At 43.6% G+C, this 58753-nt stretch overlaps 7 protein-coding genes across 15 annotated transcripts in view; 3 read left to right on the forward strand and 4 right to left on the reverse strand.

Moving 5' to 3' along the window:
* The first annotated feature begins 621 nt into the window (after nucleotides 1–621).
* On the forward strand, nucleotides 622–3604 carry LOC311105302 (saxitoxin and tetrodotoxin-binding protein 2-like). The gene is made up of 6 exons (XM_084147402.1): nucleotides 622–924; nucleotides 1327–1469; nucleotides 2765–2832; nucleotides 3022–3147; nucleotides 3289–3393; nucleotides 3479–3604. The coding sequence occupies exons 1-6, from the start codon at nucleotides 781–783 to the stop codon at nucleotides 3514–3516; spliced, it is 624 nt and encodes a 207-aa protein (XP_084003528.1). The 5' UTR covers nucleotides 622–780; the 3' UTR covers nucleotides 3517–3604.
* An 86-nt stretch (nucleotides 3605–3690) lies between these two features.
* LOC311105300 (alpha-1,3-mannosyl-glycoprotein 4-beta-N-acetylglucosaminyltransferase B) lies at nucleotides 3691–24799 on the forward strand. Of its 6 annotated transcripts, none has more exons than XM_084147399.1 (15): nucleotides 3691–4987; nucleotides 7619–7777; nucleotides 8013–8120; nucleotides 8501–8634; nucleotides 9378–9424; nucleotides 9544–9657; nucleotides 9787–9862; nucleotides 10009–10123; nucleotides 10439–10569; nucleotides 10726–10833; nucleotides 11111–11304; nucleotides 12130–12208; nucleotides 12659–12734; nucleotides 22719–22831; nucleotides 23509–24799. In XM_084147399.1, exons 2-15 carry the CDS (start codon nucleotides 7648–7650, stop codon nucleotides 23524–23526), a joined length of 1443 nt encoding a protein of 480 aa, XP_084003525.1. In that variant the 5' UTR covers nucleotides 3691–4987; nucleotides 7619–7647; the 3' UTR covers nucleotides 23527–24799. The 6 variants fall into 6 exon arrangements, 5 of the variants coding, with proteins under 5 accessions (XP_084003525.1, XP_084003526.1, XP_084003522.1 ...); XM_084147400.1 differs by having other exon boundaries at nucleotides 3691–4314; XM_084147396.1 differs by lacking the exon at nucleotides 3691–4987 and adding an exon at nucleotides 5251–5788.
* Nucleotides 24800–25582: 783 nt separating this feature from the next.
* Nucleotides 25583–31171, reverse strand: LOC311105303 (short coiled-coil protein B-like). 2 transcript variants are annotated; one of them, XM_084147403.1, is made up of 7 exons: nucleotides 31056–31171; nucleotides 30796–30889; nucleotides 30604–30670; nucleotides 29167–29301; nucleotides 27014–27085; nucleotides 26817–26897; nucleotides 25583–26725 (listed from the first exon to the last, which is right to left on the reverse strand). In XM_084147403.1, exons 5-7 carry the CDS (start codon nucleotides 27030–27032, stop codon nucleotides 26583–26585), a joined length of 243 nt encoding a protein of 80 aa, XP_084003529.1. In that variant the 5' UTR covers nucleotides 27033–27085; nucleotides 29167–29301; nucleotides 30604–30670; nucleotides 30796–30889; nucleotides 31056–31171; the 3' UTR covers nucleotides 25583–26582. The 2 variants fall into 2 exon arrangements, 1 of the variants encoding a protein (XP_084003529.1); XR_014610239.1 differs by lacking the exons at nucleotides 30604–30670; nucleotides 30796–30889; nucleotides 31056–31171 and having other exon boundaries at nucleotides 25583–26083; nucleotides 26193–26725; nucleotides 29167–29282.
* Nucleotides 31172–40691: 9520 nt separating this feature from the next.
* LOC311104727 (ras-related protein Rab-33B-like) lies at nucleotides 40692–45321 on the reverse strand (the record flags this gene model as incomplete). 3 transcript variants are annotated; one of them, XM_084146621.1, is made up of 3 exons in its annotated part: nucleotides 40692–42221; nucleotides 42926–43244; nucleotides 45091–45321. In XM_084146621.1, 3 exons carry the CDS (start codon nucleotides 45319–45321, stop codon nucleotides 42157–42159), a joined length of 615 nt encoding a protein of 204 aa, XP_084002747.1. In that variant the 3' UTR covers nucleotides 40692–42156. The 3 variants fall into 3 exon arrangements, with proteins under 3 accessions (XP_084002747.1, XP_084002746.1, XP_084002745.1); XM_084146620.1 differs by having other exon boundaries at nucleotides 42161–42221; nucleotides 42705–43244; XM_084146619.1 differs by lacking the exon at nucleotides 40692–42221 and having other exon boundaries at nucleotides 42653–43244.
* Nucleotides 41384–41874, reverse strand: LOC311104728 (ferritin, middle subunit-like; the record flags this gene model as incomplete). Its single annotated transcript, XM_084146622.1, has 1 exon — nucleotides 41384–41874. The coding sequence occupies exon 1, from the start codon at nucleotides 41855–41857 to the stop codon at nucleotides 41384–41386; it is 474 nt and encodes a 157-aa protein (XP_084002748.1). The 5' UTR covers nucleotides 41858–41874.
* A 227-nt stretch (nucleotides 45322–45548) lies between the features above and the next one.
* Nucleotides 45549–52624, forward strand: ugl (ureidoglycolate lyase). The gene is made up of 15 exons (XM_084146618.1): nucleotides 45549–45983; nucleotides 46304–46432; nucleotides 46591–46809; nucleotides 47104–47194; nucleotides 47472–47548; nucleotides 47972–48082; nucleotides 48196–48255; nucleotides 48441–48597; nucleotides 48882–49080; nucleotides 50901–50979; nucleotides 51167–51259; nucleotides 51369–51441; nucleotides 51571–51638; nucleotides 51757–51878; nucleotides 52060–52624. Exons 1-15 carry the CDS (start codon nucleotides 45978–45980, stop codon nucleotides 52229–52231), a joined length of 1656 nt encoding a protein of 551 aa, XP_084002744.1. The 5' UTR covers nucleotides 45549–45977; the 3' UTR covers nucleotides 52232–52624.
* LOC311104725 (N-alpha-acetyltransferase 15, NatA auxiliary subunit-like) overlaps nucleotides 52424–58753 on the reverse strand; it is a 10539-nt gene continuing 4209 nt past the window's right edge. The window contains exons 8-20 of the mRNA XM_084146617.1: nucleotides 58708–58753; nucleotides 58435–58541; nucleotides 58249–58321; nucleotides 57992–58161; nucleotides 57703–57855; nucleotides 57479–57607; nucleotides 57041–57254; nucleotides 54875–55068; nucleotides 54548–54656; nucleotides 54342–54440; nucleotides 54014–54157; nucleotides 53800–53897; nucleotides 52424–53610 (exon numbers count right to left, since the gene is read on the reverse strand). The exon at nucleotides 58708–58753 is cut by the window's right edge and continues 50 nt beyond it. Coding sequence (XP_084002743.1) covers nucleotides 53401–53610; nucleotides 53800–53897; nucleotides 54014–54157; nucleotides 54342–54440; nucleotides 54548–54656; nucleotides 54875–55068; nucleotides 57041–57254; nucleotides 57479–57607; nucleotides 57703–57855; nucleotides 57992–58161; nucleotides 58249–58321; nucleotides 58435–58541; nucleotides 58708–58753 — 1746 coding nt within the window. The 3' untranslated portion in view covers nucleotides 52424–53400. The remainder of the gene's footprint in view (nucleotides 53611–53799; nucleotides 53898–54013; nucleotides 54158–54341; nucleotides 54441–54547; nucleotides 54657–54874; nucleotides 55069–57040; nucleotides 57255–57478; nucleotides 57608–57702; nucleotides 57856–57991; nucleotides 58162–58248; nucleotides 58322–58434; nucleotides 58542–58707) is intronic.

Raw genomic sequence — 58753 nt, forward strand, 5'->3', positions numbered from 1 at the left:
ATCGATAATTATATTCTAATGTTTTAATGTGGCTACGATGCCATCTTTAGAGCACATCATGTTCTGCTTAGTTTCCAGAACATTGAAAGAGAGAAATGAAATAGGCTACCACCGAGGTCTGGATATGCTTCTGACAATAGTAAAATGCGTGTTGTGTTGGGTGATGCGCTAAAGTCTGAGGTAGGCTAGTTTGAAAACCGGCGGTGTGTTATATGTTCATGAGGAGCCCCCTCGTGTGTGTGTTGTTGCATGAGCTGGCTGCTTTTTCCTCCTTGCTAGTCAGAGATCTCAGAAAAGGTACAATTGTGAAACCGCGACCAAATGTATCACATAAAATGTATATGCCATATCTCACAATCGATTTGACTTTCCGAATTTAGTATTTTCGCTGGGTAGGAATGTTTAAATTTTTCATACATTTGCATTATTCCACAAAATTCTAGCGCAGCAGTGAGTGGGGGGGCTGCGTAACCCTGTGACATACAGTAGCTCTCGCTCTAGCTCTACCTCGCTCTCCCTGAGTGAGAGAGGTGCGCACTTTGACAGACAGTCCAACAGCGAGTCAGAGGGGTTTAGGAACATAGACACAGTTTATAAATGTGCCGTTATTCCCCTTTAACGGCACTACCCTGGTCAAAAGTAGTGCTCTAGATAGGGAATAGGGTGCCATTTCGGATGTCCCCGGGTCAACCTGGAACACACTGAGGACAAAGTCAAACCACAGGCTGTAGCTATATTAGAGAGTGCTTCTGTGGCTCCCATAAGGTTCCAGTTTCCACCATGTGTGTTGTGTACTACCACGGTGTGGCTCTCCTGGCTCTGCTGGCAGTGAGCAAGGTGACCGCGGCACCGACGACTGAGCCACCAACTGAGGAGGACTGTGGTAAACTGGTCAAACCACTCCCTGCCGACAAGCTCAACACGGTGGGTGTTCGACCTATACTTTTTTTTTTAAGGAGTGGGAATTGATATTTTCTGATTTGATTGAATGCATACTGAGAGAGGATGCAAGGGGAAAGATAGAGGTTGTGTCAAAGAGCAGTGGGAGAGATTCATATCAATGCTGACACTGTAGACATGGGTGCCAGAGGCTGTAGCCTTACCGCTAGACTACCCATGACTATTGCCATCACTTTGATCTTGCCTAATGTATATAATCTTTGGTAACACTTTACTTAAAGCTGGCAGGTATGATGCAGTATTAGTTATTATAAACATCTATGAGCATTTATGGTGTCTTTGTATCAGCCTTATAATATATAATGTCTATGTAGCAAATTCTCAACTGAAAAAGTGAATGCCAGTGTAATGAACGTTTCCCCACAGGTCTTTGGTGAATGGATTCTCATCGAGGCGTTTTCAGATGATGAAGGTTATGCCGAAAAACTAAAAATGGGAAAAAGCTCCAAGGTGGAACTACGAGCAACATCAAGCGAGAACAGTGTGCTTTTAAAACAGGGAAACATGATGTGAGTGGCTCCTTACTCTACTGCTTTGTCATAGGTTTTATGAACACATCAATCAATTTTCAATCAATTTTATTTTATATAGCCCTTCTTACATCAGCTAATATCTCGAAGTGCTGTACAGAAACCCAGCCTAAAACCCCAAACAGCTAGTAATGCAGGTGTAGAAGCACGGTGGCTAGGAAAAACTCCCTAGAAAGGCGAAAACCTAGGAAGAAACCTAGAGAGGAACCAGGCTATGAGGGGTGGCCAGTCCTCTTCTGGCTGTGCCGGGTGGAGATTATAACAGAACCATGCCAAGATGTTCAAAAATGTTCATAAGTGACAAGCATGGTCAAATAATAATCAGGAATAAATCTCAGTTGGCTTTTCATAGCCGATCATTAAGAGTTTGAAAACAGCAGGTCTGGGACAGGTAGGGGTTCCATAACCGCAGGCAGAACAGTTTAAACTGGAATAGCAGCAAGGCCAGGCGGACTGGGGACAGCAAGGAGTCACCACGGCCGGTAGTCCCGACGTATGGTCCTAGGGCTCAGGTCTCTCAGTTGGCTTTTCATAGCCGATCATTAAGAGTTGAAAACAGCAGGTCTGGGACAGGTAGGGGTTTCGTAGCCGCAGGCAGAACAGTTGAAACTGGAATAGCAGCAAGGCCAGGCGGACTGGGGACAGCAAGGTGTCATCATGCCCGGTAGTCCTGACGTATGGTCCTAAGGCTCAGGTTCTCAGAGAGAAAGAGAGAACGAGAGAATTAGAGAGAGCATACTTAAATTCACACAGGACACTGGATAAGACAGGAGAAGTACTCCAGGTATAACCAACTAACCCCAGCCCCCCGACACATAAACTACTGCAGCATAAATACTGGAGGCTGAGACAGGAGCGGTCCGGAGACACTGTGGCCCCATCCGAAGAAACCCCCGGACAGGGCCAAACAGGAAGGATATAACCCCACCCACTCCGCCAAAGCACAGCCCCCGCATCACTAGAGGGATATCCCCAACCACCAACTTACAATCCTGAGACAAGGCCGAGTATAGCCCACAGAGGTCTCCACCACAGCACAAACCAAGGGGGGGGCGCCAACCCAGACAGGAAGATCACGTCAGTAACTCAACCCACTCAAGTGACGCACCCCTCCCAGGGACGGCATGAAAGAGCACCAGCAAGCCAGTGACTCAGCCCCTGCAACAGGGTTAGAGGCAGAGAACCCCAGTGGAGAGGGGAACCGGCCTGGCAGAGACAGCAAGGGCTATGAGGCAATCTCTGAATCTAACAGGCCATATCCTCTTATCTTTCAGTGACGACACCTGTGTTAATTACTCCATACAGAATATGACTGTTGTAGAGAACACCATACAGTTGACAAGTAAGTCAAATCCGTACCCTTCCCTTTCAAGTGTTAGTGGTGTGTGAAATACTGTACTGTAGCTAAATATGTAGCTAGCCCAGACCAGAAGTGGTTAACTGGCTGCTTCAATTCAACATCCTATGCTAATGCCAGATTTTCAAATATAAATGATACTGAGAGTTACTGTGTGTTTTTTTTTACATATAGAGGATAATGGAATTTCCAAGGCACACTTCCTGCAAGCCTGCCCTGACTGTCTCGTCATGCACTTCAGTAACACAATCACCGTGGCAGGGGTGCCCATCCGAATGGTCCGATCTTTCTATATCTTTGGTAGGTGTGTGTGTGTGCTTTTGAGTAGGTGGGTGTGTGGGTAAAGTGGGAGTGTGGAGAGGGGTGTTTGTGGGTGTCTATCTTTGTCAGAATTGACCCGATTGCCGTGTTTAAAAAGCCATTTTATTTTCCCTTTTCCAGGAAAGACTGGCAAACTACACGAATCAGAGCTGGAGCCAATCAGAAAACAAGCCGAGTGCCTCAAGTTCCCTCAGCCTGCACAGTTCATCTATGATGGCGTTACAGGTACATTGTCTACTGATGAAATAACATTGTAACATTGACATTGTGATCCAATTCTAAATCTTTCTTTCCTTAAATTTCTTTGCAGAGTTTTGCCCAGAGACAAAGAAGAATGAGACCAAATAAAACATTGAGCTGGAATATGGAGAGCTGGAGCTGTAATCATATTCACGGGAGATACTGTTAGGAGAGAAATAAAACTGACTGAAATATTTTGCTCTTGTTGTTTTTTTTACTATTAATGGTGAAATCTGCGCTGTGATGGGTTGTCTCTCTCACTCATTCAGCCTCAAACATTGGCAGAACTGCCTGTCACTCATTTGTGACACAAGGTCTAGGAGAAAATCAGCCCTGTTTCTATTAAACCTGGTCACCCATGAATCGGTCGTACAGTGCGCTGCCTGACCAGAAAGTACTGGTGGCCTACCTTGGCTAAGGACGTGAGGGTTTATGTCTCCTGCTCGGTGAGCGCTCAGAGTGGTCCTCTGTAGCTCAATTGGTAGAGCATGGTGATTGTAACGCCAGGGTAGTGGGTTCGATCCCCGGGACCACCCATACGTAAAAATGTATGCACACATGACTGTAAGTCGCTTTGGATAAAAGCGTCTGCTAAATGGCATATTATTATTATTATTATAGTAAGGCACCTAGGCACCTCCCAGCGGGTAAGTTACAGCCTTTACCAGTTCACAACGGCCATGGTCCCACCTGAGTATTGATTTCCTTACTGATCTTCCCCTCTCTCAAGATAACACCATCATCCTGGTCGTTGTGGACCGCTTTTCCAAAGCCTGCCGCCTCCTTCCTCTGCCCAGTCTCCCCACAGCCCTGCAGACTGCGGAGGCCCTGTTTACACACGTCTTCCAGCACTACGGGGTACCAGAGGACATAGTGTCTGACCGGGGTCCACAGTTCACATCCAAGGTATGGAAGGCGTTCATGGAACGTCTGGGGGTCTCGGTCAGCCTGACCTCTGATTTTCACCCTGAGTCTAATGGGCAGGTGGAATGGGTGAATCAGGATGTGGGTAGGTTCCTGTGGTCCTAATGCCAGGACCGGCCGGGGGAGTGGTCGGTGTTCTTGCCATGGGCCGAATATGCCCAGAACTCTCTCCGTCACTCCTCCACTAACCTAACGCCATTCCAATGTGTTTTAGGTTACCGACCGGTTCTGGCACCGTGGCATCAGAGCCAGACCGAGACTCCTGCGGTGGATGACTGGTTTCGGTGCGCGGAGGAGACGTGGAACGCTGCTCACGTCCACCTCCAACGCGCCGTGCGTCGTCAGAAGGCCAACGCTGACCGCCACCGCCACCGCAGTGAGGCCCCGGTCTTTGTACCGGGTCATCGGGTCTGGCTGTCGACCCGGAATCTGCCCCTCCGCCTGCCCTGCCGGAAGCTGAGCCCGCAGTTTGTGGGGCCGTTCAAAGTCCTGAGGAGAATAAATGAGGTTACCTATAGGTTATTACTCCCGCCAGATTATCGTATTAACCCCTCGTTCCATGTGTCTCTCCTCAGGCCGGTGGTGGCTGGTCCGCTCCAGGAGTCTGAGGTGCAGGAGGTCCCTTCGCCTGAGCCACCAACTGAGGAGGACTGTGGTAAACTGGTCAAACCACTCCCTGCCGACAAGCTCAACACGGCGTGTGTCCGGCCTATACTTTTTTTTAAGGAGTGGGAATTGATATTTTCTGATTTGATTGAATGCATACTGAGAGAGGATGCAAGGGGAAAGATAGAGGTTGTGTCAAAAAGCAGTAGGAGAGATTCATATCAATGCTGACACTGTAGACATGGGTGCCAGAGGCTGTAGCCTTACCGCTAGACTACCCATGACTATTGCCATCACTTAGCTATCTTGGCACCCCGGTAGCTATCTTGGCGATCTCGGTAGCTATCTTGGCACCACAATGCCAGTTCACTTTCCTCCTCCTTATTGGCTGACTCGTCGTTGTTGGCTTTCAGGCCTACAACCCGGGTGTCGTCAGCAAACTTGATGATGGAGTTGGTGTCGTGCAAAGCCACGCGGTCGTGGGTGAACAGGGAGTACAGCAGAGGGCTGAGGACACACCCCTGGGGGGCCTCTGTGTTAAGAGATAGTGTGGAGGAAGTGTTGTTGCCAATCCTCATAGCCTGTGGTCGGCACATCAGGACGCCCAGGATCCAGTTGCAGAGGCTGGTGTCCAGACCCAGGGCTCTGAGCTTGGAAGGAACAATAGTGTTGAATGCTGAGCTGTAGTCAATGAACAGCATGCTCACATAGGTGTTCCTCTTGTCCAGATGTGTAACGAACATGTGAATAGCGATGGAAATGGCATCTTCTGTGGATCTGCTGGAGTGGTGGAATGCTGGCCTTGATGTGGGCCATGACCAGCCTCTCGAAGCACTTAATGATGACCGGGGTGAGTGTGACAGGCGATAGCCATTTGGGCATGTCACCTTGTTTTTCTTGGGCACTGGAATGATGGTGGTCTCCTTGAAGCAGGTGGGGACTACAGCCTGGGTCATGAACAGGTTGAAGATGTCAGAGAATATGCTTGCTAGCTGGTTAGAGCTGGCTGTTAGAGCTGGCTGTAACAATGTATTTGAGAGACAACAAGTGCTCATTGTGCAAATGTATTTATGTTTTCAATAAACATTTGGAGACAAAATATAGTTTACATGTTGTCAGCAGCCTAAGACAACCCTGTCTGTTTTGCCCCATAGTTGCGCACGCGTCGGTTTTGTTGCTAAACAACCAACCCCTCTATTGACATTTCAAAGTGTTGGCTATTCTCTGTAGGACTTCTGTAGAAAAACTAAACACACTGGAATAAAAATCCCGCAATTCCAAAAATGCCCAGCAGATGGGGTTAAGAACACACTGAGAGAGGCGCAGCTCAAGTATCATCACCTTTACAGGAAAATGTCAGACGTCCTGAGTAGTAGGCGAGCCAGGGGATGTCGTTCTGTCAACCTATATGAAGAGATAAGGAAGTGACTTTCAGGCTTTTTATCAGTCCACACTGTCTAGGCACATACTTTCTGACGACTAACCTGGGGCTGCATAGCTTGCAGTGTCATGACAGGAGTAAACGCGAGAAGAACCTGAGTGGACTATAATCTGTGGATTCATTTGAACGGCAGCGCTGTTTTCAACATAGACCAAAGTCAGACGGAAGATTTCTATTGACAGTTTGAGAGATGAGATGAGGCTCACCCATGTCAAATGTGGATGTCTTATGGCTTTTGCTTTTCTCTCTCTAACCTGGTTCACCACTTATAATGGAAATGGTAAGGTGTCGCACGTGTAACACTAGTTATTAGGCTTCAAACTTTCAATGTGAAACCTTGTTCAGAACTGTTATATCAGTTTTCTATTGTTTTCGAATGGTATACTTAAATGATAATGCCCGAGAAGCTGGTGTTTGTTGGATATATTGTTGAATATATTGGCACAGGTGTTGTTAGGCCCCAGACGAAGTCGTATATTCGGTCTGATATACCACGGCTGTCAGCCAATCAGCATTCAGGGCTCGAACAACACAGTTTATAATGAATTATATATTAAATTATATACCTATAATTCCAATGGTTCCAATCTAGAGGTAGGCCAATTGCCATGATTCTGCAACACCAGATCACTCAACCTGTCCTTACAATCAGACCAGGTGCAACAAACGTCAATTTGATCTCTCTCGCTCGCTCCCTCTCTCTCACACACAGAGTAAAAGTAATGATGACTTTATACCATGGTACCAGTTTTACATGATGTATTACTTCAAGGACTTAAAGAAAGACTACTAGAGTGTGAATTCCTTGTTGTCTGGGAAATGTACACACCATTCCACTGGCCCCTTTCCTGCTTTATACGTGTAACCCGGCAACTAAAACACCAGGCTTGTCCCTTGAGGAACTATGTGGTGTGAATGGGGTCGTCATGGAAATCACGGAAGTGGAATGGGACTATGGGAGGATTATTTTCATTAATTTTCTTGGGAGGAGTGTGTGTGTGGTTATTCTACTGTACATGCAGTTTGTTAAGCTATACCTTTTGTTATCCTGCACCCTACTACTCAATACTTCAGCAAATGTGATGTCACTGAAGTTTTCTCAAATCCATACATTAAACATAGACTTGTAACTGTTATACACTCTCTAAATGTTTTTCTATTTCTCCTCCCGACTCTTTCTGTTGTGCGACTGTATGTGTGTGTTTGCGTTTGTGTGTGTGTGTGTGTGTGTGTGTGTAGACGAGGGTGAACCCACCTACCATCCTAAGATGATCCAGCTGTATGAACGTCTGCTGGTTGCAGAGTCCAGGGGGGAGCTGGTGTTCAAGGAGCTTAGCAGTCTTCTGACCAGCCTGAACCTCACCAAACCAAACAACAACTCCTCCACTAATATCACAGGTGAGGGGACAGAGCCATGTTATCATCTGTGTAAAGGCTCGTTGTTAATTGTGGATCAAGTTTGAGGACGATCCTTTACTTTCAATGCATGTTAAGTGCTGGTCACAGCCAAGATAAACTTTTAAACAGTGCCAACAACGCTAATCAAATGACTTCTCGCCACACTCTGTTTAAGTGTTTTATGTCTGACCGTTTGTTGTGTGTTTGGTTTCATTTCTGGTGGTGTGGAGTGTAGGACTGCTGTCCTCCAGACTGCCCAACGCCTACCTCTACCTTCCCCACCTACGGGACCACGCAGACAGCCTGAATCTTAACGTTGTCCTGGGACAGGGCCGGACTGGAGGTGAAAGACGAGCCACGTCCCTCCGTCTTAACCCATGCGCGTGCGCGTGCGCGTGTGCGTGCATGTGTAGAAATGTATTACATTAACACATGTGTCTGAGTAAACATGTCCTCTTTGACAAACAGGAGGGGTTGTGTTAAAGTGAGAAGGTACACAGCCTGGTGTGGATTTCACTCTGTAACCTCTATCCACCCACCTCACCCTCCCTGCTCTGTTTGGACTTTATTCCAGTGAATGCCATACTGTAGTTATTCCTTCCTCACCAGAACATCACCTGTATCCTGGGACTTATCAGTGACTGTGTTATCTATAGCTCTGGGAAATCTGAAATCTGAAGCAGGTGTTCTTTCCTTCCCTCCCTGTGTGTGTGTGTGCGTCAGTGTCCCTGGTATTGGGGATCCCTACGGTGAAGCGTCAGAAGCAGAGCTACTTGGTTAGCACCCTGAACTCCCTTCTCTACGACCTTTCACCTTCTGAACGAAAAGATTCCGTCATCATCATCTTTGTTGCCGAGGTAACTTGCTCACATACCCTGATAGGGGCACATGGACACAAGTGACAGTCTTTGCCAATCAAACTTCACTTAAAGTCAATAACAATGGGGCCCCATCAGGTCATTTAGAAGTGTCTTTTTACATGTTAATCAAAAGAAGAAGTGACTTTGTAGATAGGGTAATATGGCTTGAGGTTGGGCCCCCAGACTATGGCCAGGTCTCTCCCAAGGGTCAAACCGACTTATTGTTATTAGCACAGGAAATAGAGGGATTAGGATGAGAAAAATAAAGAGGGATTCATTTCCATGAAAAGACCTGCTAAACCTGTTGAATGTGTCACGGTGCCTTTCAGAAGCTGAGGTATGAATGCTTTACACTAAACTTGAACTACAGAAACTGACAGGCACATTACTGGAATTTCCTGTTCTAGATTTTAAGACCTAAGGCCATTTTAGCTTCTAATGTTCGACTGTGATCACTCGCGTCACAACTACCCTGTAACTGCTTTGCATATTTGTCATTCCGACTCAAGGTTTGCCCAATTGATGGTAACTTTGTGTAGTGGTTGTGTGTCTCTGAGGATATGAGCACACACAAGACACAAGACACCTTCAGTATTCTGTAGCCATCATGTTTCATCTACATTAATTATACTGCACACAAACACACCCCTCTAATAATATGACCTCATGTTTCAGGTTAACTTTCACTGGATTTCCCATTGTCTCATTCATTTCCCCTTCTCTCTGTCTCTTTATTTCAGACGGATGCAGAATACGTCAACAGCGTAGCAGAACTCTTACAGAAGAAGTGAGATGTTTTGGTTGTTTGGGATTTTAGTTGAACTGTTTTGGCAGTTTTTTTTTATTTGCTGCTTCTTCAATGTGTTTTGTAGTTGACCTGTGTTTGCCTGTTGTGTGGGGCTGTAGTTTTCCTAAGGATGTGCACTCAGGCCTGTTGGAGGTAGTGTCCCCTTCTCAGTACCTCTACCCCAACTTCAGCAGACTCAGGGAAACCTTTGGAGACTCCAAGGAGAGAGTCAAGTGAGAAACGGACGCATGCACAACCCAACACAACCCATACAGATGTGTGGTCTTAAAATCATGAAAACAAAAAAGTCTAACACATCATGTATACCTGAAGTAAGTGGTTTGAATTGTGGTTATTTTCAGATGGCGCACAAAGCAGAACTTGGACTACAGCTTCCTGATGCTGTACGCACAGGAGAAGGGAACATATTATGTACAGGTGGGGTCAGAGTTCAACCTATCTGATTGGTCAGTCAGTCTGCCTGTGTAACTGTATGTGAGTTTTCCATTTAAATGTGAATTTAGGAAGTGAATTGAAATCATATATTTATTAACACATCCTCATTGAAAAATATGTGTTGTCAGTTGGAGGATGACATTGTGGCAAAGCCTGGTTACTCTCAGACCATGAAAACATACATCAGATCACTGGCCTCGGATGACTGGCTGTTCCTGGAGTTCTCTCAGCTCGGCTTCATCGGTGAGTCTATGCTCTTCTGTGTGTGTGTGTGTGTGTGTGTGTGTTCTGCTGGGGGAGGACGGCTCATAATAATGGCTGGAATGGAGTATAATGTCTGGAATGGAGTATCATGGCTGGAATGAAGTGAATGGAATGGTATCAAACATCCGAAAACCATATGTTTGATACCATTCCATTCACTCAATTCCAGCCCTTATTATGAGCCATCCTCTCCTCAGCAGCCTCCACTGGTATGTACAATATACTCATGACTCTTCTTCCTTGTCGTAAGTCATTTTACTTTAATTTGTGGGTTTGTGTTTGTGTCTGCATCAGGCAAGATGTTCAGAGCCCGTGATCTACCAATGATAGCAGAGTTCTTTCTAATGTTCCACAAAGACAAGCCCATTGATTGGCTGTTGGACCACATTCTGTGGGTGAAGGCTTGTAACCCAGAAAAAGATGAGGTGAGTTGTGCTCAACAAAATAAAGTATTTTGTTCAAGAGAATCAAATGTAAATGATTATCTAATGTAGAGCCCACAAACTTCTGAGTCCACACGGAACTATTCCTTTATTGCATTGAGAGTTGATGGGCTTTTCATCTTGTTTTGTCCCGTCCAGAAAGACTGCAACCTGCAGAAGGGCCTGCTCAAGCTGAGATATAAACCCTCTCTGTTTCAACATGTAGGCCTTCACTCCTCTCTGTCTGGGAAACTACAGAAATTAAAAGTAAGATTCTCTCTCTCTCTCTGATATGTTTGTGCAAGATAAACTCAGTTAGTGGCAGTTATAATTCAAATGTCTCTCTCTCTGGTGTGTTTGTGCAAGATAAACTCAGTTAGTGGCAGTTATAATTCAAATGTCTCTCTCTCTGGTGTGTTTGTGCAAGATAAACTCAGTTAGTGGCAGTTATAATTCAAAAGTCTCTCTCTGGTGTGTTTGTGCAAGATAAACTCAGTTAGTGGCAGTTATAATTCAAAAGTCTCTCTCTGGTGTGTTTGTACAGGATAAGGACTTTGGAAAGGTGCCACTGTTTGCAGCCCACAGTAACCCTCCTGCAGAGCTGAGCAGTAGTCTGAAGCACTACCAGCAGCACACCCTGGAGAGGGCCTATGAGGGCCAGGACTTCTTCTGGGGCCTGACCCCTACCGCTAAAGACTTCATCCTGCTCAGCTTCCCACAGCCACGCACTGTCAACGGGTCAGTGGACACACACACACACAGTAGCCTACACCAGACACGTGAACAGATAGGGCTAGCCCTTTTGTCCTCTTGTGAAAAAATAACGCTTTTGATTGGTGGTATTTTCTTTAATTAATCACTTTTTATTTTCAGACTCATTTCGCTATTGTAGCTTTAAATGTAACGAATTGCGTTTTGAAATTAATACGATAAATGACTTTGGAGTTGCTAGCGTGTGTCGTCTCACGGTCAGGGACATGCAGTTCGACTGTTTGTCTGCAGCAGAACAAATTCAAATCAAGTAAAGACTAGTAAGCTAGCTGTTTCATCACACACACATTTTAATTTGAACTGCAACCACAGGTCACATTTAAGTATTGCTTTCCCGACACTGACTCCAGTTCCCTGTTTTCTTGCCTGTATAAAGGGTGTGGAACAGGACTTTGTCTCCCACTTGTCACACTCCTTCTCACAATGGACTCCAGTAGGTCACGTTTGCCATGCCCTAGTACAAGCATTTCGCTACAGCCGCAATAACATCTGCTAAATATGTGTATGCGACCAATAAAATGTGATTTGATTTAATACCACACAGACCACACTGATTAGACACAAAGGGAACGTCTCAGAGCAAATAGAATGGAGTTAAAGGTAATTACGAGTTATGAGCAAATACATTGTAGGTATTCAGTTAGTTGCCACTTAGTGTAAAGCTCTCCTGTTCATTGTGGTCATTTATGGCATGAGAGGGATAAATGACAGAGGTACATTCTATTTTGACCAGGCAGCCCAACTGTTGCTATAATAGGTAATGACTCCTATGATCCCATCTTGTATCTCCAGGTACCTGTTTCGCAGTGGTAACATCGAGACCAACGAAGACAAGTTTTATAACACCACCGTGGAGGTGCTCCCTAGTGATGTGAGTGCCATGGAGATCATACTAACTGGCAACGGTGTGTGGGAGAGAGCGAGAGAGAGTGATCTCTGGTGACTGCAGTGTCATGGAGCTGGTCTAAGAGACTGATGTGGCTCTCAGGTGTCATGTCCTAGGGACTAAGTAACAAGGTGACAGGAAACACCCACCACATCTTCTAACATGCTGATGGCCTACCTGTGTGTGTGTGTGTGTGTGTGTGTGTTTGAGATAAAACAACACAACACAAAATATAAAACTTTCACTCCTGTCCGTACTCCACTAGAGGCTTATGCAAAGTCAAAAACTAAAGAATCACATAGTGTTCATAATGTCATCAATAATAATCATCAGTAGATCTGTTTTAGCCGTATACAGCTATGCTGAATGTGATCTGAGATAGTGAAGACAAAAGGTACATTGTAACATGGTTTAACATGTGTTTTTCCTCTCCAGAGCTCAGTGAGAGACAGACTGGTGGGTGGCCAGTCTCCTCAATATGAAGGATCTTATGGAGGCTTCATAGTGATTGGTAATATTTTTCTAATTCCGGGTCAGGTGATGTGGTCAGGAAAAACTCTGATCTCCTATTATTACTAGTAGTTTCTCTGTCCCCTCTGGCCTGATAGACACAAACACTTGTCAGGGTAAGACGGGCAGACACACCTCCATCAAGGTGTTGTTCTGTGTCTGGATGGTTCTGAATCATAGAAATACAACAACTAGAATGAGCTATTGGACTCTGCCCTGGTAGTGTCTGTGTGGTGGGGGTTGGTTGTCTGAATAGCTGTACCTTTCACCCCCTGAAAGCCTTCTGTGATTGGTTAAGTGCAAATAGCGAGATAAGGAATGACTAAGCTTTGCTGAATCATAAATCACCTCAAAGGGGAATGGAAACACTAGGCTTAAGAACTCCAGCTAATTGTAACTGTAAATCGCCATATTGGCATTGCATCATCGGTAGAAGAGTTTTGGAATTCCTGAATTTACTGAGACCATGACCTCTGCGTGCATTAATGAGCATAATTTGCTGGTGTCAAACCATATATGAAAACATGATACATATTTTGAAAGCTGAGAAACAGCCCTTTTCAAATTATATGATATACAGTTGAAGTCGGAAGTTTACATACACCTTAGCCAAATACATTTAAACTCAGTTTTTCACAATTCCTGACATTTAATCCTAGTAAAAATTCACTGTCTTAGGTCAGTTAGGATCACCACTTTATTTTAAGAATGTGAAATGTCAGAATAATAGTAGAGAGAGATTTAATTCAGCTTTTATTTCTTTCATCACATTCCCAGTGGGTCAGAAGTTTACATACACTCAATTAGTATTTGGTAGCATTGCCTTTAAATTGTTTAACTTGGGTCAAACGTTTCGGGTAGCCTTCCACAAGCTTCCCACAATAAGTTGGGTGAATTTTGGCCCATTCCTCCTGACAGAGCTGGTGTAACTGAGTCAGGTTTGTAGGCCTCCTTGCTCGCACATGCTTTTTCAGTTCTGCCCACAAATTTGTGATGGCCACTCCAATAACTTGACTTTGTTGTCCTTTAGCCATTTTGCCACAACTGTGGAAGTATGCTTGGGGTCATTGTCCATTTGGAAGATCCATTTGCGACCAAGCTTTAACTTCCTGACTGATGTCTTGAGATGTTGCTTTAATATATCCACATAATTTTCCTTCCTCATGATGCCATCTATTTTGTGAAGTGCACCAGTCCCTCCTGCAGCAAAGCACCCCCACAGCATGATGCTGCCACCCCCATACTTCACGGTTGGGATGGTGTTCTCCGGCTTGCAAGCCTTCCTCTTTTTCCTTCAAACATAACGATGGTCATTATGGCCAAACAGTTGTATTTTTGTTTCATCAGACCAGAGGACATTTTTCCAAAAAGTACAATCTTTGTCCCCATGTGCAGTTGCAAACCGTAGTCTGGCTTTTTTATGGCGGTTTTGGAGCAGTGGCTTCTTCCTTGCTGAGCGGCCTTTCAGGTTATGTCAATATAGGACTCGTTTTACTGTGGATATAGATACTTTCTTACCTGTTTCCTCCAGCATCTTCACAAGGTCCTTTGCTGTTGTTCTGGGATTGATTTGCACTTTTCGCACCAAAGTACGTTCATCTCTAGGAGACAGAACGCGTCTCCTTCCTGAGCGGTATGACGGCTGCGTGGTCCCATGGTGTTTATACTTGCGTACTATTGTTTGTACAGATGAATGTGGTACCTTCAGGCATTTGGAAATTGCTCCCAAGGATGAACCAGACTTGTGGAGATCTACCATTTTTTTTCATGTCAAGGAAAGAGGCACTGCGTTTGAAGGTAGGCCTTGAAATACATCCACAGGTGCACTCAAATTATGTCAATTAGCCTATCAGAAGCTTCTAAAGCCATGATGTCATTTTCTGGAATTTTCCAAGCTGTTTAAAGGCACAGTCAACTTAGTGTATGTAAACTTCTGACCCAATGGAATTGTGATACAGTGAATTATAAGTGAAATAATCTGTCTGTAAACGATTGTTGGAAAAATTACTTGTGTCATGCACAAAGTAGATGTCCAAACCGACTTGCCAAAACTATAGTTTGTTAACAAGTAATTTGTGGAGTGGTTGAAAAACAAGTTTTAATGACTCTAACCTAAGTGAATGTAAACTTCCAACTTCAACTGTACAATAGCACCACATCAATCAAGAAAATCAATCATTTACAGAACTTCCTAATGAAGATCAAGAAAAACTTAGAGCATATTGGGCCTTATTTTGTAAGGATTGAAAATCTGAAATCATAATAGTAATACCTTTTACTGTGAATTAGTTACAGCTGTTTTAGTGAACAGTGGTATTTTTCTAGAATTCTATGGATCTTCCGTGATCACACTTTCTTATCTGGATAGTATAGCAAACACATACTGTATATGCACCGAAACATATTACAAATGGCATTTATTCTTAAATATGATGAGGAAAGACATACACAAGTAATATAATATCAATAAAACAATAACTTTATTAAAATAATACGGTTAGGGGAATACATTGTCTCATTCAAACCTGAAAACAAAGTGCAAGTTGCATCGCTATCATAACCAAAACATTATATACAACATTCATCTCAGGGATATTGTTTTCAAAATTGAACTGGAATTTAAAAAAATATGATAATATTAACACATATTATAGAGTCCTCCAGTAGATTGAAGTTCACCTAGTCCATAACTGAAATCATATGATTAATGGAGAGGTGGAAGAGGGGGTGGCTGGTGAGGAGAAATAATGAGAGAGAGGGACATAGCGCTAATAGTACATAACAATAATATATCAACAAATTTAAGAATTTCATATCTGATAGTCCATAACTGAAATAATATGATAATGTATGTCTAAGTAGCAAAGTCACAAAAACAGCTAGACCAGGATGACCAAGCTGACTACCAACCTGAGCTTTTAAAAGTCATTATCTAGCAATCATCATTAGGATTAGGCTTCAGGCTTAGGCTACATGACTTACTGTAATCAACAACCAGCAGGCTTAGCTACTATTTTTTAGGAATCATATGACATATCACAGATAAACCGACACCTAATGAGATATCTAGCTATGTAGTTATCTAGCTAGCTATCTAGGGGATCACAGCTAGCTAGCTAGCTACATTTTACTGGTAAAATAGCAATCCTGCAGCAGCCCTTTCTGGCTGGCTAACTATATATCAAATCACTAGCCAATTCGTTATAGCTTTGAATAATGCCTAATGACAAATGTTCTTCAAATTGTCCATATGAGCATTTTATGTACAGCTATCAAAGAAAACATTAAAAAGACAAAACAAGAGATGTGCTAAATTAAGTGGGCTAGGCAGCTAGCTACCTTGCCTCGTTTTGGCTGACTGTCTACTCGGCTTGTTATTAAAAGTTAATTTCACAGAGACTCATCTTATCAATCGGAATAAATACTCTAAAATATAAATATTATAATTACCAACATAAAAATGAATTGTATACAGTTTCTTACCTTAATGTTGTTGTCCTGATCTCAATGACAGAGCTGTCAAAGTTGTGAGAAACCTTTCAGGTCCAGTGGAGGCAAGGCAACACCTGGTGGCAGCATCACTTTCAGTCCCCATGCCAAAACTCAATTTGCTCAACCCTGCCAATGACGCATTGGCATCAGTCGTTACTATGGCAATGCAAGATGGTGCTACCCATACCTCCTAATAAACTATATTCAAGATCAAAATCCTAAAAATAGAGATATTGAAATGCACATGTTTAGTATTAGTGGATTGAATAGATCTCTTTGCTTAGCTCTACTTCCTAAAAAGTGTTTCCATTCTCTTTTAAACCCTGGGGCTGTGTTTCTACTAAGCTAACATATGGAATTGTTTTAAGATGGTCATAACAAGGATAATTTAGCTATTTGAGTTTACATTTTAGGACCCCTGTAGGTATTAAAAATATATACACAACCAGTCAAAAGTTTAGACACACCTACTCATTCAAGGGTGTTTCTTTATTGTTATTGTTTTCTACATTGTAGAATAATAGTGAAGACATCAAAACTATGAAATAACACACATGGAATCATGTAGTAACCAGAAAAGTGTTAAACAAATCAAAATATATTTTATATTTGAGATTCTTCAAATAGCCACCCTTTGCTTTGATGACAGCTTTGCACACTCTTGGCTTTCTCTCAACCAGCTTCACCTGGAATGCTTTTCCAACAGTCTTGAAGGAGTTTCCACATATGCTGAGCACTTATCAAATCAAATTGTATTGGTCACATGCGCCGAATACAACAGGTGCAGACATTACAGTGAAATGCTTACTTGCAGCCCTTAACCAACAGTGCATTTATTTTAAACAAAAAAAGTAAGAATAAAACAACAAAAAAAAGTGTTGAGAAAAAAAAAAGAGCAGAAGTCAAATAAAGTGACAGTAGGGAGGCTATATATACAGGGGGGTACCGTTGCAGAGTCAATGTGCGGGGGCACCGGCTAGTTGAGGTAGTTGAGGTAATATGTACATGTGGGTAGAGTTAAAGTGACTATGCATAAATACTTAACAGAGTAGCAGCAGCGTAAAAAGGATGGGGTGGGGGGGCAGTGCAAATAGTCCGGGTAGCCATGATTAGCTGTTCTGTTATTGGCTGCTTTTCCTTCACTCTGCGGTACAACTCATCCCAAACCATCTCAATTGGGTTGAGGTCAGGTGATTGTGGAGGCCAGGTCATCTGATGCAGCACTCCATCACTCTCCTTCTTGGTCAAATAGCCCTTACACAGCCTGGAGATGTGTTGGGTCATTGTCCTGTTGAAAAACAAATGATAGTCCCACTAAGCGCAAACCAGATGGGATGGCGTATCGCTGCAGAATGCTGTGGTAGCCATGCTGGTTAAGTGTGTCTTGAATTCTAAATATATCACCGACAGTGTCACCAGCAAAGCACCATCACACCTCCTCCTCCATGCTTCATGGTGGGAACCACACATGTGGAGATCATCCGTTCACCTACTCTGCATCTCAAAAAGACATGGCGGTTGGAACAAAAATCTCAAATTTGGACTCATCAGACCAAAGGACAGATTTCCACGATCTAATGTCCATTGCTCGTGTTTCTTGGCCCAAGCAAGTCTTTTCTTCTTATTGGTGTCCTTTAGTAGTGGTTTCTTTGCAGCAATTTGACCATGAAGGCCTGATTCACACAGTCTCCTCTGAACAGTTGATGTTGAGATGTGTGTTACTTGAACTCTGTGAAGCATTTATTTGGGCTGCAATTTCTGAGGCTGGTAACTCTAATGAACTTATCCTCTGCAGCAGAGGTAACTCTGGGTCTTCCTTTCCTGTGGCGGTCCTCATGAGAGCCAGTTTCATCATAGCGCTTGATGGTTTTTGCGACTGCACTTGAAGAAACTTTCAAAGTTCTTGACATTTTATGGATTGACTGACCTTCATGTCTTAAAGTAATGATGGACTGTCGTTTCTCTTTGCTTATTTGAGCTGTTCTTTCCATAGTATGGACTTGGTCTTTTACCAAATAGGGCTATCTTCTGTATATCAACCCTACCTTGTCACACCACAACTGACTGGCTCAAACACTTTAAGAAGGAAAGCAATTTCACAAATTAACTTTTAACAAGCCACACCTATTAATTGAAATGCATTCCAGGTGACTATCTCATGAAGCTGGTTGAGAGAATGCCAAGATTGTGCAAAGCTGTCATCAAGGCAAAGGGTGGCTACTTTGAAGAATCTCAAATATAAAATATATTTTCATTGTTTAATACTTTTTTGGTTACTACATGATTCCATATGTGTTATTTCATAGTTTTGATGTCTTCACTATTATTCTACAATGTAGAAAACAATAACAATAAAGAAAAACCCTTGAATGAGTAGGTGTGTCCAAACTTTTGACTGGTACTGTATATAAAACAATTAATTGATGAAACATTAAATGTAGCCTTACTGCTACAATATTAGCCCATATAAACACATTGAATAACATATTCATACTTGGCAAAACAGATGGTCAAAAAATAAATAAAAAGGAATTATGTTTTGAAATGTCTGTCCTATATCTAAGAGATCTGAGAAAGCTCCTGAAATTGGCCCCCCCAAAAATGACCCATATTTAACCCATTTTGTTTGGCATCTAGAGTACTTACATATATACTTCCATTCACTTTTTTTAAACTGCTACCGGATTGCCGTCCGTGTTGTGAGGTTTGTGGGCGTCGTAGAGCAAAACAACTGGCGTATGTGTTCGTAAGAGTCTCAGCTTTCGATGGCGAGGTCATATTAGTTTGTAGGCCAAACTGTTAGGACGCTACAGACAGAAGTTGACACATTGGCGGTACCGACTTCAGACGAGGCCCGTGAAGCTTGTGGGGGTCATAGAGTAAAACACCGAACATGTGTTCATGAGTCTCACCTTTTGATGTTGGGGTCATATTAGTTTGTGAGAAGACCGATTTTCAGTTTGTCTCCTGGTCTGACAAACGCTGACACGGATATCTCTAGTTTAAACAGATGAATTTTGATGATGATTTTTTTATTATACTAGTTAGATTTACACGGGGGCGCGGACATCTACTCTATATCAATTAGCTGGTACACACCTGATATAAGACTCAATTGTTGAAGAGCCAGAAGGAGGGAAAGCTAAGGGAGACAAAGATAGAGATACAAGGAGACCGAGAGTGAGAAGTAGCCTTGGAAATACCAGACCTAGGGCAGCAACAGCAGTAGGACTGGGATTAATGACGGATTATTTTGGTGACTTCAAAAAGGGAGAAAAAAGTATAATAATTCCGGGGAGGGTCCTCTTCAGAAACACAACTCTCCCAACATAGCACTACTTAGACATCCCAAAACAACGCGATTCGAAACCAAATTTGCAAGCAAAACCTTTGCAGTGGGTTTAGTGAAGGTAGTTGATGCAAACTAGCCACTCGCGAAATGCACTTATTACAAATAACCTTCACTTGCTATGTACTATTTTGTGTCATGGGGATGTTTAAGCTAGGGCAACAAGCTACTGTGTCCTGCTGTCCCAACTTCGCCCTTTCCTGTAAAAACTGAAGTTGTATACGTACAGATATGGTACATTGTGGGAGGCAACCCGTCTGTCAGTATGAAAAATGTATACACTCACTAACTGTACATCGCTCTGGATAAGAGCGTCTGCTAAATGACTAAAATGCTAAAATGAGACTAAAGGCTTTATTCTATCCGCATCGCAGAAATTGAGCTTTAAAGCGTGATTGAAATGTAAAGTCAATGTTCCCCTAATGGCAGAAATCCATCTAGCATGTTGGGGGCGATTTAACAACGGAGCCCTATTCATTTTCAATGAAGGGAAGCGAAGTGGGCGGGGACCGTTGGATGATACAAGCATGGGCGAGGGAGCGTGAACAACGCAGGACCAAAGTTGGGGAAAGATTAATTTTTGTTGCGTACTCCGCGACATTGCATTGCTATTGACCAATCAAAGCTCAATATAGTTTCCAGCCCCTACTGGATTGGCTGTTGATACCTAGCACTACCTAACCTGCTTGCTAACACTGACATGTGGGCGAAGCTATCTGTATAGTGGATCACTGCTGTAAGTGAGAAGAGTCGTCTCTAGTTGCCACAAAGTCATAAACCCCACATATTTCTACAATTTCTCTTCTTAAAATGTGATTTAAATTTAACCACACTGCTAACCGTATGACTAACCCTAACCTTAAATTAAGACCAAAAAGCAATTTTTTTGTTTAGAAGACTTTTTAAAATATAGCCAATTTCGTGACTGTGGTAACTAGTGGAAACCAGTAAGAAGGGGAGAGAGAAAGAAAGAGAGTGGAGAGAGAGAGAGATAGAGAGCGATGAAACAACAGTACCAACACCGCATAGGAGAACAAAGGAACGGACACACCTTAGAAGCATTACATTGATGTCAGAGTCCAATCCATTCATACAAAAGCAACAGACTTTCTCATAGACAATAGTCTCATTTGAAACTCCAGTTGCTAACAGGTTATATCCCACTGTGGGCTGTTTTGTACATGACTAATTGTAGAGTCCATTACTGTTATAATTAAGCAATAAGGCACGAGGGGTTGTGGTATATGGCCAATATACCATGGCTAAGGGCTGTTCTTATGCACGACGCAACACGGAGTGCCTGGATACAGCCCTTAGCCGTGGTATATTGGCAATATACCACAAACCCCTGAGGTGCCTTATTGCTATTATAAGCTGGTTACCAACGTAATTAGAGCAGTAAAAATAAATGTTTTGTCATACCCATGGTATACGGTCTGATATACCACGGCTGTCAGCCAATCAGCATTCAGGGCGCCAACCACCCAGTTTATAATATACTGTACAGTCGTGGTCAAAGGTTTTGAGAATGACAAGTATTGGTCTTCACAAAGTTTGCTGCTTCAGTGTTTTTAGATATTTTTGTCAGATGTTACTATGGTATACTGAAGTATAATTACAAGCATTCCATAAGTGTCAAAGGCTTTTATTGACAATTACATTAAGTTTATGCAAAGAGTCAATATTTGCAGTGTTGACCCTTCTTTTTCAAGACCTCTGCAATCCGCCCTGGCATGCTGTCAATTAACTTCTGGGCCACATCCTGACTGATGGCAGCCCATTCTTGCATAATCAATGCTTGGAGTCTGTCAGAATTTGTGGGTTTTTGTTTGTCCACCCGCCTCTTGAGGATTTGACCACAAGTTCTCAATGGGATTAAGGTCTGGGGAGTTTCCTGGCCATGGACCCAAAATGTCGATGTTTTGTTCCCCAAGCCACTTAGTTATCACCTTTGCCTTATGGCAAGATGCTCCATCATGCTGGAAAAGGCGTTGTTCGTCACCAAACTGTTCTTGGATGGTTGGGAGAAGTTGCTCTCGGAGGATGTGTTGGTACCATTCTTTATTCATGGCTGTGTTCTTAGGCAAAATTGTGAGTGAGCCCACTCACTTGGCTGAGAAGCAACCCCACACATGAATGGTCTCAGGATGCTTTACTGTTGGCATGACACAGGACTGATGGTAGCGCTCACCTTGTCTTCTCCGGACAAGCTTTTTTCCGGGATGCCCCAAACAATTGGAAAGGGGATTCATCCGAGAAAATGACTTTACCCCAGTCCTCAGCAGTCCAATCCCTGTACCTTTTGCAGAATATCAGTCTGTCCCTGATGTTTTTCCTGGAGAGAAGTGGCTTCCTCGCTGCCCTTCTTGACACCAGGCCATCCTCCAAAAGTCTTCGCCTCACAGATGCACTCATACCTGCCTGCTGCCATTCCTAAGCAAGCTCTGCACTGGTGGTGCCCCGATCCCGCAGCTGAATCAGCTTTAGGAGACGGTCCTGTCGCTTGCTGGACTTTCTTGGGCGCCCTGAAGCCTTCTTCACAACAATTGAACCTCTCTCCTTGAAGTTCTTGATGATCCGATAAATGGTTGATTTAGGTGCAATGTTACTAGCAGCAATATCCTTGCCTGTGAAGCCCTTTTTGTGCAAAGCAATGATGACGGCACGTGTTTCCTTGCAGGTAACCATGGTTAACAGAGGAAGAACAATGATTTCAAGCACCACCCTCCTTTTAAAGCTTCTAGTCTGTTATTCTAACTCAATCAGCATGACAGAGTGATCTCCAGCCTTGTCCTCGTCAACACTCTCACCTGTGTTAACGTGGGAATCACTGACATGATGTCAGCTGGTCCTTTATTGGCAGGGCTGAAATGCATTGGGAATGTTTTTGGGGGATTAAGTTCATTTTCATGGCAAAGAGGGACTTTGCAATTAATTGCAATTCATCTGATCACTCTTCATAACATTCTGGAGTGTATGCAAATTGCCATCATAAAAACTCAGGCAGCAGACTTTGTGAAAATTAATATTTGTGTCATTCTCAAAACTTTTGACCACGACTGTATATTCTGCCAGGGGTTTTCAGAATAATACTACATTCAGGTTACTAATATGTTATTGAATGTTTGTGTCTCATGTTTGTAGGTTCCTTTGTGGATGGGGTGGCTGAGGGACAGATAGACGCACAGATGCAGCCCATCTCTGCTTTACGTCTTCTGGTACACAGCGACTCTGACGTGTGGGTTCTGCTCAGCGAGGTGAGCTGTGTGCGCTTATGAGGAAGTTACAGGAATTGTGTGTTTTATTAGTCAGTCAATGGTTCTCTAGATTTAAAGGTGTATTCAAACAGCTTGTAGGTGCTGTGTCCTGAAAGAGGAAGATAATTTGTTTCACTAGAAAGACAAGGGCTCTCTTCAATCCGTATCGCTGAAGTTCAGCGTTAAAGTGTGATTGAAATGTAAAGGCTACATTCCCGTGTTAGCGAAGACTGCATTCACGGTAAACGGTGCAAATGTCAGCTCAATCGGAAATTACCTTTACATTTCTATTGAACATAGCCCTAATTCACATTCCTACATAGTTCCCTCTCTTAACTTAAAGAGGGAACTCTGTGAACTTATTTACAATAATAATCAGTGTGTCCTTGGTACCTTCAGTATCTCTGGCGTCATTCACGATCAAAAGATATGAGAAAAATCCCTAACAAGTGTGGTGACCATCAACCCCTACACAAATGAGTGTCACAAATAGAGCACTATAAATAATGTGTGCTACAGAAAGAGAAAACATCAATATGCTAAGCATTGCGTTAATTACTCTTACCTGATTATGGGGGGCATTAGGGATGATGTAGATTGTGTACAAGAGTGTGTTTCTGTGTAGGATTACAGCGGCTAAGGTTTGGTTAATGCTCATGCTTGTCCCTGTCTGTCAGATATTTATTAAACTTTGAGGACGGGAAGAGAGGAGAAACCTGAGAGGGCGTACGCTGCTCGCCTATGACACTCCACACCTGGACCAACAGCGACCTCTATTGGACATGGATAGTCAATGCAGTTTCTCTAACTATCTCAGCTGCTGCTGAATGGACACACTGTGGATGTTCTCTTCTCTACGCACATCGGATACTTTTTCCAACACACACACACAGTGTGGATGTTCTCGACGCACATTGGATACTTTTTCAACACACACACTGTGGATGTTCTCTTCTCTACGCACGTCGGATACTTTTTCAACCTATGACTATAATGTGAATCTGGAAGAGAAAGTTTCAGTTCGTGTTCCTAAATGAGTTTGTCAATCAATTTGAGCATTTCTACGTTTGTGGAAGACTTTATACTGGAAACCAGCTTTCTGCTGTGGCTTTAGTCTCAGTTCTCTAGAGGGAAAACATGATTAACGTGTACAGGGCTATGTTAGAGTATAACAAAGAGTTCAGCGAGAGATGATTTGATTGACACACACCGTGAGTAATGAATGCAATGTGTTGTGTGTATGTGTGTGAGAAAAAGATGGGGACTGATGCAATGATTGTATGGCTGTATTATTGAGAGTTAGTTACATTGTTTGTGCAAGTGTGTGTGTGTGAGTTCATGTCTCTGGCCAAAATGCTGTAGATCAGGTTCATTCCACAAGGTGGTATTTTGCCATAGGTGCATTTCCCTGGTACTGAACTGCTAGTCTGTTCATTTCAATGGGGATCACTGGAGAGCAGTCACTCCACAATGTAGGTACATGGTACTATGTGCTGTATATAAAGAAAGAACACGAAGGCATTCTTGATTGTGTATAGCAGTTTAACTGCTTGGCAATTCCCTAGTTTTTTTCCCCAACCTTTAACTTATAAGTAGCAGTGGAGGGGAGGACAGCTCATAATAATGGCTGGAACAGTGCAAATGGAATGGCATCAAACACATGGAAACCATGTGTTTGATAATGTATGCAATCACTAACTGTAAGTCGCTCTGGATAAGAGCGTCTGCTAAATGACTAAAATGTAATACCATTCCACCTGTCCAGTCATTACCACGAGCCCGTTCTCCCCAATTAAAGTGCTGCCAACCTTTTGTGATAAGTAGCTATATGTGTTCCAGAATATTTTGTAGGTAGAAAATACAGGTTACCTCTCTACTCTACAAACAAGAGCATAACATTGTCTGACATTACAGTACCTACTTATATTTACAGATATTTTACAGATATTAAAGTTGATGAGTAAGTAGTATTGTTTGCTCAATCTCTCCCCACATTTGGTCTCTAGTTTACTCCGACTAACAGAGTCACAGCTAATGTTTCCCAGCAGGGGCCACTACTACTGCACAAATCGAGCTACTGGGTCGACTCAACAATCACTTCTATGGAGAATATATGGGGTTTGCGCGAATCCTCGCCTCCGGATTTTAACACACTTCTGCGTTAGCCGCCGGGAGAATACATTTGTGTATCCAAGGCCGGCAGAGGCAATTGAGGAGAGAAGTAAACTCCTCTATCCACCTTTTAACTAATTGACACTTCTACATAAGGCGACTGCTTATCGGTTTCCGTGTCACAGAGGAGAGGAGGACGGAGGAGTCGAGGAGAGGACAGACTTTTAAGCTATTTGAGAATCTCCCGGAGAAATTCAGTTTCCAATTCAATGGATTGAACTTGAAAATGGATTGACCACAACAATCTAGGGATTGGTACGTCAAATGAAAATCAGGCTACCACAGGCCCCTGCAGGCGTGACAGATTTTGAAATATAATATTAACTATAAGTACATGTTCCCGATTGTTGAGACACTGAGCCTTCTGTTAGCTGCGGACATACAGTACAATGCCACTACATTTCAACAGATACATTTACAGCATGACCTCACAGTGAGATGCAGAATACCAAAACTCAAAGCTGGCTGTGTCTCATTTGTCCTTCTGGGCACTCTTAGAGCCCATGTGGAAGGTGGAGATGTAGTTTAGATAGGACTATGAGGAGACTACACCAGTGGAGAGGAATACCACCACAGACACTCAATCAAAAAACAGTTTTATTAAAACAAATGCATTTTAAAATACCATAATAGTCAAATATACACAACGGCTACACAGCAAGGTTTAGGGTTACTTCCACTGGCTGACAAATGCAATGAATCAACTTTTTCCACCATTGATGCATATGCACAAGCCCCAAATGGTTAATTCAATGACAATTGATTTGAGAAAATACAAGGGCTGAACTCTGTTTTAACATCTTGTGTGTTTGATGAAAACTTTGCCAGTGGAGAGAAGTAATCATCATTGCAATTGAGCCTAGACCTAAAAGCATAGTCTAATAATATTGATGACAAACAATATTAAAACATACAATATTAAAACATGATAAGCTTAGGGTTCTATTCAGGTCTCTGCTAAAGCCGGAACATTGCCTTTAAATTTGAATCACGCTGTTAATCTGAACTTCCGCGATGGGGATTGAATAGAGCCCTCAGGGCTGCAAAATTTTCCAGAATTGTCTGGGTTTTCCAGAAATCCTGGTTGGAAGATTCCTGCAGTTAGAAGGGGATAAGCAGGGAATCCGGGAATAATCCAACCGGGATTTCTGGAAAGCCTATTTAGACTACTAGGAAATCTGAAATTTACATTTACATTTACATTTACGTCATTTAGCAGACGCTCTTATCCAGAGCGATGACACGGTTCCTTTGTCTCTTCCTGCAGGTGAGGTTATGTGTAGTAACAGATAATAAACATATACACCCAAAAATAACATGTCAGATACAACAACTGTATAATAATGACAATAATACTGTAACAAATAGAAAAGCTAAAAAGTAAGCCAACGTAAACAATTTAGCTTCACTGTAGAAATCTTAAAGGTGGTGAGGGGAGGGGCTAGGGTTGTCATGATGACAAAGGCATAAACTCTACCAGCTGTAGTTCAGGGGGGTTATTAGGTGGTATTTGGGTTAGGAGGGCTGAATGTAGAGGGGGGTTGGTTTAGGAGGGTAGTGGCGGTTCTTGTCTAGTCCCTTATTTTCGTTTGCTCTTGGTGTCAGTGGTCTGGAACACGCTGGAGGCAGACATAAGGTTCTCAATGTACTGACCCAGAACCTGGTTCTCAGACTTCAACTTCAGGTTCTCCTCCTTCACCGCATCCACACGCGACGACAGGTCTGGCAACAACAATGATTTAAGGAAGTGCAATAACTAACATTATTTACTGCTGCTTTCGTCTGTCCGTCTGCAAACATCCAGCTGTCTCACCTTCTAGAGTGTGCTGAAGCTCCAACACCTGGTTTATAAGCTTTGTCTTTTCTTCCAGCTCAGCCTGATTCTCCATGTCACCTACAACACACACACACAATTAATTTATATTACAAACATGTCCACAGGAACCAAACGCTGCTGACATTGCACATTTCCCAGAAGTATGTGAAGCAAGCCTTAGGCTCTTCTCTTACCATCCCCGTCGGAGCTCATGGCAAAGTACTCGTCTTCCTTTTTGGAATGCAGGGCTGCGACTTACAGGGACACTGGAAGGGGACAACAAACATTTTGAAGGAATAGGATCTTAGGCAAGGGTCAATGGCCCCTGACTGACCTGTTCAACTCTTATGTATACTGAACAAAAATATAAAATGCAACATGCAACAATTTCAAAGATTTTACTGAGTTACAGTTCATAAGGAAATCTGTCAATTGAAATAAATTCATTAGGCCCTAATCTATGGATTTCACATGACTGGGAATCCAGATATGCATCTGTTGGTCACAGATACCTTTTTAAAAAAGGTAGGGGCGTTGATCAGAAAACCAGTCAGTATCTGGTGTGACCACCATTTGCCTCATGCAGTGCAACACATCCCCTTCACATAGAGTTGAACAGGCTGTTCATTGTGGCCTGTGGGAAGTTGTCCCACTCCTCTTCATTGGCTGTGCGAAGTTGCTGGATATTGGAACACGCTGTTGTACACGTCGATCCAGAGCATCCCAAACATGCTCAATGGGTGACGTCTGGTGAGTATGTAGGCCATGGAAGAACATACATTTTCAGCTTCCAGGAATTGTATACAGTTCCTTGCGACATGGGGCCGTGCGTTATCATGCTGAAACATGAGGTGATGGCAGCGGATGAATGGCACGACAATGGGCCTCAGGATCTCGTCACGGTATCTCTGTGCATTCAAAATGACATTGATAAAATGCAATTGTGTTTGTTGTCCGTAGCTTATGTCTGCCCATACCATAACTCCACCGCCACCATGGAGCACTCTTCACAACGTTGACATCAGCAAACCGCTCACCCACACATGTGGGTTTGCGGTTGTGAGGCCGGTTGGACGTACTGCCAAATTCTCTAAAACGCTGTTAGAGGTGGCTCATGGTAGAGAAATTAACATTCAATTCTCTGGCAACAGCTCTGGTGGACATTCCTGCAGTCAGCATGCAAATTGCACACTCCCTCAAAATATCTGTGGCATTGTGTTGTGTGACAAAGCTGCACATTTTAGAATGGCCTTTTATTGTCCCCAGCACAAGTTGCACCTGTGTAATGAGCATGCTGTTTAATCAGCTTCTTGATATGCCACACCTGTCAGTGGATGGATTATCTTGGCAAAGGAGAAATCCTCACTAACAGAGATGTAAACACATTTATGCACAACATTTTTGTGCGTATGGAACATTTGAGATATTTTATTTCAGCTCATGAAACATGGGACCAACACTTTACATGTTGCATTTATATATTTGTTCAGTATAGTTCAGAAATGTAGAGAGGTTTGTGACAACATGGCGCCTGCATGTGTGGATTGGTTAACAGTTTTAGGATTGACTGACTTGCTATAAATTATTCAATATAATCAATGCAACGGTCTCTACTGGTAGACTTACATTTGTTACCACTGCTCCACTCAATTTGCCAGCCAAGTGGTACACTTCCACTTGTGAATAAGTTAAGTAGCTGAAATGAAATTTAGCCAATAAATTTCATTTTCAGCTAATTTAAAGGGGCAATTTGGAATTGCTACATCAATTTTTTGACTTGATATAGCAATAACCATGAATTATTGGATGGTCAATCCATCTCATGGATAGTCATTCCTTGCATAGCTCAGTCTGAATATGAGAGTGGTTACATTTCTCCAGACCCATCTCAGTTTTTTGGTGAAACAGTGGCGGGGTTCTGCTTTGTTGGTTGTTTAAATCGCAATTTTCCTTTAATTTCTTTACAGATACACTGGCTGACAATATTATTACCGTAACCCTACTTTTGAGCATAGATTTAGCGAACTAGGTTCGTAATTTAACCAGTTGTTAGCTAGCTAACGTTAACTACAATCACAAAAACCTTATCTAGATACACTTTGACTTACGAATTGGGTAGCCACCGGTCATGTTATAAATAATGTTCTTCTACCGGCGTCCAGGCCAAAAAATGAGCACCAAAATTAGCCACGTTAGCAGGCTGTTTAGCTATATCTTGCTAGCTACGCCGACAGATGCCAGCTGGCGAAACAAACCCGACTCTCATTTGTTACCCAGAACAATACTTTTTACAAAACATTTAAAACAACACAAGTCGAAATTGACAGAAAATATTCAACTTACTTACCCTAAAAGACAAAAAAAAAATGCTATGTTATGCTGAAATGGAAAACGTCAGAAAAACACAACAATCCTGCCGGCAGCTGTTCAAGGTAATTTAGATGTCGAGCGCCTCCTTCGTGTGATGTTCCTCGTGTGTCCGCTAGGGGGTGATGTAAGACTGATGATTATAACCAGAGCCATAATTTAGCTACAGTAGCTACTAATGTATTTATGGCCCTGATTGTGGCCATTATTGCAAGCCCCTTTGAAACAATGCTGCAGCGGGTCGATGACATTGCATTTTGTTGTAGACACTTACACAAATGTAAAAGCGTGGTCAAAAGCTTTTTTAAAGATTACATTTTATTTTGGAGTTGCACAGGGATATACCACAAAACAGAAATGCTAGCACCATAGCATTTTCTCCATCCATTTGTTAATATTTAATTGTAATGCAATTGCATCATAGAAATCATTTTGGAGAATGGAGAATATGGATGGTTCTCAGCACAGACAAGCAGAGTAAGTTAATGTAGCTATTCATTAAAGAGATTCTCCTGTACTTTTGTATACTTTTTAGCCAGTAGTTCTGAAAGTAGCACTCATGAGCCAAAAGTGGTCCCTGAAAATTGCCAACTATGTCACATATGTGCAGATATGTGCACCATGTCATTGCTGTCTCTCGCTCTCTCTCTCTCTCTCTCTCTCCCTGCTGTGTCCACTGAGCCGTTGGGCCCGCCCTGCAATCTCATTGGATAACACTGGGCAGGCCTCTTCTAGCTGTCATTCAAATGCGAGGGGCTGACACTCATTTGCTAGAACTCAAATTGCTAGGGGGCTGGCCCAGGGGGGGGGAAATGTAGAAAAATGCTGTGGCACAGCTTCAAGACAACAGTCACTTTCAAACTAGAGATTTCATGGCTAATTGAGGTAGAAGAGTAATTCTGCTCATAGATTATGCATGTATGAACTACACATTGACACATCCAGCCCAAAGCGGGAGGTTTCAAAAATACTTTCTTAGTCGCCAAAGTACCAGAGCATGTCTTTAAGAGGGGCAGGTACAGTACAGACTAAACCATGTTAACCTTTTCAGGCAATCCTGCCTTGTTTTAGTGGACATGACGTATCCATTGAAATACATTTGTCGAGCCACCATATACATAACACCTCCAAGAACAGCAAGCACTAGGAAGACACAAATGTACAGTATTTTATGGTACAAAATGTAAGGAATGCCTTTAAACAGGGGTGTCAAACTAATTCCACGGAGGGCCGAGTGTCTGCGGGTTTTTGGTTTTTCCTTTCAATTAAGACCTAGACAACCAGGTGAGGGGAGTTCTTTACTAATTAGTGACCTTAATTCATCAATCAAGTACAAGGGTGGAGCGAAAGCCCACAGACACTCGGCCCTCCATGGAAAGAGTTTGACAAATGTGCCTTAAAACCACAGCCATATTACCTTCACCGAAGAGCAGTCCAGAAGTCCACAGCACCACTAAGAAGACTGGGTACCAATCAACATTGTTCTGAATAGGGATGACAGGAAGCAATGGGACACACACACATCAGCATTGATTTATGCAGACACAGCACTTAATTAAAAAGAATGACATCATGTTAATCTAAAATCAATTAACTTTAGAGTTCTTACTGTGCCCGGAATGTTCTCTCAAACTCTGGCGTGACAGTGGGCGGCATGACCTTGTGTGTCATTCTCGCCAGCCCCACCCCTCTCGCCAGTTACCCTGAGGAAGATGTGCCAACAACACTTCAATCTTATGAACTCAACATTATATTTACACAAGGGTACATGGTTCTATTCCCATAAGCAGGGTCATAGATATCTGTGTAGTCTGCCTTATGGCAATGCTAAGTCTCACTCATGTAGGCCTGAAAGTTTAGTTTGTTTACCCATTTGTAGGGCAGAAAACAGAGTCACGGCAGCCAGCAGGAGGGGTATTTCCGTAGTCATGATTTTTGTATCATTTTAGCCCAAGATAGATACGGTTTGTCCACTGTTATAACTCCAGGTTGGTTTGCGTAACTTCCTTAGGGAAAGTCAAGTTACACCCCTTGTCAACAAGTATGTTCCTGTATTATGAATGCCCCAGAGCTGAGTTTCTATAACCCGCCCACAATATTGAGGAGGGATTGTTTTTGGAGGCTGAGTGAAAACAGGTGGATGTCTATTTCTGATAGCAAAAATAAAAAATACAGTAGGGCTATATACATTATTATCATTCAGTATTGTATAGTACAGTATAGTATATGCTATACAGTCATTCAGTGCAGTATATTATCAGAACAACTTGGATAATGTTGGAGGTGACAACTGATGACTTGTCTCTACAGTGGTGGTGATGAAGTATTATTTACTGGGGACTGGAGGTGTGTGTGTGTGTTTGTTTGTCTGAGGTGGTCACCAAAATCTAAAACAAACCTTCCTTTTGAAAGAGTACCCCCAAAATAAATAATTTTTGGCTTGATGTCCTTTAGATCTGTGCCCACCCCACTGCATGCTTTGGTTGCATAGTGATCGACAGGCACTATGGAGCTCAATGTAGGTTATGGCAGCGCCTCTTAGCTAAAGAAAAGGGAGCTGAGGGAAGTAGTGGAGTGGTAGATGAAGAGCATAATATGACTGCAGTCAAAAGCGACGAGAAGGGTGCAACTGCGCCTCGCAATTTGGGGCGTTCCTGCATGTGGGCAATCCTGCATCTGCAGGAACCCCTCTTTATACTTCTATACTATTGGTCCATTTTTAAGCTATGACTCCAGCACATAGGTAGGAGGCAGGGGCGCTCTAGTACAGTAGATGGCGGTAATGGACCATAGCGTTGGATGCCAACCGCAGATAAACCCCACAGAAGAAGAAGAGGCGGGGGTGACAACAGTAGCTACAGTGAGAGAAAAAAGTATTTGATCCCCTGCTGATTTTGCATGTTTGCCCACTGACAAAGAAATTATCAGTCTATAATTTTAATGGTAGGTTTATTTGAACAGTGAGAGACAGAATAACAACAAAAAAATCCATAAAAACGTATATGTTATAAATTGATTTGCATTTTAATGAGGGAAATAAGTATTTGACCCCCTCTCAATCAGAAAGATTTCTGGCTCCCAGGTGTCTTTTATACAGGTAACGAGCTAAGATTAGGAGCACACTCTTAAAGGGAGTGCTCCTAATCTCAGCTTGTTACCTGTATAAAAGACACCTGTCCACAGAAGCAATCAATCAATCAGATTCCAAACTCTCCACCATGGCCAAGACCAAAGAGCTCTCCAAGGATGTCAGGGACAAGATTGTAGACCTACACAAGTCTGGAATGGGCTACAAGACCATCGCCAAGCAGCTTGGTGAGAAGGTGACAACAGTTGGTGTGATTATTTACAAATGGAAGAAACACAAAAGAACTGTCAATCTCCTTCGGCCTGGGGCTCCATGCAAGATCTCACCTCGTGGAGTTGCAATGATCATGAGAACGGTGAGGAATCAGCCCAGAACTACACGGGAGGATCTTGTCAATGATCTCAAGGCAACTGGGACCATAATCACCAAGAAAACAATTGGTAGCACACTACGCCGTGAAGGACTGAAATCCTGCAGAGCCCGCAAGGTCCCCCTGCTCAAGAAAGCACATATACAGGCCCATCTGAAGTTTGCCAATGAACATCTGAATGATTCAGAGGAGAACTGGGTGAAAGTGTTGTGGTCAGAAGAGACCAAAATCGAGCTCTTTGGCATCAACTCAACTCGCCGTGTTTGGAGGAGGAGGAATGCTGCCTATGACCCCAAGAACACCATGGAGGTGGAAACATTATGCTTTGGGGGTGTTTTTCTGCTAAGGGGACAGGACAAATTCACCGCATTAAAGGGACGATGGACGGGGCCATGTACCGTCAAATCTTGGGTGAGAATCTCCTTCCCTCAGCCAGGACATTGAAAATGGGTAGTGGATGTGTATTCCAGCATGACAATGACCCAAAACACACGGCCAAGGCAACAAAGGAGTGGCTCAAGAAGAAGCACATTAAGGTCATGGAGTGGCCTAGCCAGTCTCCAGACCTTAATCCCATAGAAAATCTGTGGAGGGAGCTGAAGGTTCGAGTTGCCAAACGTCAGCCTCGAAACCTTAATGACTTGGAGAAGATCTGCAAAGAGGAGTGGGACAAAATCCCTCCTGAGATGTGTGCAAACCTGGTGGCCAACTACAAGAAAAGTCTGACTTCTGTGATTGCCACCAAGGGTTTTGCCACCAAGTACTAAGTCATGTTTTGCAGAGGGGTCAAATACTTATTTCCCTCATTAAAATGCAAATCAATGTATAACATTTTTGACATGCGTTTTTCAGGATTTTTTTGTTTATTATTCTGTCTCTCACTGTTCAAATAAACCTACCATTAAAATTATAGACTGATCATGTCTTTGTCAGTGGGCAAACGTACAAAATCAGCAGGGGATCAAATACTTTTTTCCCTCACTGTAGCTATAGCTAGTACACACCGGTAGAGTGTCCTTCAAAGCTCGCTGTTTGGTGCGACGCAGATCCAGTGGGGAAACGGAGAAGATGTTGTCTATCCTGTTGAGTTTTGCTGTAGAGTCTTTGCCAGATAAGGTTAAGGTAGGAAGTGTAAGTTATCCCGTGAGAGCTTTTGTTCCTAAAATACTTTGGTGTTTTAGGTGTCAAGTTTATGGGCATGTTGCAGCAGTATGTAGGAGGGAGAATCCGAGATATGAGAAGTGTGCATGAGACGAAGGAATGTGTAGTTTTGGTGGAGAAAGTTGTTTGTTAGTTGTGGGGGTGCCTATGGGGCTGGAGAGCGGAGGTGTCCGGTGAGAGAAAGGCAGGTTGTGGTTGCTAGGGTCAGAGTAGCACAGAAAGTGTCATATGCTGAAGCAGTGAAGAGAGTGGTAGAGGAAGATGGGTACAGGGTGAGGGATCCTGAGAGGATACCTTTGAGTAGGCAGAGACTAATAGAGAGTGACGGGAAGAATATGTGCTTCAGTAAGGTAGGCTTCTTGGCATTCAATGGTTGTCAATTGCACTGCAGGAATGGATCGAAAGTCACAGAAAATAGAGGTTGTGGTGGACGCAGCAAAGAAATACTTGGGTATTTTGCAATTTTTTTATTTTGTAATTGCGAGGTTTTACTGCATAACAGTTGCAGAGGGTGTTGAGTGATAGTGTTCTATCCTCCCAGACCACTGTTCTGGAGTAGGATTAGATAGGGTAAATAGTGGAATGGGTAGCTTTTTTAAAGAGAGGGCTAATAGTTGGCAGGGTAATGCTTCCTTTCCCCAATTGTAAAGTACAGCATCACAAATAATTGAATGTAGGTAGGCCGCGAATGGCCTCACACTCCAGTACAGTAGGTGGCGGTGTATGCACCTTAAATTGGATGTGATCCGCCAACACAATCCAAAGAAGAAGAGCGTCCTTCACCCCACCTGTCGTGCACTGTTTTCCCGCAGTTCTGTTAACGACGGCGAGGGCGGGTGTTCGGCAGGCGGGAGCGAAGGACACTGTGTGCTAGCTTATCCAGCTAGTCCTAAGAAGGACTCCGGTACTAACTAGCTAGCACACAGTGTCACTCCTGGCTGCTGTGTACCGGAGTAGCTAGTGGTAGGCGGGAACACCCCGAATTGCGGGCTGCAGTTGCACACTATTGCAATCAAGCGACCACAACAACTCTCCATGCTTGTCATCCACGGCAAGGTCCACTATGGCCAGCGATGAAGATATGGAAGAAATCGTAGTAGGTACAAAAAAGGCTGACAAACTCATATGCGTTGTTTTGTGTGTTTTTGTTTTTATTATATATTCGCTGGTAAACTCTCCCTATAATATACCGTGAACAAATGTCTATGGTAGTTTAACCCTGGATTGTGGGCCCGTGGCGCCTGGGACTTTATTTCTAATGGAAGCCCACTCTGCGGGCGAGTGAGGCAGCAGTAGTGACACAAGAATGGGCCGCTAGAAACTCTGAATTAAAATGCTACATTTAAATAAAGTATTACATTGGATTGTAGCGCAAAGGAGTCGCGTGTGCTCTGGTCACGTGCGTTGATACACATGCCAAAATTGTAGACGTGCATTAAAGTTTGTCATGTGCCATCTGAAACAGTGACACTTCATCAACCATAGGCCAACTCTTTATTACACAATTGCTACTTTTAGAAAATATTGATTTGTTATTCACAGATAGTGTGCTGACACAGTAGCTTAACGTTGTTTTAAGGGAATATCGGAGGCAACGTCTTAATCTGATATGCACGCCCCCACCCTCAACCATCCCATTGGTTTCTGCATGAACAAGCTTGGTAGTTAGTGACACCGTGTGCTAGCTAGCTTGCTCGTTAGCTAACTAGCTAGCATACGGCGTCGCCCCAGCCTGCTGTGTACCGGAGTCCTCTTTATCTCCTGCCTGCCGAACACCTGCCCTCACCGTCGATAACAGAACTGTGGGAAAACAGTGCCCCACAGGTGGGGCGAAGGACACTGTCTACTGTTGTCGCCCTCGCCTTTTCTATGGGGTTTATAGCCGGTTGGCATCCAACGTCATGGTAACCTACTGTACTGGAGCGCCCCCACCTCCCGCCTGTCCTAGCTTAAAAATGGAACAATAGAAGTGTAAAGAGGGGTTCCTGCAGATGCAGGAATGCCCACATGCAGGAATGCCCCGAATTGCAGGACGCAATTGCACCCTTCTTGTGTGTTGACAATTCCTAGCTGCTGGCACCTGAGGAATTTAGTGAAGAGTTGAACCATAGGGTGCATGCATTAAGCATAAGTTGTAAGCTTGCCCTAGAAATGTCAGTCTGGATCAGAACAGTAAGCAAAACAAAGGGTGCATTTATCAAATACAGTGACTTGGCAATAATCATAGACTGGATGTAACATAGTAAACAAATATCCAGGACACTCAAATTAGTATGATATGTTACGTTTAGTATGGTTACATAATACACAAGGTTACTTAAGGCAACAACGAAAGGAGGGTGGATGGGTTGGCGTATAACGCGAGCGTCTTGCAACCGAAGGTTGCTTGTTCGAATCTCTTCACAGACAATTTAAAACATTTTAAACTTTCTCACTCATCCTTATTCATGTCTCATTTATGATTTGTCTTAATCATAGCATTATCAGGATTAATTTAGAAGTGTTCAGGAATATCATATCTACTCACTTTGGGGCTTGGATGTAGGCTACTTTGATGAACAAACTGTGTTATGTAAGAGTTTCAAAGACAAGGTGTTACAAACCCCGTGGCTTTAAAAGTCTAGGGTGGATGGAAAAGAGACCCGTAACATAACTCATGTAAATTAGAATCGTGAGACGGAAACAGTGAGAACAAAAATACACCGACAACCATAAGCTACTGTCAAACACAAAATGTTTATTGTGAACACACGGTAAAGGTTTGGGAAAAAGGGCTGAGCAGGACCCAAGGAATGAAACAATAATGTAAAAAAAAACTAAACTGATCTTGCCTGCCTCAAGAACCGCTAAACTACTGCTAACCATACAAAAATTACAGTGGGTGGTCCGCTCAGGTCTAACTAGTGTTTTTAGACAATGTTCTTCCTACGGGTAATGTATGCCCAAGGGCAACTTGCTAAATCCCCCTTTTCCCAGAAACACACATAGATACCATACAGAGTAACCAGCAAATGAGTGAGTACACAAAAAACAGGACACCACAGTATCCATACTCACATACAGAAACAGTCTCTGTGAGCAAACACAATTGACTGGCTTTTAAAACAATAGGATGTGTGATGTGAGTGAAAAACCAGAAACAGGTGGTGCAATGCAGAGGAATGTCCACTGATTGGTCCACCTCAGCAATCAGCAGACAAACAGATGTCGGACAGGTGGGACACCCCAACGACCACCAATCAGGAATATAAAGGACACCTGTGATTAGGGCAGAAGGAGAGGAAAAACACAAAAACACATACAGGATACCTGTATCCGTAACACAAGGTATAAGCAATAATCATGCACGTGGCAAACCAAATACTGTGTATAGATGTGGATACCCTAACCCTCAATGAAATACTGTTGTTGTTATTGTTGCTTGTGGCGTTGTTTGAGTGCCCAATCTTGCTACGGCTACTCCTTGAGGACAAATATCACAAAACAACATGGAGGTCTCAGATCAGACTCTTCCCAAACATCGCAGGATTGTTCCAGAGCTTGACATCACAGATGGAAGGTGTGAAATGTGGATTTGTACGGTATAGGAATGGAACACCGCTGTATGTGGATGTGGGTGAGGGTACTATGGTACTATGGAGATCAGCACTACCCCAGCCACACCTGCCCTTAAACACAGGAACCTAAGGATCAAGTCAAGAAACCAATCAGGTGTAATGTACAAGGTTTGCTGCTGTATATGCTGCTCTGTGAGTCTCGTTATACCCAGCCTGTGTCTTTTATGCAACCTATGGACATGAACTAGTGGGATGGAGTTTCTTTAATATTAGTCTGCTAATAGAAATCAAGTTCGCTACACCCCTATTCCTTTTACTCCACTGTGACAGTGTGTTTGTGTGTGTACTGGCTGTTTAAACCTTGTCTGTGTGAATGTAAATAGGTATCAAGATGTTGGCTTTGCCAAGCAACAATAACAACAACAGTATTTTATAAAGACAGCATGACCATTCCACAGTGACTACATGGATTTTTTATTCTAATGCGCCAGTTTTAACAAGGTAACAAGAGTAGGGTGAATTTAGAAAAAGTGGGACCTCTTTTCACATATATCCAACATATTAGCCCAACAAATGATACATTTCTGAAATCCTCAAGATGTTTCCTAATCACACAAAAAGGACACATTTTGATATCATATTCACAGGAGGCATTACACACCCATTCGTGTACACTGCGCCAAAACCATATTTTCTGTGGGACAGTAGGTTAGATAATAATAATAATATGCCATTTAGCAGACGCTTTTATCCAAAGCGACTTACAGTCATGCGTGCATACATTTTTTTGTGTATGGGTGGTCCCGGGGATCGAACCCACTACCTTGGCGTTACAAGCGCCGTGCTCTACCAGCTGAGCTACAGAGGACCACAATGGTGTCCCAGATAAACTGGGACACCATTATTATAGTCTTAATTCTACCCCAATGACAATTCAATTCACAATGTGGTGTTATATTATCATCTTAAAGATTTCAGAAAATGTATCATGTGTTGAGCTAATAGGTAATAGGTTACAGAAGACGGAACTGCAAAAAGTGTCTCACTTTTTCTGAATTCACCCTACTATAGTTGTTTGGTGCCATTGTACTCTGGAATACATGTAAATTAATCAGTGTAACAGTATTAGAAGAACCAGAGCCCTGCCTAACCCAAGTACAGCGGGTCCCTAATGTAAATTGGATCGCTTTCCTCAACTAGAAAAGACTATAAGACTGTCCCACTTTATCTGCTTCATGCTTTCCTACTTTAGCTACGCCATGCTGTGCTACTTTAGCTGTACCATGATGGTCTACTTTAGCTGCTCCATGCTGTCCCACTTCAGCTGCTCCATGCTGTACTACTTTAGCTGCTCCATGCTGTCCTACTTTAGCTGCTCCATGCTGTCCTACTTTAGCTGCTCCATGCTGTCCTACTTTAGCTAGTTATGTTTGGTAAAGCAAAAAAAATAGACAATTACAAAGTTGAAACATATTCGCAACTTTTTATTTTATTTTGATGAACCAGTACATAATATGCACATTTACATCACAATTTGGCATGGTGCATTATTTATGACAGTTTTATAACCTTAACATCAAAACAGAAAAAAAGCTATGTCACTGATCTTACCATGTGCTTCCGGGGTGAGCTTCCTGTTTAAAGCTTGCTTTGCCCCCCTAAATGATCATGTGGTTTCTCTGCAAGGGTCTAGTAACAATAGTTTGGATTTTCACTTGTCAGACTAAGAACTCCCCAGGATTAAGCTGTCCCAGTTAATGATATCCCACTTTTTCAGAATTCACCCTGTGTTCAAAAACATTAAATTATCAATATAATTAATTGATCTCTGTTGGCAATAGTTGAGTGGTCACAGGGTATTCAAAAACGCTTCTTAGCATTTGCACATGAAGGACAACGTCACAGGAGAAGGAAGTACAATGATGGCTATTTGTGTCTGGCAGAGAAGGGGTTAATTATTTGCATGGTCTTTCTTTGCTGTGTGCACCTGTACGTGGGCGGGTTGGTAACACTCGCTGAAGTTCACTTGTAGTGCGTGAGTCAACATAAACCAACACAACATCCCGGACGAAATTAAGTTAGCGGGCAGGTGAAAGGTAAATTGACCTATTTAACAAAAAGTATGATCACTCAGAAACATTTTGCTTAGAGAGAAATCAAATTGTGGACGTCAGACTGAGTGTTTTTCTGTGAACTCGGGAGGACCAAGAGGACAAAGGATTTTGGACGCACCAGAGTAAAGTGCAACCGGAGATGGACCGCTCCTGTTGATCATCTTCAACCAGCGCAGGGTCTTCGTTCTGGGCATCCTGCAGTTGGCCTGTGCGGGGTTGTGAGCGGGTTCATTGACGTGTTATATTCATTTTATTGATTTATTTGGTAATATTAACCTTTTTTTCCTCCCCAATTTCGTCATATCCAATTGCGATCTTGTCTCATCGCTGCAACTCCCCAACGGGCTCGGAAGAGGCGAAAATCGAGTCATGCGTCCTCCGAAACATGACCCGCCAAGCTGCGCTTCTTAGCACCTGCATGCCCCGAAGCCAGCCACACCAATGTGTCGGAGCAAACCCTCCACTAACCCGGACGACGCTGGGTCAATTGTGCGCCGCCCTATGGGACTTTCGGTCACGGCCGGTTGTGACACAACCTGAGATCGAACCCCAGGCTGTAGTGACCCCGCAACTGCGATTCAGTGCCTTAGACCGCTGCGCACTCGGGAGGCCTATTGACGTGTTTTTTACGCAAAAACACCAACCTCAGCGAAACTCGAGCACCTTTGTGGGCCGGTTTGGGGTGCAATATGAGTGTTCTTTCATGTAAACAATTTTAAATGATTTGTCAAATGTAGACGACAAAACTTGACTTGTTTAATTTTGTGGTGACTGACACTTTGGACTGTGCCTGTTTGTCATTCATAATTACTTCCTCCTATATATTATGGCCTGCCCAAGTGCGCTGGCACGCTTTGCTTCCCAAAGGAAAAACCCAGTAATGGTAAGTGATCAAGGTGGCATTGGCTTGAGGGTACTGTGATGGTACCTACTGTGTAAATGTTTTTGTTTTTTTATTGGTTTCTTTTAATGAATCTGCCAAATTCAGCTTGAAGTGCCTTGCTGTGTTTCCCATGCCTGTTGAAATGTGCATGGTCCTTCTGAGGCTGCTCACACTTGAATTGTTGTCCTATGTTAGGTGTTTTTATATGTTTTATATGTTTTTATATTTAACGAAATACATCTTTAGAAATTATTTTAATTATTTGGTGATCTTTCTTTAACTGCCCGTCCCACAGACAAAATAAAATGTTGGCCTGAAATGATACACGTTGAAATGTTCATGATGCTTTAATGCAAGGTTACACATTTGTAATGTAATCCATAAACCATTGCAAGGCTTTACTCCCTTTTGTTCCCAGTAGTTATTTCCTGAAGTGATCAGTCTTAAAATAAATGGCGTCTTTCTCAAACAGACATACCTTTTGTATCAAATAGCCCAAATAAAATAAACAGAAAACAATTGATTAACCTGAAATGACAAATGTATGAACTGCACAGAGCACTAACAGAACACATGAAAAACCAAAAGGACACTTAAAGCAGTAAAGACCATATGTAAGCAAGAGTGCAAGGCAATTGATAAAGCCTACCATTTTCTCCTTGTCTAGTGTTGTAGACCAATCTAAGGGCAACAGGTCGCAGAGAGTGAATATTAATCTTGTAATTAAACTGTATCCTGAGAAAAGGCTATCTAAGCCCACAGTACTTTATTAGCACAGTTGATTGTTGTTGACAATGTGGGGTGGCATCTGTGCTCTACTGGTTAAAAAAACGGTAATTATACAACAAGATTTACTGGTAATCTGACATACAGTACATACATTTACCTTTACATTTTAGTCATTTAGCAGACACTTATCCAGAGCGAGTTAGTGAATGCATACATGTTTTTTACAGATGCAAAGGCAGCAGAATAGAGCAGAAAAGCCAGGAGTCCTTGTCTGAGGCTGTAGCCTGGACGTGGTTTAGCTCTGGCCTCCCAGGGTGTGCTTGTCAAACAGGTACTCTGCCTTCTTGTTGTTGACAGCATCCATTTTAGTGAGGTTGGTGACGTGGTTGCCCAGCTTCTTAATGGCCTCCACCTGCTCATTCAGGTAGTGGGACTCCAGGAAGTCACACAGATGAGGGTCGACCTTGTCGGAGGCAATCTTGTGCAGGTCTAGCAGGGCCTGGTTCACATTCTTCTCCAGCTGCAGAGCACACTGCATGGCCTCCAGCCCATTGCCCCACTCATCACGATCTGGCTTCTTGATGTCCTGGAGGAAAATGCGTCCACCTCTTTTGTTCTGGAAGGAGAGCAGCTTTTCGGCGTGCTCGCGCTCCTCGTAGCAGTTCTCCTTGAAGAAATTAGAGAAGCCAGGCAGAGCCACATCGTCACGGGAGAAATAGAAAGCCATTGAAGTGTAGGTGTAAGAGGCAAACATCTCCATGTTGATCATCCGATTTACACAGAGGGTAATTTCACTGGTGGGGTTTCTTTGCAACTGTCCCATGTTCAAACAAGCAGGTCTGTTAGATAAGGTTTATAGGCAACAATACAGGTAATCAATCTCCTCACCACTATTTTTGACACAGTTTACAGGCTTGTTGTAAAGATAAAGATACCCATGCATTGATAGCAGTCGTCACCATTCCTTTGCCAAAGCAGATTATAAAGAGGAAATGATGAGTCTTGCCCCACATCAACAGTGATCTCATCAGGAGGAGCGGTTAGTGCTGCATTCACAGTACTGGACATTTACCTGATGTTACGCCACACATCTTTCTCACAAACACACGTAAAACGATGCACCGCAGAACCAGCTGTGATCCAAACACACAAAGCAATGGTGAGGATAGTTAAGGCATTTGGGATGACAACACTCTAGGGTAGAAAACAATTAGTTAGAAATGTGATTTGAGATAAATTGTATTTTTTGTATTTTGTAATAGCTGTTTTATAGATATTACTTATGTAACACATGCTACAGAAGATCATAACTTAGCTTAAGAAAATGTTTATATTGTTTGACTTATGCAAGGGCACAATTATAAACCCTATGGATGGGTATTTTGGTACAGAAACGCCTGAGTGATGTGTACTGATATTGCCTGCTCTAAACTATGAGAGGTGTGTGTGTGTGTGAATTCAATATGTTGTACATCAATCTGGCAAACAGTATTCTAGCTCAAACATGGTTCAGTGGAACCTGAATTCTTGTAATATGATGACATCACCCCATCTCTCAGGTGACCAAACATCCACTTAAATAATAAAAAGGCGCTTGACTGTTGGGGGGAATCTACCCTGATTCCTATATCTCCCTCTCTTGTTCCCCTGAATGCTCTCTCTCAGCAGCTGCAGGCCCAGCTCGCTGTCCCCTCGTCCCTTCCCCTCCTCAGGGTCACAGTGTCCCCCCCTAAAACCCCCCCGGGCGGCTGGCTCAGTATCAGAGGCTTCTGGGACTTCAGCTTGTGGGCTACAGTCATGAAAATGGCCTCCACGTGATCACTGTTTCCCTGGTTACCGTCACCATGGCCGTCGCTGCTGGGATTCTTGGCGGATGTCTCGAACAAGGGCATGGAGTGGGCGTCTGCAAACTGCTGGGCCAAGTCTGTGTCCACCTGGACAAAGTTCTGCAGGTCACACTTGTTCCCCACCAGGATCCTCGGGACCTCGTGGCCCAGGGCGTGCTGCTTACACTCCTCGATCCAGGCTGGGAGGCTGCGGAAGCTGGCGGCACTGGTCACGTCGTACACGAACACCACAGCATGCACGTTCCGGTAGTAGTGCTGCACCATGCTCTTACGGAAACGCTCCTGGCCTGCCGTGTCCCATAGCTGAACCTGGAGGGGAAAAGAGAGGGAGGGGAAAGAGTCAAATAAATACACTCTGAACAGCTTCTTCATTGAAAGTTGTCAGTCTCTAAGGAACTGAAATACAGTATCTAGCTAGACCTTATTTTCAATGTGAGTTTGCCAGAGGATGAACTGAACTGTAATATGTATGATTCTGCAGAGGGCAGTCAGCGCACCAGACAAATTGTTCTCTCTTCTGCCACTGCCCTTGAGATGATCAAAGACAAGAGACGTATGAAATTGATGCCACAACAACCCCAATGTGGATGAGGTAGAGGTATACTGCATTTATACAGTACCAGTCAAAAGTTTGGACACACCTACTCATTCAATGGTTTTTCTTTATTTTTACAATTTTTTTTACATTGTAGAATAATAGTGAAGACATCAAAACTATGAAATAACACATATGGAATCATGTAGTAACCTAAAAAGTGTTATTTGAGATTCTTCAAAATAGCCACCCTTTGCCTTGATGACAGCTTTGCACACTCTTGGCATTTTCTCAACCAGCTTCATGAGGTAGTCACCTGGAATGCAATTCAATTAACAGGTGTCCCTTCTTAAAAGTTAATTTGTGCATTTGAGCCAATCAGTTGTGTTGTGACAAGGTAGGGGTGGTATCCATAAGATAGCCCTATTTGGTAAAAGACCAAGTCCATATTATGGCAAGAACAGCTCAAATAATCAACGACAAATGACAGTCCATCATCACTTTAAGACATGAAGGTCAGTCAATCTGGAACATTTCAAGAACTTTGAAAGTTTCTTCAAGTGCAGTCGCAAAAACCATCAAGCGCTATGATGAAACTGGCTCTCATGAGGACCACCACAGGAAAGGAAGACCCAGAGTTACCTCTGCTGCAGAGGATAAGTTCATTGGAGTTACCAGCCTCAGAAATTGCAGCCCAAATAAATGCTTCACAGAGTTCAAGTAACAGACATCTCAACATCAACTGTTCAGAGGAGACTGCGTGAATCAGGCCTTCATGGTCGAATTGCTGCAAAGAAACCAATACTAAAAGGACACCAATAAGAGGAAGAGACTTGCTTGGGCCAAAAAACACGAGCAAATGACATTAGATCGGTGGAAATCTATCCTTTGGTCTGATGAGTCCAAATTTGAGATTTTTGGTTCCAACCGCCTTTTCTTTGTGAGACGCAGAGTAGGTGAACGGATGATCTCTGCATGTGTAGTTCCCACCGTGAAGCATGGAGGAGGTGTGATGGTACTTTGCTGGTGACACTGTCAGTGATTTATTTAGAATTCAAGACACATTAACCAGCATGGCTACCACAGCATTCTGCAGCAATACGTCATCCCATCTGGTTTGCGCTTAGTGGGACTATCATTTGTTTTTCAACAGGACAATGACCCAACACACCTCCAGGCTGTGTAAGGGCTATTTGACCAAGAAGGAGAGTGATGGAGCGCTGCATCAGATCACCTGGCCTCCACAATCACCCGGAAAAGCAGCCTACATATGTGGGAACTCCTTCAAGACTGTTGGAAAAGCATTCCAGGTGAAGCTGGTTGAGAGAATGCCAAGAGTGTGCAAAGCTGTCAAAGGCAATGGGTGGCTACTTTGAAGAATCAAAAATAAAACAAACACTTTTTTGGTTACTACATGATTCCATATGTGTTATTTCATAGTGTTGATGTCTTCACTATTATTCTACAATGTAGAAAGTAGTAATGATAAAGAAAAACCCTTGAATGAGTAGGTGTGTCCAAACTTTTGACTGGTACTGTATGCCAATTGTTTCCAGGTTGTGCTGTTTTGGAACAACCCAAACAATAATTTCACTTATTTTATGTCATCTAGCTATTCACCTTGATTTTCTCGCCGTCAATCTCGATCAGTTTCTCCCGAAAGTCCACCCCGATCGTGGCCTCGGTTTTCTCCGGAAACTTGCCCGCACAGAATCGGTAGGTGAGGCAGGTCTTGCCCACACCAGAGTCCCCAATCACGATGATCTTGAAAATCCGTGTCCGTGGTGGCGGAAGATGAGACGAGACAGTCAGCGAACTAGTGAATTCCGTCGACGACTCCACACTTTCCATATTGATTGGTTATTGATTATCGAGGATATGCTAGCAAACTACAGTAGCTGTCTAGCTAACGTTAACCCACAGAGCTGTTGTGGCTTGCCAAAATGGATGGGCTGTCAAAATGAGAAAAGCAATCTCGCCCAATACAAATGGAATTGGACATTCGTGACAAATATGTGACCTCCAGATATAAACATATGACCATGCTTTAGTTTTCTACTACAATCTCAAGTTGCTAGCTAATGCATTCTTCTAACTCCTTCCCCGCCCTGCATTAGATTTGAAGCCACGTACAACGTTGACAGAAAACAACAACTCTCGCGAGAGGTAACCAAGATAATGAAAGCCGCTATGGATTGGATCAGATTCAGAAGTTGCTTACAACTTCAGTCCGCCTCCCACCTCCCAACCTAGCCCAGTCAAAACACTAAAATAAGCATTATATGGGAATATCACAGAAGTGAACTACAGTACTAAATCTCTTCCAAATATAATTTGCATAAAATATTAATAGGTATTCAGATGTTTGAAAAGATCTAAAACGTGTGTCAGCACTTTGAAATCCTGTTAATGTTTCAGGAAGTGGCTTTTAACCTTAACCTAAAACAAACAGTGGTTAGTGGTGCACCTTACCAAAGTCCACTCCTGTAGTGAAAAAAGGCATCAACATGTCCGTGAGTACTCATTCCCTCCCTATTACAATTTGTTAAAATGTTATAAGTGACAACATTATCTTTATTGTCATGACTGGTGAAAGTTCACAAATTTCCACTCTGTCCTGCTCGTTTTATTGAAGTTAAGCTGCGGTGACTTTTTGATCCATGTAAACTTGTGTTTGTAACATTCTTATCTACAGACAGTCAGTAACCAACTAGACATATTCATGCACAGTGTACAGTACTTAATATAAACTATCATGTCCCAGTTGATTGATGATTTCTTTGCATAGAGTTGAGGCATGTTATTACACTTGTAATAACTCTATGGCCCACAGGCCCCTATAACCATGGAGCTAGAGCCTTCTCCCCCAGGGTTGGAGGCTGAGTATCGCACCATCTTTACCGCAGGCTCCCTGGTCTTCCTACAGGAACTGGTCTCAACATTTGATGAAGAGGTCGACAATGTAGGACACAAAGCACTAATTCATTGTTCCATACATTGTTCTAAATATATTTGTTTTCTCTAGGCCCATTTGTTGACAAACTAAGTGATCAGTGATCACAAAAAATATACAGTATATCAACCTAGTCTAATACAGTATATGTCTTTCTGTCATATAAGATCCTGAGGCTGAGAATCTCCAGGAAGACCCACCTGGACCTGTCAGGTGACCTGCCGGGGTTCTGTGAGGTCACAGCCCCCGTGAGGAGCGACCCTACCTGGAGGGTCCGTCCAGTCCCCCAGAGGCTGCAGAGGAGACATGTGGATGTGGGAGACCTGGCCCCCTGCGACACACAGCGCTTCATTCAGGCCCTCAGCTCCCCTGCACAGGGCCTACAGGTACACAATGGAGCCTGCAGGTAGAGGATATCCAGGGGTCGGATTTTGCCAATTAGCCTTGTTTGATACATTGTTGAATGTAACATACAAGTAACATTGTTGAATGCAGAAACAATAATGTATGTATCCAGTCTAGAAGATTGCTACAAGGCAAGAGATGTTGCATATAAGGATGCTTTGATATAAAAGTTCCAAGTCTTTATAAATCAGGTGATTCTGGATCTGTTGGTGGGCAGAGCATTTCAGAAAAGCCTTCTTCAGTATGTAGACAACTGTGTTGTTTTTCTCTTGCAGATTGATTTTGATGATGGAAACTGCCCGACGTACCACAACCAGATAAAAGGCATTTATAATGTTTACCGGGCGGTGCATAATCAATTTCCCAGTGAGTTTATATCCACTCTATTACCCATTACTCACGGTTGGCTTGGTCCAAGGCAGGAAGCATTTTGTTGGCACACAGCATCTGAATCTAAACGCATCTAGATACAGTATATCTTGATTGTTTAACTGGACTTTATAACATCTTATATTTTAATCACAAACCATGTATCTACTTTATAACTTTCTACCATGTTTAAGTAGATCTAAAGATCAGAGCGTTGAATGAAGACCTGCATTATTATTAATGTATACGCTCTACTATTGCTGTCCTCCAACAGATGCCCCCAAGATATCCCAGGCTCCTGTTCTGATGCTCCGCCCTAGAGCCTGGAACATGGTGGAACACAACATGATGGTACTGAGTTCTAACCTCAACACTCTCTGATGTCCATATTCATCTCAATACCTCAGTATCTATGCATACAACGTCTGGATTGGCTGAAAGTGTAGAGTCAGCCAAATGATCATGTTATGTCTGTAACCATCATCAGGGGCGCAACTTTGGTTTTAGAAGTGGGGGGGACAGTATTTTTTTTGGTCAGATAAACACGCCAAACAGCCTACCCGACCACTCGGAGGCGTCCGCATGGTCCTAAAGCACACCGTTGCCTCGTTTGTATCACATTCCAATGATAAAACTGGTGGGGGGGGGGGGAGACAAAAATGCAATTTCAGAATGTCCCCCCCGTCCCCAGTGAAAGTTGCGCCCCTGACCATCATCATCTTATTTTTGTGTGGATGATATTTCAGCAGCGCTGATGCATCTGTATGTATGTAGGTTAAAGGCAAAGAGGTGCCAGGGCCGCTGTGTGATTTCGGCCTCCTCATGTTCCACTGTGGCAGGCTGTTGTTCGACAGCGAGAGTGGGCCATTTTTCTACCTCTCCAAAGTAAGGCTATGATAGATAGCTGTGCTCTTATTGGCTGTTAGAATAGCAAATATGATTGACACGAAATGGTTAGAATATATATATATTTTCCTCACACCCTTGCTGCACGTTAGGTTGAGAGCTACCTGGAGGCGAGACTTTGGAACAACATATTCCTCTGGACAGAGCAGAAGGTTTGTAGTAAGCCAACATGGTAAAGGTGTCAAACGCTTTAGAACGGGATGCTTGCTATTTGATTGCTTCTCTGATATACAGTAAATTACTGATCATCAGTAAGATTGAATACCAGTGTCTCTCTGTGTGTGTGTGTCTCTGTGTGTGTGTGTGTGTGTGTGTGTGTGTGTGGTGTATCCTCTAGTTGGGCCTGCCTGTGGGTAGCATTAAGGCTACCGTGCTGATAGAGAACGTGTTGTCAGCATTTGAGATGGAGGAGATTCTGTATGAGCTTAAGGATCACTCCGCTGGACTCAACTGTGGGATCTGGGATTACTCAGCCTCCTTTGTCAACAAGTTCGGTGAGTGACTTCGATCACTCAGTCAGATCCTGTCTTTTCCATGGAAGCTAAGGGTTTTTATGGGTCTACAAAATGTATCTATTCTGGCAATGTTGGAGAAGACAGCTTTCAAGCTTTCAACCGTGTTGTATTTTAGATTGGGACCATTCTGTCCCAAACAGCTCAGTTTAACCTTATTATAAAACTGAATGCAGCAACTGCCTAAACATGGGTAATCTCTCTGGGTATATCTTGATACATCACTGGACTACTAGTTTACAAAAGGTCATATGATTGTCTGCCAGGTCACCGAGGGGCCTTCCTGCTCCCTGACCGCAGTAAGTATGTCAACATGGAGAAGCTGTTCCTGCGGAGCTACATGGACCTGCTGGTCCAGACATGTCACCGTAGAGGAGCCCTGGCTACTGGGGGTATGGCGGCCCTGCTGCTGCCTCAGAACAGGGACAGTGCCCCCTATAGAGCAGCCTTGGCCAACGTCACCAGGCAAGGACCTACAGTGGGGAGAACAAGTATTTGATACACTGCCGATTTTGCAGGTTTTCCTACTTACAAAGCATGTAGAGGTCTGTAATTTTTATCATAGGTACACTTCAACTGTGAGAGACGGAATCAAAAACAAAAATCCAGAAAATCACATTGTATGATTTTTAAGTAATTAATTTGCATTTTATTGCATGACATAAGTATTTTATACATCAGAAAAGCAGAACTTAATATTTGGTGCAGAAACCTTTGTTTGCAATTACAGAGATCATACGTTTCCTGTAGGTCTTGACCAGGTTTGCTCACACTGCAGCAGGGATTTTGGCCCACTCCTCCATACAGAACTTCTCCAGATCCTTCAGGTTTCGGGGATGTCGCTGGGCAATACGGACTTTCAGCTCCCTCCAAATATTTTCTATTGGGTTCAGGTCTGGAGACTGGCTAGGCCACTCCAGGACCTTGAGATGCTTCTTACGGAGCCACTCCTTAGTTAGTTGCCCTGGCTGTGTGTTTCGTGTCGTTGTCATGCTGGAAGACCCAACCACGACCCATCTTCAATGCTCTTACTGAGGGAAGGAGGTTGTTGGCCAAGATCTCGCGATACATGGCCCCATCCATCCTCCCCTCAATACGGTGCAGTCGTCCTGTCCCCTTTGCAGAAAAGCATCCCCAAAGAATGATGTTTCCACCTCCATGCTTCACGGTTGGGATGGTGTTCTTGGGGTTGTACTCATCCTTCTTCTTCCTCCAAACACGGCGAGTGGAGTTTAGACCAAAAAGCTCTATTTTTGTCTCATCAGACCACATGACCTTCTTCCATTCCTCCTCTGGATCATCCAGATGGTCATTGGCAAACTTCAGACGGGCCTGGACATGCGCTGGCTTAAGCAGGGGGACCTTGCATGTGCTGCAGGATTTTAATCCATGACGGCGTAGTGTGTTACTAATGGTTTTCTTTGAGACTGTGGTCCCAGCTCTCTTCAGGTCATTCACCAGGTCCTGCCGTGTAGTTCTGGGCTGATCCCTCACCTTCCTCATGATCATTGATGCCCCACGAGGTGAGATCTTGCATGGAGCCCCAGACCGAAGGTGATTGACCGTCATCTTGAACTTCTTCCATTTTCTAATAATTGCGCCAACAGTTGTTTCCTTCTCACCAAGCTGCTTGCCTATTGTCCTGTAGCCCATCCCAGCCTTGTGCAGGTCTACCATTTTATCCCTGATGTCCTTACACAGCTCTCTGGTCTTGGCCATTGTGGAGAGGTTGGAGTCTGTTTGATTGAGTGTGTGGACAGGTGTCTTTTATACAGGTAACGAGTTCAAACAGGTGCAGTTAATACAGGTAATGAGTGGAGAACAGGAGGGCTTCTTAAAGAAAAACTAACAGGTCTGTGAGAGCCGGAATTCTTACTGGTTGGTAGGTGATCAAATACTTATGTCATGCAATAAAATGCAAATTAATTACTTAAAAATCATACAATGTGATTTTCTGGATTTTTGTTTTAGATTCCATCTCTCACAGTTGAAGTGTACCTATGATACAAATTACAGACCTCTACATGCTTTGTAAGTAGGAAAACCTGCAAAATCGGCAGTGTATCAAATACTTGTTCTCCCCACTGTATTCTACACAGTCATCTATACGTCATCTGATATATCCACTTAATGTATACATTTCTTGCTTATTTGATCCTGATCTGTTCTGTGTTTTTGGTCATGGAACACAACAGCAGTGAAGACTGATTGCTCGATTATGATTTCACTGGGCTCCAATTGCACCATTCAGCTCTTCTTTTGTTTCTCCCTTTCTCATATTTCAGACTGAAGTTACTGGAGATCAAAGCTGGTGTTGATGGCTTCATGGTGTATGACCTGGGCTTGATAGAGCCCATGCAGAAAGTAAGTCCTTGAAGTAGGAATTATTGAGCTATACCTTTCAAGGAACTGTTATCTTCTCAGTAAGCATTTCACTGTTAGTCTACACCTGTTGTTTACGAAGCATGTAAAAAATAAAATTGGATTTGTCACTCTCCCCACCTATCTGTATCCCTGCTTTTTCTCTGTTACTTCATCCTTCTCTTCTCAGCTCTTCCAGCTGCATACTCAGGGTGACAACCAGATGCACCAGCTTAGAGATGACCTCGCGGTTACCCCCGACAACCTGCTCTGTATGCCAGCGGTCAGTTACTCAATAACGTTGTGCTACTGTATATTTATACTACACTATACATTTCTCTGGAATACCATTCCACATCTCGTGTACTGAACTGCTCTAAATGTTCTTCTAGGGTGGAGTAACCCTGTACGGCTTGAAGTATAACATCGCTGTAGGAATCCTGTTCATAGATGCTTGGCTCAAAGGTGAGAATTCAAGGGTATGCATCATGATGAACAATCATCCTTAATGGAGGTTTTGTCCATTTGGAGCCGTTTTGGGATGGATATGTGATTGAGTAATGCTTGATGTAATGCTCCATGGCTCTCCCGTAGGCAAAGGTCACTTCTTCTACAGGGGACAGGTGGAGGATTCTGCAACTGCAGAAATCTCCAGATCCCAGGTAGGTTCACTATAGTTTAGGTCATCCTGTGCCGCACTTCCCACTGAAAAAACGTGAAAAAGAAGAGGAGTCCAGGGTCCATTTCACGAGAGATGTCTGTGTGGTGTTTTGTGTCCAGGTGTGGCAGTGGATCCGCCATCAGACGCAGCTGGAGGATGATGGGAGGGTGGTGACCCGGGGTATGGTGACAGAGCTGACCCAGGAGGTCATGGGGGAGCTCACATGCTGTCACACTGTCAGGTAGGAGGAGTAGGACAAGAGCACAAGGTTTCCAAAATAACTCAGGAACTCAAAACATTCTGCGTTTCTAGAAGTTTCCTTTCAGTCTCTGCACTCTCTCCTTTGAGCCTCCAATTCTTCCACCCTTCTAGAACTTTCTTCTGCCGTTCTCTCCTGACTCTTCCCCCCCTCCCCCCTCTAGGGAGGAACAGACGTTGTTGACAGCTGCAGCTATGTTCCTGGAGGTGGTCCAGAAGAGAGACTTCCCAGAGTTCCTCACCACCTACCTCAACCTGGACCACACCTTCCTCAGCTCACAAGCCAAAAGGCATGAGGGTGGGGCAGTAGGGGACGTGCCCAGACCAAAACTCTGAAGGCCCTGTCCTACGTAGCATGGTATTTACACCCCTCATAGTACGTACTGTGAGCATGCGAGAGGTAGCGTGAGTGAAAGTGTTCCTCTTAAAGACCCTTGAAATTATTTTGACAGTGTTTGACAATTGCAATACTGATCCGGAATCCTTGAATAAAATACAAACTTCTGCAGGAAAAATGCCATCAGGAAATAGCTTTTTATTCAACTTTTGTTTTATTGATAACTCCTTGGTGTGTTAGATAGGAGTGGTCTGTGTGCAGAACTCAGTATGATTGACAAACGCCTTTTTCAAAAAAAAAAATATAATAACTAAGCTGTGTTGGTAACATTGGATAAGCCTTTAACATTTGACCAATAAACAGAAATAAAACTCCAAAACAAACCCCAATAACTGTAGAGTGTCAGTGTGTTTTTGCTTTATCAGGAAGTGGATTCATGAGACTTTCACATGGGTAAAACTAGGAAGGAAAATACAGAGCGGAAAAGGAAAGGAAAACAGATAAATCTGCACATTTCTCAGTCATACAGCACTCCAGGTGAGCATTGAGCTCTGTGTCTCTGCATTCAGATCAGTCCTGTCCTGTTCCCTCCTGGAGGCCACGCCGGGACCTCTACCGCTGCACCCCCTTGTGGCCGAGCAGAGGACTGCTTGAGCTCAGTAGCTGATTAACTGAGTGCATCACCGCTACGCCTCCCCCGGGAAACAAGTGATGTCTCCTTTTAAAAGTTCCACCTTTTCATTTTTGGCACATGCCAGCTCACAGGTAGAACCACAATCCTCCATCACCACCACAATTTATAATCTTTCCATTTTTGCGAACTTTTTTAATTATTTGTTTTTAATATATAAATTACCTTTAAAAACGTGAGAAGCAGATGCACATACAGGAGACACACAGGTGTGAAAACACAGGAGTAAAAACCTGACTTAACGGCAGCCACCCTAACACTTTTCTTTTCCCGTTTTATTTTGTTCAGTTAAAGAAGAGATGTCAACAGGGTTAAAAAAAAAAAAAGTAAAATGGGCATTTGTTTTTCCCTCCTCTTTGCGGCTCTCTCAGTCCAGGTCAGTGCACTGCAGGGGGCATTCACAAGCAAACAACCGTTGTTGGCAGACTGGCGGCTGGCAGCGTGTACGCTCCTCCTCTCCCCTCCCTCGCTCCCCTCTCACATGTCGTTGGCCATGTCGTCGTGCTCGCCTGCTGACAGGTCTCCATTGGCGCTGATGGTGGTTGCGTTGTCCTCGTAGCCGGGGGGCATGAAGGCCAAGGTGTGGGGGTACAGCTTGTTACACGCGGCGCGGTACACCTCCGCTGCCTTCTGCTGCCCGTCGCCCAGATTGCCCTCACGCAACGCCTCCAGCACATCTGTGCAGATCTGACAGGAAAGACAAGATAAGGTGTCTGCTTAGACTTGGGTCACACAGACACAATTTTGACATTAATCCTTGCCTCGCTTTCCTAATGCCGTTTCTGGTTCAGGTGTGGGACTACTGTGCCAAAGGTACTTGATACATTTAAATATACAAATGTTGTGCAAGGATTAGTGCAGTGAGTAAGTGCTCACAGTGATGCTTCTCCCAGTGAGGGACTCATCCAGCGCTGTAGCCAGCTCAGAGGCCATCTTGTCCGAGGACGGGTCCAGATAGAACATCATCTTAGCAGCTGCAGGGGGACAACATGGAACTTTTCAGTTACAAGTTCACACAGTGCGTGTGGTTATGGTGAAGTCTCATGTGGCATAGTTGGACTGTAGACTTGGGTAGTGCGTGTGTACGTACCAGCCACGCGGTGTGGTATAGAGTTGGAGTGTTGGCTCAGGTAGTTCTTGTTAAAGTTCTGGGGGTTGCTCTCCCCAAACAGCCGTGAGATCTCCTGCTTCAACACAGTCCGCACAGCCTCCGGTAGGTCCTTACTGTCGGACACTGAGGAAGACACAGAATAAGAACGTGGTAGAGATATTTGTACCAGAACACAGACAACTATTCCAGCAACAAACCACCAAAGGGTTCAGAGACAGACGGAGGTGAGGGCATCTTAAATCCATGGAGCTTTGGATAATGACAAGGCCCCACAGCCTGGCCGTGTGACAGGTGGCAGAAGCCCTACCTCCTTTGAAGAAGCGCACTAGACACTGGTGCAGCCAGGGGTGGGAGGGCTCCATGGAGAACGCTCTCTTTACCGACTGCAACATCAGCAGGTACTTCTCTACGAGAGGGAAAGCAACAGAAAACTGTTTAAGTTTTTGTTTTCATTGACAAAGGGTACCGGATTGTTCTCGTGTCAGAATGTCAATCAGCATCTTGTCCCTTTACCTTTCCTGAAGTAGATCTCGAAGGCCAGGAGGTGGGTCTCAATATTGTTCTTCACCAGGTTTTTCAGAGGGGTTAAAAACTTCACTGCCTCCTCTAGTGGGTTCTCCACCTACATGGGGAAGAAAACATCATCATGGGTCTTATCCCAAAAAACTGTTCAATCTCCTAATTGGTGTAATTTCACCATGTTCTGCAGTGATATCCCACAGGGCTAATGGCAGTAGCCATAAGGGTAAAGCGAAACCACAGGTTTGTTCTTTGAGGCATTTCCAACAACTAGGGCTCAGTCATTCCTTCATCTTCTACAGGCCACACACACACACACACCTTGGCCAGTTTGTCTGGTATAAGCTCCTCCTTGGGTCCTCCGATCTCCTCGTCGTCATCCTCTTTCTTCTTCTTCTGGTTCTTCAGCTGCTTCTCCTTCTCTGCGTTCTTCTTCTCCTCCTCTAGTTGGGCTTTCTTCTGGGCTCGTCTCTGCTTGTTCCTCAGCTTCTTTAGCTCTTTGTCATTCAGGTTCTCTGTGGGACACGCACCAGCACAGGGACAGAGGGGCCACTGTCACTTCTCTCAGACACTGGGATCATTTACAAATCAAGACACTACACCAATGTTCCCTCTAAGCTGCGGCTGGGCGTGCATTTCATGTGTCTGAAGGTACAAACTCTGCCTTCCCGGCGGGCCCGGAGAGTAAATCAAGTGCACTATAGGCCTACCGCTGGCCAATCGGATGGCTCAGATTACAGTGTCTGCAGTAACATAGCAGGCATACAGCAAAGTCGATACTGTGAGATTTCAAAACGTTTAAAACCATGACTAGAGACTGTCAACGAATACAGCAAAGAGCTGCGGTTTTTATGAGTGAGTTCATGTAAAAGTTCTTACTCAGCACTGTCAAAACGTTGTATTCAACACGAGCCATAAAATGCGCGTTCGTCCTATTTCCACTCAGCGCTACAAGCAGTGCAGCAGTAATGAATGAGTAGGAAAGCGTATCTATCTATAGGCTTGCGTTATTATTAGCAGCTTGGGTCTTTTTTAATAGAGGAATATTTAACTCTCTGTTCATAGGAGTAACATGAATTTGTGCACGAAGCAGAAATAATGCGGTGCGACTCGAGTTTCGCCATCAGCTGGAAGTCTGTGTCCCTTTTCGGTCAGTGTCAGTGGAGGAAAGGAGAGCGGAGGGACGTTGAGGCGGACCCTCAGTCTGCTGCTCCCTCCCTCTGCTGAGACTGACCATCAGATGCAGCCACCATCAGCCCAGTAAAATAAAAAGCTCATTATTTAAATGCACTCACTCAACTGTGCCTCATAAGTAATACAACAACGGATCTATTACCAGTGTGATCATATAGCCTACCTCAAATTTAGAAATGTATTTATATATTTTTTTTTTAATGGCCCGAACAACAATGCATTGGCAGGCCAATTCAAGCAAAGCCAATATGCGGTGATAGCGTATTGGGGCTAGAACTTACTGCACAAACCTCATTGCTACAGTACTGTTTCTAATTGGTTACCGTTGCATAGGCTTACGTTTTTTAAGTCATGTTTTTAAAATCTGAGCGGTAGATCTCTGCTTGCATTTTGACTCAGAAAGTGATCTTGACTCAGAAAAGGTTGGTGACCATTGTTCTAGAGTTTTCCCTGTTAACACTATTAACGTTTCCCTTTACTGTGGCAATTTTGATCAAATCAACGCAATATTAGCCACTTTCAATGCAACACACCGATTCAAAACAAACTACGCAAGAGGTTTTGTTGTAGGCAGAACGCATCAGAGTAGGATTCTATTGTATTGACACGCACTACTCAGCCCGTACTCTACACAGAACGGTGTGGTATAAACAATCAGAGCTGCAGTAGACCTATATGCAAATAGACCTTTGCCATATATGGATCTGTGCCATTTACTTTGAACTGGACTGTGTTTACAGCATGAGTGGTCGTGAGTAGACGCGCTTGTTTTGTTTTGAAATCAAAGCGAGAGCTGCAAAGTGGTTTCTTGCATCAAACAAAAACATTTTCAGTCACCTCCTTGTCTGAAGGACAAGTGGATAAACAGGTTAATGTCAAGGTCAGCATTTCCCCCCCAAAAGTCTCATGGAATGTAGGCCTACATTGAACACCACACACCTGCTACTGTAGGCTGAATGATAGAACAACTATTTCCATGTTAAAATGTTATGGGATGCATTTTCTCAATCGTATTTGATGGTAGGCCACTCTGGTAGGCCTACATTATGATCAAATAGTCACAGTAGCCTAGTTGGCCACTTAAAACTAACTTAGAAGCGGGTACAGCCTCAGTTTTCACAGTAAATGCGCGCTGGAATTTGCACACAATTTTCACAAAGTTCAAGTTTGCGCTCACCAGAATTGCTCAGTGGCCAAAACAAAAACCATTGTATAAAACATCAAATGAATGATATCAATCAAGCGTCGGTTTGGGGTCTCACACAGACTCTCTCGCTCTCACACAACACGTACCGGCGTCGGCCTGGTGTTCCTTGTTGTCGTCGGTGAGTGGGTTATCGTGCAGGCCGAGGTAGATCTGGATGGCGGTGCGGGCAGCTTTGTAGTAGAAGGGGTGCATGCGCAGCACATCCTCCAGCTTGAGCAGGTCCACGTAGGATCGCAGCGTCATCTTCCTCATGCAGTATGTGTGGAAGTCAAACTGGTCGTCTGTGATCTCCACAAAATGCTAATGGGACACAGAGATGGTTATGATTAGACAATCCAACCACTTTGAGCAGACCTGTACTACCACTGGGCCATCTATACAGGTTTAACCCTCATCAGTGAATCTGCGTGACCATCTCACAATGCAGAGATCACATTGTTAGTATTTTTATTTTAGAGTAGTTCTCAATTCTTATTTGTGCAAATTTTGACAGGGGGTTTTACCCCCTCAGTTAGAAAACGTACCCTCTCGATCTCATGGCACTTCTTGAGTGCGTCTCCAAACTTGTTCATGGACTTGTAGGCCAGAGCACATTCTGTCTGGTACCACATACACTGCATCTCATTGAGATTCTCTACCGCTGACGCACCCTCCTGAAACACACAGATACCCACAGTTAGCGCCACACACACAAAGGGTTTTAAGGCAACACACAATGTACAGTCTACACACACACACACTGACTGACCCTTGTGAACTTGGAGCACATCTCTTCTGCCTCTTTGACCAGCCCGGCCTTCAACATGTACTTGGCACACTTTGAGTTGATGAAGCGGTCAGCCGTGTCCAGAGCCTGGGCCTCGTCCATCCACCTGGCTGCTTCCTTTATGTTACCTGCATGCTACAGAGACACAAAGATAAGACAAGAGAGGGAGTGTTACACTGTAAATCTTCACTATAATGACAGGTCTAGAAAATGTGTGCCTTGATGAGGATCAGTTCTACGAGTGTGGGCACTCAATGGCTGTGTGTGTTACCTTGTATATCTTGGCCTTGATGAGGAACAGTTCTATGAGCGTGGGTGTGCTCTCGATAGCTGTGTTGATGTAGTCCAGGGCTAGCGTCTGCTGGCCCACGTGGTCAAAGTGCTGAGCCAGGAAATACTGGACCCACAGCAGAGTGGTGGGGGGCTCCTCCTTACCGTCATCTAACACATACAAATAATACTTATTCACGAGATTCTAATACTGTTCCTATTAGATTTAATAAAACATGAAAATCTGATGGCACTCACCGCTTTGATTGAACTTTCGACAGCTTTTCAAACACGTCTCGTATCCAACGACTAATTCTTCAATGATGGACAACTACACGGAGAGAAACAAGGAAACACAAGATCACCCTGACATCTCAGTCCAGTGCAGGCATGTTACGTCAGTGACTTGCTGGAGCCTATGGAATGGCAGTGGTTCTCCCTCACCTTTTCCTTGTCGTGATACAGGGACTTCAGAGTGGTGAAGACGGGCGGACAGCCTTTACTGAAGTTCATCCTCAGATAGCAGTCCAGACATTCACGGAACTTCTCACCTGAAAAGAAAACAATAAGTGAATGAAGCTCATCAACACCCCATCCCCTCCAGTGTTCCACAGACCACGTTTCAACGTGCTTGTGTCTACCCGCCGTCGTCTTGAAAGGCCGTCATGCCATGGACAATTACACAGTAACAGTAGCGATAATGGCGGGCTTATGTACCTGTGAGGAAGGTGAGAGGCAGCCTCCGGGGAACCAGTCCTTTGGG

This window comes from Coregonus lavaretus, assembly GCF_964263955.1.
Source record: "Coregonus lavaretus genome assembly, chromosome: 29".
NCBI classification, from domain to species: Eukaryota; Metazoa; Chordata; class Actinopteri; order Salmoniformes; family Salmonidae; genus Coregonus; species Coregonus lavaretus.

Coding starts and splice junctions, on each gene's coding strand:
- LOC311105302 (XM_084147402.1), top strand. CDS start 781: ATGTGTGTTGTGTACTACCACGGTGTGGCTCTCCTGGCTCTGCTGGCA. Junction 925..1,326: donor CTGCCGACAAGCTCAACACG/GTGGGTGTTCGA, acceptor GTTTCCCCACAG/GTCTTTGGTGAATGGATTCT. Junction 3,148..3,288: donor CCGATCTTTCTATATCTTTG/GTAGGTGTGTGT, acceptor TCCCTTTTCCAG/GAAAGACTGGCAAACTACAC.
- LOC311105300 (XM_084147396.1), top strand. CDS start 5,692: ATGGAAATGGCATCTTCTGTGGATCTGCTGGAGTGGTGGAATGCTGGC. Junction 8,121..8,500: donor GGGACAGGGCCGGACTGGAG/GTGAAAGACGAG, acceptor TGTGTGCGTCAG/TGTCCCTGGTATTGGGGATC. Junction 10,834..11,110: donor GGAAACTACAGAAATTAAAA/GTAAGATTCTCT, acceptor GTGTTTGTACAG/GATAAGGACTTTGGAAAGGT.
- LOC311105303 (XM_084147403.1), bottom strand. Junction 26,726..26,816: donor GCTTCAGCACACTCTAGAAG/GTGAGACAGCTG, acceptor TGTTGTTGCCAG/ACCTGTCGTCGCGTGTGGAT.
- ugl (XM_084146618.1), top strand. Junction 47,195..47,471: donor GGTGCATAATCAATTTCCCA/GTGAGTTTATAT, acceptor GTCCTCCAACAG/ATGCCCCCAAGATATCCCAG. Junction 51,639..51,756: donor CAGAAATCTCCAGATCCCAG/GTAGGTTCACTA, acceptor TTTTGTGTCCAG/GTGTGGCAGTGGATCCGCCA.